The sequence below is a fragment of the Phaenicophaeus curvirostris genome, chromosome 6 (genome assembly GCF_032191515.1).
Source record: "Phaenicophaeus curvirostris isolate KB17595 chromosome 6, BPBGC_Pcur_1.0, whole genome shotgun sequence".
Lineage (NCBI taxonomy): Eukaryota > Metazoa > Chordata > Aves > Cuculiformes > Cuculidae > Phaenicophaeus > Phaenicophaeus curvirostris.
The window spans coordinates 22552858-22613805 of record NC_091397.1 but is presented as its reverse complement, the minus strand read 5'-3'; the positions used below and the strand labels follow the sequence as shown (position 1 = coordinate 22613805).

Here is a 60948-nt window from a genome sequence, read left to right as displayed (position 1 = left end):
ATGAAAAGCAGAAGGGGCACAGCAAGAACATGGCATTTCTTATGTGCTCTCCTTGTACCTCTCTTTCAGTTTGAAATGTATACCACCTAACCTGGTTTCTTCAAAATAAATTTTAAAAAGGAAGAAAGAGCTTCAAATGGCAGTGCTAAAACCCATATGGAGAGGTGGGCAGAATGAAAAGAAGGGAATCTGCTTTACCCCTAAGCTATTGACAGTTAGCAGTCCCCTTCCTCTTCTCCTTTTCCTCTCGGTTGTTTTTTTTTTTTTTTTCCATTCATGTAAAGAAGAGAGACCTGAGTGTAGGATATTCCAAATCAGATAAACTAGAAGAACAATCTTTTAATTTTTTTGAAGGATTTGCAATGTTTCCCTAAATAACTTGGACCTGTTCTGATCACTGGAAGCTTATTCTAGACCTTGTTTGCCTCAGATTTTAGAAATGTTTGGACTGGACGTTGTGATCTGCACCACTCGAGGTAAGCAGCTGCCCCAGTTACTGGTACACTGAACTTTCGTCACTAGCATACCTGTGGGACAATATATTAACTGTTTGGAATATTGAACTAAAAAGTCTTAATAGGCTCGAGAACCTGACCTGGAGCCAGGTCAGAGAGATTTTATAAGCATATAAGTCATTATCTACCTTACAGAATAACTGGAAGGTCAGATGAGGGACCAAGTAATTTATACAGAAAAATACAAGATTCACAGAGTGGATTTCTACAATTTATATTACGTGCAGTTGGTGAAATTAATTTATGTATAATATCATATTATGGTCTTTCCAATCCCAAAAATAGACTTGTGACCCTGCAGCGGTCCCATGTTGGAGCAGTTCTTCAAGAACTGCAGCCAGTGGGAAGGACCCACGTTGGAGTAATTTGGGAAGGATTGTCTCCTGTGGGTGGGACCTCAAGGTGGAGCAAGCGAACACTGCAAGGAGGAACGAGTGGCAGAGATGAAATGTTATGAACTGATGACGCTTGATCCCCTCCCCCTGTGATGAGGTAGAGGAGCTTAGATTGAAGTTGAGTCTGCAAGAAGGAGAGTGGGAGAGAAGGTGTTTTTAGTTTTGGTTTTGCCTCTCACTATCTGTATTTTTAATTGGCAATGAATTAAATTAGAATCTGTTTTGCTCACGATGACAACTCATGAGCTATCTCCCTGTCCTTATCCTGACAAGGAGACAAGGAGCTTTTTCATCATTTTCGCTCCATCTTGCTGAGGAGGGGGAAAGCACAAGTGGCTGGGTGTGCACCTGGCAGCCAGCCATGGCCAACCCAACACGCAACTGTGCTGTTCTTCCATCTCCAGATGTAAACCTAACATTTTACAGCCTTGGAGAGGACAGACCTAGCAAGTCCCATGCGAAGGATGGGACTCCTTTTACCACCTCTACATGCTTTACAGTACAAATCCTCCAACAAGGCTTTCTCCTCGACTCTACAGATCTAATTTTTGACCAAGTCAGCTTGTTTTCCTGATTCTAGACTCATTGTTATTCACAAATGAAAATACGTTTTTAAAAATAAGTAATTCTGAATGCAAAATTCAGCCCTGCTGGCAATACCACACTCACAGATAGGATGCTTATCTTATCTTATCTTATCTTTTGTTATTGTTTTTTTTTTTTCTTCTGAGATGTGTTAACTCAAACCCTGGCATTTCTAAACCCATGGTCCCTTTGCATTGTCTTAGAGAGGCAATAAACAAGTTTGATTGAAACCAAACTTAAAACAATACACCATGATTCAAGGAAAAGATTTTATTTTAGGGCCAACATGTTGATAATAAATAAAGGAATATAATGTAATAAGAGATGTTCTCATGCATTTAACACATACTATAACACTGGCTTACACTGTTGTTTGGACAAATTGAGAAGTAGTATTTGGCAATATTATAAGTTTGAATAGTTTAAAGATAGAGAACAAGAAATTCTTTCTGCTGTTTTTACATTTCTTTTATACAAATTCAAATAAATATCAATACATTTATTTTTCCTCAGATTTTCTGTTCACTTTTAACATGCCCGATAACTAAGCCACAGTAATATGCAACTGCCAAGAAAAAGTATTTATGAACTATATAAATATTTCTAAAAATGTATATTTATGTCACATTGTGCAAGCTCTTTAGGTAGAATTGAATTTTAGGTAAAACTGCAGAAAATTTAAACTCATTAAAACATATCCAGTGCAAAGGCCAGTTGAGTCCACACATTATGGTACTGTAATGTAAGCCAATATAATTTAAATAATAAAAACATGCCTATATGATTCAGAGGAAGCTGAACATGGTTTATGTTTTAAAGATCTGACATCTAATATGCAGATTCTGCAATATCAGACATTTTTCAAATCTTCATGAGATGGGAAAACAATGTTAAGACTTCATAAGTAGGCTTTTTTTTTTGTTTGGGATAACTCACATTTACAGTACTACAGTGGCCAAAAAAAGACAAACTATTATAATAGAAATCAATCTGATTAAAAAATTAAATATTCCAATTAACACTGAAAAAGTGTTTGTAATCATTATTTACAATTTATCAATGATACCAGTGTATAACTTCACACAGTCAAAGTATACCACTTTCCAAGCAAATATCAATTCCTGTATCCCTCGCTCAAGCATTCGGTAGCAGTACATTGTTTATGTGCAACAATTCAGTTTAAAGAAGGAGATCGATCTGTGGTCCAGAGTAATTCGATATATGGCCATTTGGTTTGCAAGCAGCGTTTTACAGGAGTGTCATCAGTCTGTAGCATTGGTTCTTCAAAACCCATAACAACTGCTGTGCCTTCTACATACATGACCTGTTGAAATAAGATCAGTTATGTCAGCCCATGTTTGTTTAAAAAGTCCAAGATGAGATGACTATTTTCTCTTTTTTTTACTATAAAAATAAAAATCCATGAAGTATTATACACTTTTTAAATGAAATGAGGTATGAAACTGAAAACACCTTATCTCTTCCACTCAAGTGCCTGAAAATCCTGATCTGGCCCCACTCATTTGGCTGTTTACTTGTATAGACAATAAAGGCCAAAACTGGCAAAAACTAATCATCTAGGACACTCAATGCAAAAATTCTGTTGCTGTTGCAAAGTTTGATATTGTTATTTTTATAACAAAAGTGTTCCTTAGACTTAACTTTATGCAATTAAATTTCCATAAAATGGAAAATTGATATAACAATATTTAAAATGCTAGAAGCCGAATCCTCTGAAAATATTTTTTTTAAAAAATATTCTTGATTATGTGTGCATATATATATGCTCAATAGTAAAGATAAATGCATTTTTGAATGCTTTTACCTACATTTTGGGGTTTGAAACCGCTGGAGATTTCACAGGGGTAATTTTAAGGACCTGACTACAAGCTGTTCTGAAGACTGAGTAGATACATTTTCTCAAAGAGGCTTCTTGAAGTCATTTTTGTTCCCTACAGCTATTAATACCTTAAACTATTCTACCCTAAATGTTAATTTAGGAACTAACTCAGAAGCAGCCTCAGTGTGTTAGGTATACCTCCTCCTTCCCAGAAAGCTGAAAATTAAACAGGTCATTTTTGTCTCCCAGTAAGTTACATCTCCATTGTCCTTTACAGCTCAAAACCCACTTCTCACGGATAAGCATGAAAAGTACTCTATTCAAAATGTATTGCTTATGAGATGTGGTTTAGCCAACTGATCCAGCATCCTAGCTAAAATATGATCATGAGCACAAAGCAGTTTTCAATTCCAAATGTAGCATTTTGGAAGAAAATTAATGAAATATTTCTGCAAAAAGCCTGTTTCAAGCTAAGGTATTTTGCCCTTAACTACTGTCAGTTTTACAATTTGAAACAGGGAATCAGTTTTGCATATAAATTGTTATTAGAGCTAAATTTATTTTTCTTAAATCTTACCTTTTCATTATAGTTAGATTGCTTCAGCCCATTGTAATGGTAAACAGTGAACGACTCTGACACCCTAGAGTCCTAGTAGGAAGAAGACAGTTAATTTCCTGAAATGTATACATGGTGCCTTGACACTCTCTCCTCTTTACAACTGGACAGAGGCATTTAAACAGGAAGACTAAAAAAATTGTACAAAAAGTACAACTTCTTTTAGGTGGCTTCACCCTGAAGATTTTGTTCATTTTACCTTTCTCATCAGAAACGAGATGTCAGTAAACTAATCAGTAACGCCCCTCAAGAGCTACTAATGATTTTCTGTGTTCTCCTCGACAATTATGCTACAACTTTGGCACTGAGCACACAGAAACTCTCCACATTCAGATGTATTTATGACTATTTGGATGCTACTAAGCTAAGTATTTACTAAGGACCAGATCAAATCTCCAATACTCTGTTGAGAGCTAAAAAAGTAATTTACACCCACATCTGCCTAACTGTAAATGAATTGTGAAGACACCTGTTCATCTGAAGCCTAGCAGCAGATATTCTGCAGTTGTCAACCTTCACTAATCCAGGTTTTTAAATGCTTTAGTTCTAAATGGACTAAAAAGCTTTGCATTTCACTGAATCAGGAAACACATATCAGGTGTAATATAATCTCCTTTATGCCTACTGGACCAGGCTCCAAACAAAAGCTTATCCCTTTTTAAAGTATATGGAGTTAAAGGCTGGAAGGAGAAGAAATCTGCTTAGGTTACAGTATGTCCATCAGATTACAAAAAGCCCTCATTCATTTTTCTCCTCTCAAATGATTCAAAAATCTTATCTCTGCATGGGTCTCTCACAGCAACCCAGGCTATTCCATGGCAGGAGGGTGGTGAAAGGAAGGGAAGTAGTAACTCTGCTTACAGGATGGAAAGGAAATACTTATTCTTTTCCCTGAGGAAGCAATGCTCATCCTGAAGGAAAAGTAGTACAGAATACTACATTCAAACAGTGCTGCACCACCCCTAACAAAAAAGACTTGCTGAAGGCATTTAAAAAATATCAGTTTCACATTTCCTTGTTTGTAAAAACTAAGCCATATAGTTTCAATAACACGTTAAGCCACAAAAGCTTCCAAAGAAGTACTTTTCTCAACCCTTCTCTTGCCTCACCAGCCTATCTTTCAGTCATTGTGGAAACCTTCTCTCATACAAGTGCCAATACAAGCACTTGTATGGTCATGGAACAAGCCTACATAAACCTGTTCTGGTTTACCACATATGCATACAAAGAATTTCCTGGTGGCAGGGGAGAGGCAGCACCAGGGCAGGAAGATGTGACCCAGGGCAAAGGGAGAAGAGGACAGCAGTGCCAGGTAAGCATGCACTTCTCAGTGGTGGTGCTACCTTAATGAATATATAGAACAGATTCAGAATTTGAAAATATTTTTCCATTACCCTAGTAGACACTGACTTCCACATATGCTAAACATAACTCTATCATGACTTTTTGTTAAATTGTCAAAAATTTGCATGATTACAGATATACATAAATATAGCTTTAAATACGTTTGCAACCTTCTCCCATTTGCTAGCAATTAGAGCAGACATTTGTAATACTTATAAAACCAGTATGGTCATTTGCTCACAGAAAAAATCAAACTCAGATGAACTTTCTGAGCAGGCAACCGCTCCAATTTCACATGCAAAATGATTCTATAGTTCCTGAAGTTAATTTTAGAACTTGCTGCTACAATGGAGTAAAGTGTAAAGCTGATAAAATCATGGACACCTTATGCAAAACAGAACTCTACTGTTTGTTGTGTAATATAAGAAGTTATTTGCTGATCACCTTTATCAAAGCTTTATCAGCTTTTATATATCAAATAAATGCAATACTTATTATTAAAACCAGGTCTGTGATACTGATGGATGCGTTTAATAAATCTCAAAGACAAGCCAGAATAGACGATGCTCTGCAGCAATAAAGCTATACAGGATTACCTGCTCAGGGAAAAATTCTTGCAGAAAGGGACCCAGTAATATGATGCCCAGTCCTTCTGGGTCTAATTTGGTCTTCATGAGGCTTACACTATGACAAAAACATTGAATAAAAAAGTATGAGTAAGATATTTATTTCTTGCATGGCTAAGTTACGCTGTGCTACTAGAGTACTAGCTGCCAAGTATAGCAGTACTATGCTATTTTTAATCGTTAAGTGACAACTGCACCAGAATGGCATGTGAGTTGCCAAAACACGGTTATTTTTAAATAAAAGTAATGTGTTATTTTAAATTAAATAAGTGATAATTCCAAAGGACCACCATTTTTGGTAAAATAATTTGAAACCCATATAATGTAAAAACAGGTTTACAGCCCAAAAGGTGTTTTGCTATCTTGTAAGCATTCTTGAGCTTGGATACATAAACCAGTCATCTTTTAAATACAGCTCCGTAACTGCCGCATAACCTGTTTCTAAATGGAGATTTGAAAAGCCTCCAAGATTTTCTAAGTACACTGAAATAAAATGAACAGATATATTTCTTATTTGCATCATGTCCTTGATACTAAAGAAGCCAAAACCAATAAATAATCTGAAAACCTTACTGCATGAAAATAGTGTAATTTCAAGTCACTACGAATGAATGTCAATTACAACTTTATTTTTCTACTTAAGCAATATATTTCTACAGGCATCCGATTGCTTAAGCATTTATTTGCATCTACCCATCCTTTTGCCTAAGCTACAGTCTGTACCGTACATAAGAATGTGTCCTCACTGGGTCAAACCAACTGAGCATCTTGCCCAGTATCCTATTTCTGACATTGGTCAGTAGTGGGTGCTTACAACAGAGTACAAGAGGGCAAACATACAGTGATATCCTTAGTTTACCCTCCCCATTTCCAGCAGTCTGCTGCTCAAAGACATCGTCAGTGACAGGCAGTATCTAAAACACAAACATATATATTTCTTCTTTCCATGCATGTGCCTAATGGGCACATATAGAACCCATACAGACTTGTGGCATTTAATAAGCTCCACTCACAAAATCAAAATACAACCATGGATTCTGGGAATAAGTGCCTCCTCCTGTTTTGAACCTGTCACCTGGTAATTCAGTTTGATGACATCTCATTTTTCTTTTGTGAGGAGTTAATAATCTTTCCCTATTTATAATTAAACTCCAGATTTTAGAAATCTGTCTTACATGCCAACGGCTGTCTCTCTTTTCCAAGCTGAACAGTCCTAACCTAGTTCCTCCTTGTACTAATGCCATTTGGTACCTACAGTCAGCCTTGTCACCTTCCTGATACCTTTCTATAATGTTCTCTTTTAAGATCAGAGTGGAACGTCACACATTCATACAACGGCACAATTGCCAGAAATCCCACTCTGGATGTCTATCACTGAGGATCAGTTTAAATCGAAGACCTGTCTCCTGAAAGGCAATATCCATTTCACAGCCCAACAGTGTGTATGTAAAATCAGAATTGTTTTATCCCACATGAAATCAATCTACACTTACTATATTGGGACTTCTCTGTTACCCTGTCTTCCAGTAACTTCTGCTGCTCTTCCAAACCACTTTTTTTGCTATCTTAAATACCTCTATATCAGCAGCAAGCTATCATATCAATCTCTACCTTCAAATCCTCACCAGTATCATGACAAACTTCACAGACATAATACAAATTCCTCTAATGATTTACATTTAACGTCCCATAAATATAGATCCTTCCCTATATTTTTCATGTATTTTCACTACCTTTTCCTTTCAGAAGACACAGCCTAAAGCTTCTCATAGCTGCCTTTTTTACCATCTTGGTCTCTTTTGTTGGGGGCTGCAGGCAGAAGGTGTCTTTCTAAGCTCTTTGTGTTTATTGTTGCATGCAAGCATTTTATCCTTTTAGCTACCACTTATGTGTCTTCATTTTTTAAGTAGCTTCCTTTCTTAATCCTAACACAGTACTATTTATTATAGTTAAATAGTATGTATTATAGTTATAATTACTATATTTGGTTATAAATAACTATTTATATAGTTAATTACTTGGCTTCTCTGTTTCTGTCTCAGTAGACAGAGAATACATTATGCAATTTTTAAGAGAGTGGCTCTGTTAAGGCCCTTGGAAGAGGAATTTTAAAATTCATAGAACTGAATGTGATATCCTATAAACTACGTTAATTTAATAACTGACTTGAAAAAAAAAAGAAGTTTCGCTACAGCTGAAAGTACAACTGAGGATTTGCAAGATACTGGATTTAAACCTTCTATTGTTCATTCTTACTGCTCTCAAAGTACAAAACTTAAAGATATTTCAGCAACTGTCTGAAACCTGCTCAAATTCTTGAAACGCTGTAACAGAGTTCTAAAAACTCTGTGTTTGCAAACAGAACCAGGGCAGATTTAAGTAAAGATAATTTTGAAAATGCACTTGGAATTACATAATAAAATTAAAGCAAGGTTCATACTCACTAATGACATACAAGAACTGTTTAAAAATGAAGAGCCATACTAAATTTTTCAGTATGGTAGCATACAAATTAAATAAATAAAGCAGGAAGGCCCATTTAATAAAATTTGTTGTTGTATGTTTCAATGAGGCTTCCTCATTCAGCAAATAGCGAACGCTATTCAATGTTAATGATATTACAGCAGAGCTACCGAAACAAGTGTGCCTATGTGTTTCCTTCACTTCAAATCCAAGTCTAGCATCTTAACTGAAGAGGTTATGATTGTTGGGGTGATGATACCACAGCCTTTGTACTGTTATGGCCGAGAAGTGCGTGCGGACAAAAGCCTCCAGCACTGGTCAAACAGACAGACTGGATGAAATGTTTCAAACCAGCTAAACCTAGACTGGCAAACATACTCAAATTGCCCTAAAGAGTATCAGATGTTTTTTAGAAACAGACAAAAGCAAGAGAGTTGAGTTCTCAGATTTATTAAGTAAAATACTGGAGAATTTTACTAAAATCACATGCAATGGCATTCAATGCTGGAATGGTTAATCTACTTTGTAGAGCAGATGTGCATTAACAAAGTTTTCCCCTCTATAATTCTTAAACTCTAAGCAGGTCTGACCATTATTCATCTTAAGATTCTGAGAAGCTTAAACCCTTGGATTAGATGGTCACAAAGAATTTCCTTTTAGTTCTTGAACTGAAGATGTAAATAGTACACTGACTGGGAAGCAATGCCTTCAACTTTACTTAAAAACAAACAGAAAAGTCTGTACTGAATTTGAAATGCGTTATTTACACTTGTGTTCCACATCGCATAGATAGGACGTCTAGACCCAAAACAGAGTAGACCCTCATGACAGCAATATTAGATTACATTTTTATTTAAGAGTACAGTAATATTCCATAGTTTGACCATGGCTTTCCAATACAGAAGGCCTTCTGACTGGTTCTTCCTATAATAAAACAGGCCAGCACTATGCCACAAATGTCCTGCAGGCTGAACAGCAAATGGAAAAACTGCTGAATGCAGGTAGAGGATTTTTGCATATTTGAGGCAGCAGAACAAAAATGCCAAAAGAAAGCTTCTCAGACTTATTAAAGTAAGGCTCTTTTCTTTCTCTTTCTTTTAAAAAATATATTTTGTAGATTTCACCACTTATTAACATAATATGAATAGTAGACGGTTTGTCTTGTATTTTCTTTTGGTTTAGCTTCCTGGGTATCTTTTGATTTAAGTTTTCACTCCTGTTCTCCACAGGAAACAGCTCAGTAAAATTTGTGTGCTTTTTAACATCTGAACTGAAAGGACAGAAAATAGCATAAATCAAATTTCAGATGGTTGTCACCACATCCATTCTACAGAAACAACCAATTTAGACCAAATAAATGAGAGCATACATTTAGGAAAGAGCAGAACCATCTTTTGGAGGTGTAACAAGGTTCAAGCACATCACTCTCCTTTCTGGGTTAAGAATTTAGTGGCAAAACAGGGTATGCTTTGACAATGAAGGTTAATTGCTGCCTCTGAATACTAGTCCTGTCTGTCCACCTAAGATCTAAAATAAACTACCTTTCTCATTTGATAGTTTTCACTCTAATCCTAGGAATCAAGGCATCATTTCTGGAAACAAATGACAAATATAAATATTACAAGGTACTGAGTGTTGGTGGAAACAAAACTAACTGAAGCAGTTTCAATTTCAAACTCTGTAGGCGGATTCAGTGGTAATCCAATGCTAATCTGCTTCTGAATACCTTGATGGTTTGGCTCTTTTGTCACACAGTTCCACTTCAAATTAACATAGAGAAATACATTTATGACTGTCTCCTCAATATACAGTAATACCCTAGATTTGAGTGGCTTTTTTGGCTTCCAGTGATCACTACAGAAGTTTGGAGGCTTTTTAAATTTTAATTCCTTCCATTTAATTCAAAGCTGACTTAAACATTTCAAAATAACATTCTGTACCAAAAATGCAAGCTAGAAAAAATTCAGAAACAAACCTGAATTTTAATTAATGTGTGGTTAATTGATTTTTTGGTAGTACTTAAGCTTTATTATACTTACTATTCAGGATCTGAAACAAGGTCCAGTGCCTTCATTACATCTTCTAGCAGACTTTCAGGTATAAAACCATTATCTGAAGAAGAAGCAAAGCTTCTCATTAGGAAAACAAAATCATTTTCAGGAGTACAAAGTTTACTCAAAAATACAAATACAGCACATCTTAATCTCTAAAATTTGCAAAGAAATGGTGAGGTTCTAGAATGAATAAATATATCTTTTAAACACTTCTTTCCCACTTTAAAAAAAAAAAGAGGAGTGCAATACAGAAACTACAGGCTTATCATTTGTACACTTAGAAGCTTACTACTTGCCAAGAATTCAATCTCTTCGTAGCAATCTCCACTAGATACTTCGGTATAACTGCACATTTTCCTCCTTTCAATTAGTTAAAACAGTACCCGAGTGTTAGACATGCTCAGTTTTCCAAAACATAAGAAAATTTTATGTGCATGCCACATAATTTTGTTCTCAAATGTTCATGAAGAACGCATTCATAGCAGATCAGTTATTTTATGAAATATAAAGGTTAAATATGATTTGTTTTATCTTGCATTAAGTTAATTAAAAGAACATTTATAAGGTTTAAAAAGCTTATGCTCTAAGAACTCTTCTAATTCTAACAAATTCCCTTACTAGAGAATTCTCAGAAAATTTATGTCACTTGTAGATTGACTACTGTATTCACAGTTTCTTGCCTTAACTATGAAGTATTTAAACCTTCTCTTAATCAGCTCAGGTATAGACAGCGAATTACCTGGCATGGAAATTACAACAGATTTGAAAGTGCAGTATTTGGAATACATTTTAGAAAATAATGGTCCTATTTTTGAGGAGGTACCATACACAATGCTGTAATGATTACTATTTGGAATTTGTCTCTACTGAATAGTACATTTCAATTAAAAAAATCTTTTTCCAGCAAGAAGTACAGCCATTACCCTCAGGGTCATATGTCTGGAAAATCCTTCTAGCTTGTTCTGAGGGTGCTTCAGGAGCAACAAGGGCCATATCCTTAGGGAAAAAAAGAAGAAAAAAAAAACAAAACAGAAGAAAACCTTCAGTATATTCTTAATTCAGATACAGCCATACTACACAGTTTTAGGCCTTAAATTAATTGAAGTTTAAATACAACAGGACAACAGTTAAGGTAAATCGGCAATATTGCTGATAGTGATGTAAAACAATCAAGAAATATGTTAAAGATTATTCCACAAATTTCTAGACAATTTTTTTGTAAGTCTCTTCATGCAGGTGTTGTGGCACAAAGGCTAAGTGAAGACTGGATGTATTATGTGGAGACTGAGATTTATAGTATCATTCTTTATATCTGAAAACTTATGTAGATGTGTGAAATTTATTGAATGCACTATGTTTACATTGAAGCACATAAATATTATTCAGACAGAAAGCTGTGAAAAAAATGTTTTGAAGTTCACAGACTGGCAGAACACAAATTTGTCAGCTGCATGTAAAAGTATGATTTCAATAGCAGCTATTGAAAAAACTTGCAGATCAATACAAGCATTACATCCCAAGTATAATCATGCTTCCCAAAATACATGCGGAGGCACATATCTATCTCCTGTCATAAAATCAACAAAAAGCACAGCCCTCTGGTGTTATGCCAAAACAAATTACTATTGAAAAAGTGAAACTGAGAAGTTATTAATGAGAAACAAAAGGCGGCATAAAGGACAAGAAAAGTACCCATTCAAGACATCCTTTAGTTTAAAAAGATACAAAGATTTGATGCTCCTCCAAAACAGAGCTCCAGAATCTGCTTGGTAGGAGTACTTGAAATCCTACATCTCCTCTTGTGAATTTACAATCACTTATATTGTTTTTCACATAGAAAGGAAAACGTAACCCTTGCTCAGAGGGAAACACTGCATTTGGCAATACCCCCTCTATAGTTTTCCTTCATGCAGAAGTGAAAATGTAATGTTACCTCCTATGCTATGAACAGTAAGCACATAACCTCACAAAAGGCATCACTGACATTACTCTGAATAACATTAAACTCTAGGACACTTGCTTTTGTACATATTGTATTAAGTAAACTGATTTGCTACAAATCAAAGTAACTTTAAACTGTTTTTTAAAGTACACATAATCTTTTTCTCTTTTTACTTCCAGTTCAGCTCAACTTTGCTTTCTGAAGAAGATTTAGACTTTCTTGAATGAGAAAATCATAACAGCATTCCCTCATGATACCTGTATGTGCTAAAAGAAAATCTGGTCTAAACTGTGCAACTCTGTAGTACTTCATTAGAAGGAAAGCACAGAAAATAAATGAGAAAATGTAAAATTAAAAGATGCATAGAAATCATAAAAATGGTTTGGTTGGAAGAGATCTTAAAGACCTGGTATTATCCAGGAAAAAAAATGAGAAGACGTTCACCCTGCCTTCCAAGGCTCTAGATCATGAGTCCATTGTACAATTTCACTCCAAAGGGCTATTCCACTGGCACTTGAGCACAACGCAAACATCTACATTAGCAAGCAATGCAGTGCATGGACAGAAGGATCAGGATTCAACTTGCTGTGATCTGTTAAGGAGTATCCACATCACATCTTTACTGGCAATGAAGCTTGTACCAAACTTCAGTCCTACAAGCACACTATGCAGAAGCAGAACCAGTTGCTGGAAGCTCTGGTGTCCACACTGCAGGCATGGCACTCTGAAAAGTCTCCTAGTGCGCAACTTCCAATGGTGGCTCCACCAAGAGAGAAACAGCTTTCAGCATGTCTGCAGGACACTGAATTGCATGCAGCAGCATTCCCAGTCCAGCTGCAAGGCCAATTTGCACCAAAAAGAAGCTCTCCAACGTGTTACATCACGATGTACATGGTTCTGGTGAATCATGTCTGCTGGAATGCTCCTAGCTCCTGAGACCAGACAGACTTTTCAGGACTAAATTACTTCTGGCTCCTGCCTACAGCCTCTCTTGCAGCACAATGGCCACCTTTCACTGTGATGGGACTCCAGAGCCCATCTTCAGGTCAGAAGCAGGATGGTATGCACATAAACTCCTGTACTGTGTGACAGCTTTATTCAACCTGTACCTGAGAGTTCCAAGTGAGAAAGAGTACAGAAGAAACTAATTTGGGAAAAGTCCCTTTGTCCTTCCAGTCTCTCCTAGTGAGAGCAACTTGTAAATGGCTTGCTTAATACACTGGAAATACAAAGCCTGTATTTTAATTCGGTATCACAATAATGTAATTTTAAGGATCCATAAATACAACCAATTTGGACCAAAACCACTATTCAATTAAAAATATTCCAGTGATTTCATAAATGAATAATAACAAGAACACATTAAGTAAATGAATACTTTAACAGTGTAACTTCATGTTTACATGTGCTAAACTTTTTTTCAGGTACTTCGCAGAGACCATATTGCTTTAGTAACATTTACAGCTCTACACAACCAGTTCCATGATGCCAAAGAATCTATGAAGTTGTGCAGTTGTTGAGTATATACTCTGTTATGATGGGTAACACTTATGTGATTATATAAAGTACGTACACTGCAAAATCTGATATGTGACCAACACTTAAGTAATTTAGAATATTCCAGAATTGGAAAAATTTCATTTTGAGAGGGTCAGTATACTAAGTAGGAATAAATTTCACTATCATTGAATTACAGTATACTACTGCAATTGGTTCTCAGTGTAAAACAGATGATGCCATAGCATACAGAACTTATTAACAACAAAAAGATCAGTGGTTTAAATATTCAGGATTTATCTCTGAAGAGGGGATATTTGTATGGTAAGTTCTCACTAACAAGTTAGTAGTTTGTGGAGCCAGTGTAGCAGGGAATAACACTTAGAATTTCCGTGGCATGGAAGTATATAATCAAAGTAACTTCCAACTGCACAGACATATTATTTCAAATGCAAACTACACAGTCCTGCTTTGGTTTACAAGTATGCTGTTTCTCCCATAAAATCTTAATGCATGCCAAGAATAAGAATCATTTGTGTTGTCCTCCCTCCCTGCAAATTATCTTGTTAATATAGTACTTTAAACGATTTCATGCAACACAAAACATGTTTTAAAATAAGTCTCCTGCAACTATAAACAAATAGTTTTTGATAGTCCAATTGCAAATACTGTGTATTTCTACTGGCATTTTAATTTTCCAGCACCTTAATTATTTTAGTGTACATGTACATGGGAAGAACTTGGAGAATAAGTCACTGAATGCATTACTTGATACTGAAAATTCTCCAGGTCTTTCAACAGATCTTTTAAATACGGTAAAGTCTCCCAGTTATTACATATTAATGCTTTTTATTCATTAAATGTTATTTAATGATGCTCTAAACTGCCTTAGAGAGATGACAAAAGCCCCCACCCCTCTTCTTCAAAATAATTCTAACTTTTCACAGTGACTGTTGTCCTATAAATAGTTAAAAAGCAAGATTTTAATCCTGTATGTACAAATCCCATGCATCCTCAAACTTAACAGATCATTCATTTCCAGTAGACAGAAAACTTTAAAAGTTCAGTACTCCATGTATTTGCATCTAAGAGGAAAAAAAGTAACATACCTCCTTCAGGCAGCAAAGCTGAAAACATGACAAACATTTAACAAAAACATACTGCAGCTGCCCAAGCTGATATTTCATTATATGTGCCAAAACATACCCCCTACCTCAGCCTTATGAATTGTATTTTGATGTATTCCATGCACTGAAACATCCTTATAAGGGAATCCCATCAACAGTTAATTTTAATAATTATTCCCAATGCTAAGTATAACATGTCCCAAAATTCAGGTCTCACTCGCTGGCTCTTGTGATATACAAACAAGTCACTTCATATTACTTTGAAAAGCTTTTCTCATCAGCAATACCAGTTATTTTAAGATCCCACATTTACCCTCAGAGGCAAAAAGTACTCTTCTTAAGTTTTCATTCTACAAATCAAAAGCAGAACACATTGGCTACGCTACACTGACATCCTAGCTATGAAGTTTTACAAAGATCTGCCCCGAAAGACTTCTGGCCCTTAAGAAGGAAATCTGTTTGCATATGGACTGCTCTGCAGTTCTATACTACGGCTGTTAAGTAATATGCAGAATTACGTATTGCAGTACTAGCTTTGTTCTTAAAAATTTGCTAAAGACAATATAGAAACATTGATGATTTATCAACCATTTAACTTGTCATAATGTACTCTGATCTACACAAATGAAGATTATTTAATACACTCTTGTATTACACAGAAAAGTGTGTATTTTTCCATGCTCTAATCAGTGGCTTTCATGCCAACAACTTTTCCAAAATGGTTTCCCAAGAAAATAAGGTTGATGGGATCTATGAAACCAATTCCCGTCTCACTAGCTGACTTGTGAATCCATTACTCAATTTAAATGTTATTTTACAGAGGGAGTGGAGCCTCCCGACTGGTTGCTGAAACTAGAAGCCAGGGAGGTAGGAAACAGAGGTCTGTGCGCCCACCAAGAGGGAAGGCAGAAACCTGCTGTGAACTGCTGTGCTTGGCAACATGTAGACAACCATTCCAACACCGCAGGCACAGGCCCAGACCAGTGACTGTGTGCTTGGCTCTCGTCAGGTGGGCCATTGCAGGAGACAAGTGGTGGGTTATTATAACAGGTATTTGTGTGTGCGGAAGAGGGACAAAAATGAATGGCAGGTGTCAAACATCATATACAGCATCCTCCTCAGCCTTGAAGAAGAATTTTGGGTCTATCCACAATTCACAAAGACAACTGAAATCCTTTCCTTGAATGAGACAGGGAAAAGACACAAAAGGAAGCATACTACCCCCAGGGTAGCAGTTCTCATCTCAGGTCAGAAAATAAAATACAGGCCTTGCAATTCAGAATGGCAAAAGATGACATAGTTTATCTGGAAGTGTTCCGCACGAGGTAGAGATGGTGGTGGAGAAGAAACATTTACAGTAAGCAATTTGTTTCAACAAGGTGGCTGAAAGGAAGCAAACTGGCTCTAGTTGCACTCTGTGAATAAGAGTGGAAGAATTGCATTTACTCTACAGTACCTGCAGCACCTCGATGGCACTGCAAATGGAAGAGTTCTCAATGCAGCAGAACAAACAGCTACATATGGACTACTCATTCAAATCCTTTTCCACCCATTCTACCCAGACAGAAAAAGGAGCCTGCATGGTCCAAGGGCGGGGTGAGGCTGTGGGGGAGAGGCAAGCACGAACCAGAGAGCAAAAATTAATAACAGAGAAACCCACAGTGTGCAGACTGTCAGCCTGTCCATCTGGAAAGTAAAACTTCTAACACAGAATCATTTGGGTTTGGGTTGTAAGGGACCTTAAAGATCATTCAGTTCCAACTGCACTACCATGGGCAGGGACATGTTCCACCAGATCAGGCTGCTCACAGCCCCATAGAACCTGGCCTTGAACATTTCCCTATGCAGTGCTACAGACTAGGAGAGGTCTGGCTTGAGAGCTGCCTGGAGGAGAAAGACCTGGGGGTGTTGGTTGACAGCCGACTGAGTATGAGCCAGCAGTGTGCCCAGGTGGCCAAGAAGGCCAATGGCATCTTGGCTTGTATCAGAAATGGTGTGACCAGCAGGTCCAGGGAGGTTATTCTCCCTCTGTACTCGGCACTGCTGAGACCGCTCCTCGAATCCTGTGTTCAGTTCTGGGCCTCTCACCACAAGAAGGATGTTGAGGCTCTGGAGCGAGTCCAGAGAAGAGCAACAAAGCTGGTGAAGGGGCTGGAGAACAGGCCTTATAAGGAATGGCTGAGAGAGCTGGGGTTGTTTAGCCTGGAGAAAAGGAGGCTGAGGGGAGACCTCATTGCTCTCTACAACTACCTGAAAGGAGGTTGTAGAGAGGAGGGTGCTGGCCTCTTCTCCCAAGTGACAGGGGACAGGACAAGAGGGAATGGCCTCAAGCTCCGCCAGGGGAGGCTAGACATTAGGAAAAAAATTTTCATAGAAAGGGTCATTGGGCACTGGAACAGGCTGCCCAGGGAGGTGGTTGAGTCACCTTCCCTGGAGGTGTTTAAGGGATGGGTGGGCGAGGCGCCGAGGGGCATGGTTTAGTGTTTGATAGGAATGGTTGGACTCGATGATCCGGTGGGTCTCTTCTAACCTGGTTATTCTATGATTCTATAATTCTATGGAAAACAGCATTTGTATTCCTTTAATTAATACAAAACTTGTGTTGTTTTTCTCCTTAAAGCTGTGTTACACAGTAAAGCCTACCTTACATCATACCAATTGCATCACTTTTTTTAACTATGCATAGGCAATTACTTAACATGTTTCCTAAGTACATCTCCACCGTCTCAGTATTTCCACACTGAAGCATCTTTAACTTATTCAAGTCCAAGACTGGCAACTCTGGCACCCCTGTATTAAACAAAACAGTTGTTTCTAAAGTGCATACATAAATGCATACAAAGTTTCCCTAAACTGTCAATTAATCAACCAAAATGACATTGGCCTCCCTGTAACACAAACTAAAATATATTAGTATATTTCATATCTTTCTTATGTAAAACCAACACTGGAAAAAATGCACTTAAATACTGAAATGAGGTAACTTCAGTTTTAGAAACGAACAAATTATTATTCAGATAGCTAACCAAATGCTACTTCTGATATTATATAAGCAGAGAAATAAATATAGAAAATTAAAGCAGTATCTTAAATATCACTAAACGTGTTTCACCTCTGCTAGGAAGAGTTAAAAACTTCCTCTGTCAGAGACAGTCATCATCCCCCACCTTTTTTTGCATTTTTTTTCCTCTTTCCGCATTTAGACTTTCAATTCATTCATTCACATTTCCAAACCTGAAAGTATAGCTGCCTTATCAACGAGGTCAAAAATGTTACTCTGTACACAACAAAGTTGCTATCAGTATGAAAGGAAACAATACAGGGATTAAATATTTGAATGTGTCTCAAAAAGTGATTAGAAATGGATTCCTAAGGACATTTGTGATTGTAGTTGTAAAGGATGAAGTGAGATGCTGTATATGGATTCACCCTAATGTTCCCAAGGATTCAACAACTGTCACACAGAATAAGGTTCTCTGGATCAAACAACAGCTACAACCTGAACTGATTTCAACCAGGTTCTTGCCATTTATAAATTACTTAAGGTCTCCTGGAAACATACAGAATCTGCATACAAGTTCAGTCTGTCATGTCACAAGTTTATTAGGCAGCTGGGAAGTTTTGCAAAAGCCAGAGTTTGGCATGATATTTCAAAACACGACTACAGCTCTTGCTGTTTTAAAGAATGTCTATATTACTGAGGCATATGTTGTCATGCTGCCAGTCTTATTTACTGTTTCTAGTTTCCTGCATCTATCTCAGTAGGGTTGGGGAATACGGGAATAAAGGAGGCTGAACAGTGAACAAAAGATGTCATCTTCCACTTCCCAAGGGTACATGATGCCCTGCTAAGAAAGAACATCTGGTCTTCAGACATTTTGGGGAAAAAAGAATGCAGAGAGAGAGAAAATGACCACAAAAATAATTCCCTTGCTGTTTCGGCCAAGAACACTTGAATACAAAATATCTTTAATAGGCATTCAGTAACTATATTTGAAACTACTTCATTAGGTCTGTAATACATTGTCAAAAGGGAACATATATTTATGACTTTGTGACATTTTCCTTTTTCAGAGAAAAAAATTTTAAAGGAAAGAAAGAATCTGATTAACTCATCTAGAATATGTGTTTATAATAGGGAAGCACAGATGAACAGCCATTCATATAGATTCACTTTCACAAACAGAAGACACGATGGGCATACCATCAGTTCATCTGCTAATTCCACAATTGCCATTTGGTCACATAGTGAATATTACATTTCCAATTCCAAGTCTCACTAAAAATGTTAAAATAATATTACCAATATCATTATATGGTAAATAATTTCTGCAGTTATTAGGCTGTAATAAGCAGATACGATAAAATAAAAAAGAAGGTGGCTTGCAGAGCAAAGAATGGACGGCGCGAGCCTGTCACCACCAAAGTTTATGATTTCTACTTATTACCTCTTATAAGGATACATGGAATATGGGGAGAAATTATTCATTCTACTTACTTGTCATATCTCTTCAGTGTGATACTACAAGCATATTAAATTCCATATTTTGGAATACTGGGTTAGATTTTATGACTCACTAAAAAAAAAAATCCCACGTGGAAATGAGTCAATAATAATTTCTCTTTTAAAATTCCATTTCTGGAATGATTCCATGAAGATAACTCCTGATTATGAATACACTATTTGTTGTCATAAATTTGTTTATTTACTGACCTGTACTGGTTTGGAAAACTTGATAATCATGCATACAAACTTGTTGAAAAGGACAGAAACTAAACTCAGCTTTTTCCTCCCCCCATGCGCTGAAGCTGCATCTTATGACTAGAACAACATATTTTTTACCTCTGCCTTATCTCTTTCATAAGTACACAGTCATGCCAAAGCCTGAAGTGAAGCCATTGCTTCACTGAAGCAAGCCATTGCATTGATATCCTTTCTGGAAAGGAGTATTCTACTGTATTTAACCAACAACTTTCTTTCCATTCTTAACTTGATGTCAGATTAACTATTAAGAAAACTCATATTTACCTCCTCATTTTTTTTGCATACTATTCAATAACCTGTAAACCAGCAGGAAACAGAAGTGCACTAAGTCTACCAGTCAAAGCATTTGGCCTAAGACCTCAGAAGGCCTTTAAGGGAATGAAAGAATTTTATGCCTCTCCCCGTAACTCCTCAGAAATACTGGATGAACGACAAATTAATTAGGGTGTAATAATACCTGCACCACTATCAAAAGTGCTCCAATAAAAGGAACAGTATTATTATTTTAGGGAAGTCTGAAAAAAATCCAAATACATCCAGTATAAAAAGGTATAAAATAATTTTGAACACTAAGAAGTCAAGGTATAATCATTCAAATGAGAAAAGGGCTCTGAAGCAGAGTTGTATTTTTCAAGCCAAGATCTACTGTGAGCTAGACATTAACGCATACACAACTTGGAGGCCATGAGACATCGAAAGGATTTTAAGTTGTGCTGCATAATACTCAGTAGTAAAAACCTAACAGAAGGAAGGTGTCTGTTAATCAATTATGCAAAGATATATATCTATAAAATACCTAATTCCAGAACATTACCAGCAAACTGGAATAGCTGCAAAAGAAAAAGCATGTGCCAAATGCAAAATCAAGATAGCAACTGGTAAGCATTAATGCATCAAGCGAAATGGACATACTTAGTCACCAGCAGGGGAACCCAAACTAATGCAATGTACAAAAGCACACTGTATTACAAAAGTTACATTTAAGAAAACTTCAGGTCAGTACTCACTGGATGGCTGTGTTCCAAAGCACTGTTATTGGAGAAACAGCATAAAAACTACTTCACTATTTAATACAGCTGAAAATGGAACGGAAGTGATAATTGTAGCAGAATTGAGTAGGACTTTCTACCTGGAAAGGCCAGAGCACATGACTAGTGGAAGAAGCAAATTAAGGAGGAAAAACCCATCAGCATTTTGTTTTTCACTTGACTTGGAATAAGGAATAATATTTTTTTATGCAGCATGTTTCTGTGAATGTAATTTTGATTGATATTTAAAACCAGCAATGCTACTAAAATCTCTGTCAATTTATTAATCATATTTTAATAATGACCCAGGACCCCTATTCCTGCAAATTTGAAAAACATAGTATCTACTCATCATGTGATGACTCAAGCCCAATGTCTTTGCTACTGTACCAGATATAGCTGGAAGCAACATTGGTTTCACATCTAAAAGGGAGACCAAATGACACAATGATGTTCCCGGCCTTTGTTTCTAGGCAGTGTGTTGACTTCCAGCATTTACTTGACACAGTGACATATAAAATTGCACTAAGCAATATCTTTGACGCATTTGCTAATCACAAGTCACTCTGCATATACTACCAAAAGCAAAGAAAAAAATCAAAATGTGTTTCTTCAAAAAAAATCAGCCTTTCATTTGATACGTCCAAACTAGACGTTGCTCTTGCCCTCCCTTCCTGACACAGGAGGGTACAGATCCTTCTAGATGCTAACAAGTACTTTTATTGGGCAGGACCCAACCCATTAAACTCCAAGTCCCCAACTTCTGTTTACATATGAAAGTAATTGATGCTAATTCTAAAAAAGCACTCCTCAGCACTGCTCTGCCTACAAATGGGCACTAAATGAACTACCTTTTCTGTACTGCATTGTGCACTTTTCACAACAGTTGCTCTACACATTCAACACTACAATCAAATCCATTAAAAATGTAGGTAACTAACTTTCAGAGATAATAGAATCATAGAATAGAATCATAGAATAACCAGGTTGGAAGAGACCCACCGGATCATCGAGTCCAACCATTCCTATCAATCACTAAACCATGCCCCTTAGCACCTCGTCCACCCGTGCCTTAAACACCTCCTGGGAAGGTGACTCGACCACCTCCCTGGGCAGCCTGTTCCAGTGCCCAATGACCCTTTCTGGGAAAAAATTTTTCCTAATGTCCAGCCTAAACCTCCCCTGGCGGAGCTTGAGGCCATTCCCTCTTGTCCTGTCCCCTGTAACTTGGAAGAAGAGGCCAGCACCCTCCTCTCTACAACCTCCTTTCAGGTAGTTATAGAGAGCAATGAGGTCTCCCCTCAGCCTCCTCTTCTCCAGGCTAAACAACCCCAGCTCTCTCAGCCGCTCCTCATAAGGCCTGTTCTCCAGCCCATTCACCAGCTTTGTTGCTCTTCTCTGGACTCGCTCCAGAGCCTCAACATCCTTCTTGTGGTGAGGGGCCCAGAACTGAACACAGGATTCGAGGAGTGGTCTCAGCAGTGCCGAGTACAGAGGGAGAATAACCTCCCTGGACCTGCTGGTCACGCCGTTTCTGATACAAGCCAAGATGCCATTGGCCTTCTTGGCCACCTAGGCACACTGCTGGCTCATGTTCAGTCGGCTGTCAACCAACACCCCCAGGTCCCTCTCCTCCAGGCAGCTTTCTAGACAGACTTCTCCTAGTCTGTAGCACTGCATAGGGTTGTTGTGCCCCAAGTGTAGGACCCGGCATTTGGCCTTGTTAAACCTCATGCCATTGGACTCAGTCCAGCGGTCCAGCCTGTTCAATATATCATTTAAGTTACTCATAATTTTGTTTCATAGATGTGACTGCACATTAGTCTCAAATATGTTCCCGTAGCCTACTACCAATCTTTAAAAATCAGACAAGTTTGTTCCTTCACCAACTGAAATGCAAATTCAGCAGAAAAAGTAAAGAGAGCATATGCTTTGAAGGAAATAAGGAACATGGAAAACCGAATCAATAGATGACTACTAGAATAACTTTTCTACCTAACTGTATTTAAAATAAACTTGATTAAGTAATATTATTTTTCTAGAAAGTTTAAAGGGATATTCATGGTCATTACTTAAGCACATTTTCTTTTTAAATTGTCAAATTTGGAAGTGCTTCTACAATACATTAAATTGAGAGCTTAGCAGACCATGGGAAATTCTTTCAGTTTTCATCTGAGGATCTAGAGAAGACTCTCTTCACTGCACTGTCTTTCTTTCCTTCCTTCTTTCACCCCTCTTTCTTCCCTTTATTTCAGAGGGCATCTCATGCAACAAGCGGTAGCTTTATTTTTACATCTAGATTTTGCCAGCTCATAAGTTCCTACTGAAACTGCTAGAACTAATCCTTGCCCCATTTTACAAGTTTTTATCCAGGCTCGGAAATAGCATTTGAAGAGTCAGTACAAAGTCATTCTGTCATCTACCTCAGCACAAATCAGCATCAAAATATGTGACATTTCAGGAGAAAGAATTCAGCGACACAAAAACTGGAACAACTCAAACACACACATGAAAAGTGATATCATTTAAGCAGCCCTACTCTCAAATACTTTATAAATAAAACTGAACCTCCCCCTCTGAAAGAAAACAGATGGATGGGAAATCTTTTCCCAAAAGGAAGCAATTTGCTTACGTGCTTAGGGGCATATACAATTACATTTCATGCTCTGTATCAGCCAACCACAAACAATGCCCTTAAATGATCATTGTGAAAGCTGCATATAATGGGATGAATGTTAAAAATGTTCTGAAACTTCAGAGAACATATAGATATGACTAAATGACTGAAAATAGCCAGAGAATCATGGTAAGCACAGCGAATACAATTCTTACAGGATGGTAAATCCCAAATAATTGGTTAGGTTAACATTCAGAGTCTTTTGTCTCCCAGTTTAATGACCTCTACACTACAATTTCTAAGGCTCAACACTAAGGATAACAAAATCTCATGACTGAGTTACTTCTTTATGATCTGAGTAATAAGTCCTCACAATTGCTACTCATTATGGGATGCACAGCACCTTCTAATGAGCAATACAAGCATTACAGGATCTTGATCTAATTCCTAAATGTACTCACTTCAGAGTTTTTGCAACTAAGAGTCAAAAAGCTCACCACTGCGCAAGGATTTGTTTTGTCAGCGTTCAGAGACATCAACTTTTATCGCACAACCTCAGGAAGATCATCACACTGCTCTTTAATACTTTTCACATGCAATTTCCTCAACATGTATGGTATATTACTGAATTCCAATGTCATTAAAGGTCAACTGTGTGGTGTTAGATTACAATTACATAGTTATGGCTTTCCCTTCCTAGCTCTACGTTTTTAGTTACTACAGTAGGCTAAAAAAAAAAAGTGTATATCTGGATCTCAACTTCAAGGCCTCTTTTTAATTGTGTGGCAGGGACTCAGATCACACTCCATCCTTCTAGTAATATCTCAAAGACCACCAAATCCTGAGTAACTAGAGTCCTACATGACTCTGGAAGATGGAGTAATGACCCTGTATCATCAACCTTAAAACCAGAGAAACCAAGTCATGCCCACTAAAATCCTGAAAATTTTAGTACAGTGCCTTGAGTCCCTTTGATTTAAGATGTTGTAATCACAGTGTTTCCAGTCTCTCTCTTTAGAATATAATTTGGCCTTGTAACATCTTTTCTTACGGCACAGTGATCTCTGAGCCTTAACTTTCTAGCTCTGCAGATCAGCTCTGCCTGCCTACCATAGACACGTACACCTCAATTCTCCCACTCAACCTTTTGTTGTCCTCTGCTCATCACACTCTTTAAAGTCCAGGGTTCTCCATGACACTCTGTAGGCCTGAAAGAATGTCACAGAGGTAGCAAAACCAGAATTAGTTCTTCATCTCTTGGACTGGAGAGGACATACCTGGGTTCTTCACAACCTCTTCTTCTTTCCCGAATCTTGTGCAACACATGAAAAAGAACATATCCTGTAGAAAGTTGGTACAGCCACACTGACGAGCTTTGGTTTCTCCACTATTTTGAAAATTCTTTTACTATAGTTGAAGCACAGACCATCAAGAACTAAGAGGAGACAGAGATCTGATTTCTCCTTGCAGCTATCGCTGTTGGCTACTCATTCCAGCAATGTGGGAAACAGGAAAATAAAAGACAGAGATTTTTCTCCCAAGCAAAGTCAAAAATTGTATGATGATTAAAGTTTCTCATAGAAGCTACCTTCACTTAAAGCCAAACCTACATTTCTAATGAAAAAAACCGAGAAATAGAAATACAGACATTTCATAAATGACAGCGCTCCAGATTTGTTATCATCAGAGAAAATAAAGCCACCATGGCTTTGGATAAATTGATGTCATGAACTTATTTCATTAAAAACAAATATGCCCCCATACACCGTTGCATCACACATTCTCTTTTCCTACAACAAAAAGTTTAGGAAAAATCTAATAATTTAAATTTATTTAGCAATAACATTTATACTTTGAAGCTTAAAACAATCAGTAAAGTAACTTCAATTGTCTTTGAGGGCTCACAGATACCATAGGAAACACCCTACTCTAACGCTCATTTTAGAAAGGAGTCTTTTCTTGCAGAAAGGAGCTCTTAAATTAAGAGCTACTAGAAATATTTGAAGATTCACTACTGATTTAGCAAAGTTCGAGCTATTGACAAGAACAGAGCAGCATTTGTCTCCCTGCTCTTAATCAGCACACAGAAAATTTAATCCCTGTTTTAGCCCAGAAGTTAATTCTACAGTTGCCCCGTATGTCTATACTCTTTATACTAGATACTCAGACTGCCCCAACCAGAATCAGTTCCATCTACTCTTAGAAACTAAAGTCTCTAAAACCACCCACTCTGTAACCATTTCCTGAAGTGGAATTCTTCAAAATCTGATTTTGATTTCTTCTCTGATGAGGAAAGATTTTTTTTCAAAATCTGGTTATCTGCATTCAGTGGTCATGGGAGGAAAAAACCTAAGGAACATCTGTCACTACCTTCCCAAAGTAGAAGAGTTTGTAAGTTAAAGGATAAGTGTAATTTATTTGGACATACATAGGTTATTCTTGCAGGGTTAACACATACTAGCAATGGCTGATGTTTCACACATGCATCTTATTTTCTTTCATTGCCATTGACATTCTGTGTTGGTGTTATGAGATTAAATGCTGCATCCAATAACACTCCCCATTAGCCCAGTTCTCATAAACACCACTGACCTAAATTCAGGATCTCCTCTAGCAGTGTCAGTGCTTGCTCAGGTGTCCCTCTGATGAACTTTGATCAAAAAGATTGTTAAGGAAGTGAAGTGAATGTTCTTTCTTCTGAGAGACAATACTATGAAGGTTGCTGAAGAAAGGCCCCGAGAAAACGTAGAACAGGTTACAGTGATCAAACTTTGAAAAGCTAAAAAATGTAATCCAAACCCATAAGTACAGTCCTAACACCGCAAAACAGGCACACTTTCTCCTATTTGTAACTTATTCAGATGCCTCAGCTAGGAATTTCCTTTGCTTATCAGATTCTTCAAGTCTAGATATGGTACAATGCTGTAACCGAAAAAGGACAGCTGATTCTGCTGGGGCCTGTGTGCTCTGAGACCTGGGAACAGATCATACAAATTTCTGAAAACCTTACACAGCTCCAAAGTGTTCACATGGATAGTTTCAATCACCTGAAATCACTAGACAGACACTCATTCCATGCTGCCTTTTCACTTTTAGAATCTCAAATTCACACTTTCAGGCCATGCAAGTTTGCAAGTCAGAAGACATTAATATTTAGAAAGCTGCTATTAACTTGCTGTTGTCCTTTCTGTTGTTTGCACTGAAACATTTTATTGTAACATTTCAACCTGTTGTTATTCTTATATACAGAGTCTGACCACACTCCGACATTCCTAAAAGTTCTGAATAGTCTCAGCTTGTCATAACTTCCCATGTTACGAGCATCACAAAAATAACTAAGACCTGACCATGCAGCATTTGATTCAGAGCCTCACAGACTTATCCCGACATTAGGTAATTTAAAGCTGCCCCACTTTGCACTCTTTTCCCTATAATAACATTTAAAAAAATCGACTAACTTTAAAGTTGATTTTTAGAGGACATTTACAATACTGTATATTTGCATTAGCACCATCTGATGGAGCACGCAGCAATACTTAAGTGTGTCAGATGAGAGCTTCCTTGTTTATTTCTGTTGGCTTGAAGCCATTTGAAAGTTTTCTTATTCGCTGAAAGGAAGGAGGGCAAGGAGAGGCAGAAATGACTACTGCTTGGATTCAGTTGCCTATGGAGAACCTACATATTCACTTTTTCAGGGAGAATCTACCTCGTTGCAAATGCAAAGTCCACGGACACCCTAATTTTTGCAGTAAACATTAAATTTGGATTGCTGAGTAACAAGCAAGTTTCTGGCCTTATACACACATAGTTGCATTTGAAAGAAAGAAAATATGCTGGTACTAATTACGGCTCCCTGCTAATATTTGCCCCTCCTTCCCAATATTTACACGAGTTTTTGCAGTTCTACTATGATAGACAAAAGTATTAGAGTTCTGAAGAACTAACTACTTAGGTAGTACAAATGTTTGTATCTCCTCTCCAGTTCATTACATACTCATCTGCACAACAAGCTGTAGTATGTTTGCTCAATACAGTCTATATTGGAAATTAAAGTGTGGAGATGCGAGGTGAAGCTTCATTTCAGATGTTCCCAGATTCTCTTTTCTTTTGTCTAGAAAGAACACTTCCACTGAAGTGGGTGACAGTGGATCAAAACATTCTAATGAGTGTTCTTATGTTTTCCCTATTTTGTACAGGAGATTATCCACTGCATTTTAGTTTGTTTTCTCTGCATGGTTGCCTCCACAATATCTAACTGTAATTGTTTAGCTGATGACAGGTCAACTAAGTCCAAGGAAAATATTGTCTTCAATAAAATGTGCTTCCATCAAAATTGCAGTTTTAAGGAAGAAATTACTTCTGAAGTAATTTTTCTCCGCCTCAAATTCCTTGCAGTAAAATAAGGTTTTGACAATCAAGATGTGGAGAAAACCATGCAGATAAATAACAGAGATTTTATAAGGGAAATTGCTGATCCACCAGTAGACTTTCATTAAAACTAGGAATTGACTCAGCTGTCACCATTAAGGCTATTTCATGTGCAGCAGTCACAAGAGAAGTTTAAGTCCAATTACATGTTTTAGTCCTTTTTTTTTTTTCTTTCTCACTTTAAGGTTCAAGCATGGTCTTCAGCCCAAAGATGCTGTGTCTCCTCATAACTTTTAGTTTAAGATTTTAAACTGAGAACCCATCTCAAAAACATGTTATGTGTTCCTCAGATTACCATAACACATCTGACAGAATAAATATAAGGAATTTCTTAACAGTCCTGATATCTATTTTTAATCTAGGAAAAAAACCCCATAGATTAAAAATTGTGAAAGCACTGCCATGGAGATCAAGCTACCAGCAGGCACCTACACATAAAAATTTCCTATTTTCTCTCTCTCTTGTACTACAGAAATTTAAGAGAATACTTACCCCAACTGCGATGTTCTGAAGCATATCCTTCCCCCAGCCCAATAAATTAAGCTAGAACCGAAAGACTTCACTAGAGTTTGAGACATCATTAAACCATTTTTACTACTCTGCCTTCAAGGGAAGGTTTAATTAAAAGGTTTGCCGACTACAATTTTATATTAAAGCTACATGAAATTCGCTTTGCAGCAAGATGCGAACTTTGAATTTATGTGGTGTTTATCTACCCAAGGTTTCCAAAACTCACACCTAACATACCTTTGCAAAAAAGACTGTGAGGTGAGTTTCACTGCCAAGTATCCAAATGGGAAATTTTGGAGATTTCAAATAGGAACCAACCTAAATAACAAAATTAGAAACAGAAATTAAATCCAGAAAACTCATCTAGATAGTGACCAAGCTAATGACAATTTTGTTAGCAAAGTCCAAAGTGCTCTGAAAACTAACTTTCAATAAAATGAAAAAACATTGTCAAATTCTTAGATTCTAATTTTGATCACTGATTCCTGTTGTCTTGGAAGACAACACAGCTTATGGTAATTAACTGAAATAAGACGTCAGGGTGAAACTGGCATCGACAACATTCCTTATTTCAGTCTTGGAGACAAGTTTCAAACACTGCACAGAAGTACTCCTATGCTTAACAATACTACAATCAAATGCTAAATGAGGTAGAAGTCCATTTGACTTGTTAGCTGGTTTTAGATGAATCAATTCAGAATTGACACATTTATTAAATGGACTGTTAGTTACAGACAATTCACCAACATTCTGCAAACTATGTAATTCTCTTTAACCCTGGACTAAGTTAAGGAAATTCAATAGAAATTGAAAAGAAAGAACAGAACAATCAAAATACTTTCAAAATTAGGAGTATTAATGCTGTTTCAAAAGCAGCATTGGTAAAGCAAAAAATTTCTGAAATAAAAGCCTTAAATCAAGAAATTCTGCATCACAACAAGAAACAACAATATGGACTAGCCTGAACTTCAGCTATAGTCATTTTCAAGACTGAATACATAAAGTAACTTTTAGGTCTTGAACATATTATAGTCAGAATACAATTACTTAATAGTAGCTTTACCATTTTTACTTACGGCTATTTATTTTAAATGGAAGACAGCGATAGCATAAAAAGTGAACAGTAAAACTGCCGCATTCACAATAGCAAGGCACTTTGGGACTTGACAATTTTATAACTATCTACGTAACTTGCATGAAACATTATTTTAGTAAAAACATAACCAGCTATATTAAATAGGTGCAATAATGTTCCAATTTAAATAGGAAACAACATTTATTTAAAAAGATGCACTTAATTTTGTATCTGTTTAATATAGCATTGTTCCCAGTGTTAATGTAAAGCTGAATATACTTGGGAAGTTCTTCAATATGTCAAGTTGCACACAGTGAAGCTTTTAGCCATACTGTTAAAGAAGCCTAGGACACCTTAGTTAAAGAAAAATTTTAAATGATGCAGGAAACAGCTTACCTTACAGTATCTCAGAGATTCCATCAATGTCAAAAAGCCTACTGTTGCCTGTTTATGTATACCAAGAAGTTCTATTCAAAACAAAACACAAAATTTTAAGCCATTTTTTTCTTTCAAAACTGGTTAAGTAGCAACATTTTTAAAAGCAATGCAGTTTTGGCAATAATGGCAAATCATCCAGGTATAGTCAAAAAACTACAAAAGTTTAATAATTTTTCTCTATATAAAATAGGAGCCAAATGGATGTTTCTAAATTTTACTGTTGATAGGCCTTTTCAAAAGCTGTTGGATTTATTGTGATATGAAGTACTTGTAATTTTATCAAAATTATCCTCAGAAAAACTTAAAGACAGCTATGCATATTGCATTTTCCTTCCTTTTTTTTTTTTCTTTAAGACTTTTCAGGCTATATTTATCTTAATCATGTCACATTCCAATTATTAAACATAATTTTACGAATAATAGTTATGTTAGCAGGAAGGAAAGCATTCACTCAACTTGATTTTCTGTACTGATTTCCATTTAATGCATCATACAGCTCTCAAATACACACAGATGGCAGGAATAGCCAAAATATTTATATTACAACTGATTGGAAGAATACTTAAAGCCTTATTTGAGGCCCTCTAATAAAGAATGAGAAAGCACTTCAAAAATCATACGTAGAAACTAGTTATAATTTATAAGGATTTGAAGAAGGTCTGGGCTTACATACACATCGCTTCAACAGTGCAAGTACTGTCTACTTGAAAAGAGCTCTACTAGGTCCCTAAACCCGGTCTAAACAAAATGCAGCACATATCTGAACCTGCAAACACATGTGAAACACATACCATGATCACTTTAAAAGACCTGTATTTCTTTTTCCTTTTTTTTTTTTCAGAGAACACTAACTTTCATATTTCAAAGTTCTTTCTAAAACACTGATTCTCACCTACATTTTTTAACACTGACCATTCATGTACAACTGCATAAAACTATGACTCCTTTACCAATGGACTAAGGCCTCAGGGCTGCAGCAAATGAAAGGAACTAAATTAAAAAGTTTTTTTACTTCCAACTCTGAATTTCGGTGTAATACTCAGCACTAGGCATGGTAAGCCATGCCTCCTTTACCAATTTTGTTTACCTCTTCGAATTTTGCAACAGTGCAGAACAGTTAGCATAGTAACGGTTTAACTTTTTCCTCTACTGTTTGCAGTACTGTTTCCTCTATTGTTTGCAAAAATGCAAAAAACCCTCCCAAACCCATAAAGCTTAAATACACTGGCTTGTTTGCTAGTACAACTCCTTCCTTAGACTTGTCAGCCATACATATCAAAAGGCCCTCTCTGTTGTGCATAGATCTTTGATCTGAAATGGTGCTATCAAACCTATTGGAATTAAAACGTTTAGTGGTGCATAGATAATACTCTGCAGAACCCCATTATCTCACTGACTTATAGCTGTGTTGCTGTAAACTGCCATACACTGTGACAATTCATCCTTTGAGCTGAGGGCAAGAGAGTTGGTCCAATTAAAAAAACAGTGAAGGATCCTTCAAACTAGGGCACAGCAATGGCTCAAAATTAGCACATCTGTATGCGCAATGAAGAGAAATGAATGGCAAAAGTAAGCAACAGTACATTAAAGAAATAATTTTAACACATGACATACATTTCTTAAAAATAATCAATAAAAAACAATGTAAAGTTCAGTCTGCTAAACAAAGGCTTGAAACAGAACAGCAAAGTGACATATAAGTAGTACTTACTATTCGGAAAAAAATAAATAAATCAGATTGAGTATTTTGTTCCCCTGACAGATAACTAGATGAGAACTCTGATAACTGGAGGAAGCTGGGATCCTGCCAGCTTTACCCTACAGTCACTGGTCTACCTTCAGAATCAGTCAACAGAGAAGACAGATATAAAAGCAAAAACCACTCTCAGATGAATTACAAGGAAATAAAGGCAGCCTAGCTGCCCTAAATAAAAGTTCACCCCTGTGAACATCATCACTCCACAGAAAGAAATGCACCCCTGGAAGAGAACTGTTACCACCACATATCACCTAAGAAAATGCCTCTGTTCAGAAAGTTAGTTTTTCCTTTTTTTTTTTAAAAATAGTTTTGCAAAACACTCAGATTTCTAGAAAGGGAGAAAAACGGAGCCTTTAAAAAAGAGTCTAGCCCAAATGAATTACAGTTTTAAAACCTAATGGTCCTGTTAATCGTTTCAGAATGCTGCCACCTAGTGACAACACAGAACGCCACAAATACTTGGCACTTAGAAAACGCAATTACAGCATTATTTGTATTCACATGAAATTGCTACACTTCATGTAACAATGGCAGTCTCTATAAAAAGAGGAAAAAAAGGACATCTACCTCCCCACACTCGATATCTTCCTACTGTGAACAACTGTCGCAAGAGATGAGAATAAGAAGAAAGTTTTTAAGGGTAATAGTGTGGCCAGCAGGAGTAGGGATGCAATTGTCGTCTGTACTTGGCACTGGTGAAGCCACCCCTCAAATAGTGTGTTCAGTTTTGGGCCTCTCCCTACAAGAAAGACATGAGGTGCTGGAGTGTGTCCAGAGAAGAGCAACAAAACTGGTGAATGGGCTGGAGAACAAGTGTTATGAGGAGCGGCTGAGGAACTGGGGTTGTTTAGTCTGGAGAAAAGGAGGCTGAGGGGAGACCTTACTGCTCTCTACAACTACCTAAAAGGAGGTAGTAGTGAGATGGGTGCTGCATTCTTCTTTGAAGTAATAAGTGATAGACAAGATGAAATGGCCTCAAGCTGCAACAGGGGAGGTTTAAACTAGGTATTGGGAAATAATACTTCACTGAAAGGGTTGTCAGGCACTGAAACAGGCTGCCCATGGAGATGGTTCAGTCACCATCCCTTGGAGGTATTCAAAAGGCACATAGATGTGGTCCTTAGGGACATGGTTTAGTGGTGGATTTGGCAGTGTTAAGTTTAGGGGTGGACTCTTAAAGGTCTTTTCCAACCAAAACGATTCTGTGAATACGTAAGTAGTAAAGAGCAGGGATTGTTTCATTGATATTTGTACCAGTGGTGGCCATGAACAATTTCAGTTAATAATTTCCACCTTATTTGGAAAATATGCAATACTCGAAGAGTCAGAGTTCTGAGTATAATCTACAAACTACCTGGTAATTCCTCACTTATCTAGTACAGAATATTCTTTGTCACTGATAAAATTACTGACACTAATTTTAAAATGGCTTTAAAAAATTTAAAGATTTACTTATTAATTAAAAATTGCTTATCTACACAGTTGTATGAGAGGTGAAGTGGCTTTGCATAAATTCTAAATTAAAGTGTAAGGCAAATGCATCCTTAGTAAATACGTTTACTTATGATAATAGCAACACCTACCCAGTACTTTTCCTGTTCCTGCACTATGGCTGAATATTCTAACTACTGCTTCATCGCTGCCACTGCAAATACACCATGAACCACATCACATGCATGGCTTTCTGCCTGTTCATTGTCAAACCAGGGAACTTTGATTCAGGTCTTGCAGTGACCCATCCCAAATCTTAGCTCAAGTCAGTATTTTCAGTGGTGACTTAGACAATGGAAAATTCTTGTAAAAAAAGTGCTGATGAACCCGAGATGGACTTTGTAGCAGTGGGACAGTGGAGGTGAACATCTCCATAATTCAAAGTGTTCCTGCTTTCAGATAATTTTCTCTGCTAAACACAAAATCCCCTAATCATCGCAATGGCCCTCACTGGACTTACTCCACTATGGCAATGTCTTTCCTATACTGGGGAGCCCAAAACTGGACATGCCACTCCAGAGGTGGTCCCAGAAAATCAGGGTAGACAGAACGAACCACCACTTCCCTCCACCTCCTAATGTAGCCCAAGACGCAGCTAGCCTGTGCCAGAAGGGCACACTGATCATCACATTCAATTCACTGCCTACAAGGACCTTGGGTCCTTTTCTACAAATCTACTTTCTAGCCAGCCAGTGCTGCCCTGAGCTGTTGCATGGGTGCAAGATTTCAGTAAATTTCATGTCAGTCTATTCCTCCAGCTTGATGTGGCTGCTCTGAGTACTGTCCCTGTCTGCAGTGCACTGATCCAACCTTCCCACTCTGCAGAGACTGCACTCCCTTTCAACATCCAGGTCATCAGATACCTCATAATTTCAATCCGTAGCTGACAATCCTGTATTCACCAGTATTAACATCATATATTTTGTGCAAATATGTTTTACTTCCATTGAGGTCTGCTTAAATCAAAGGACAGTAAACAAGGACATTATCAAATCAGAAATACAGAATATTCTAAATCTGTAGGTCAACATCTCATGGTACGTAAAAATTATGAACAAGCATAAACTAGAATCAACTTACTCATTCCTGAACATTCTCTGTCTCCATCCCACACATTAGAAACAGCATGCCCCGTCAACAGGAGGTTAATCAAACTTTGGCTACGTAACAAAAAGAAAAAGCACGTTAAAAGGGACATAAAATGTATTTCTGAAAAGTGGTTATCTCTAACAAAAGAAAAAAGTATTGAATTACCCAAAGAGCTAAGGAGACGTTCTCTAACTATATTTCTTTAATTAGCCTATATTTGTAATTCAGTGACACTAATATTATCTCCACTTTTTCAACCAACAATTTGAAAATTAGTCCTCTGGAAATTCAGCAGTAACAGAAGCATCTCCTCAGAACTGATGTACTACACAATGCAAGCAGTGAAAAAGGCACAATATGTTAAATGTTTCCTTTAGCTAGTACAGTTGTAATTGAAGCTTTGTTGTAACATAAATAATTTCCTGAAAGAATGTTACAGAAACTTAAAAAATTAGCCAACTAATCTATTTTAAGCAGTAGCAACCATATTTTCCAGTTACCTTCCATGACCATAAACAGGATCTATCAATGGCTCAGCTGCATCTTCAATTTCATTTTTTATGTTTTCAATGCCCTGCAGAAAAAATAAACATTTTTGCTCTCTTAGGGAAGGAATTGAAGCATTTAAAACAACAGAATGCAACAGTAAAACATTAATTGATACTTAAACACACTTCCTTCTCTTGATAAGAAACATTAGGGATATACAAGGAAGGATATTTCCTAAATCTGTAATTCTCCCAGATCATAAAAAAAAGACATTTTTTCAAGTTTTTATGCCAGAAATGTATTGCAACATGAAGATACTGCTTCAATCATTCATCTAGATTTGACTCAGTTTATCAGCTGAGTTTAGCCTTCAACTTTTACAGAAAAAGGGTTACATGATTAAACTCTCTTAATAAAGAAATAAACCAAACACACACAAAATAGCAAACAAACCACAGACCTTTGTCAGTATCACAGAATACAGAAAAAGCAACACTCCAAATCTGTTTGTCCACACTGAATATTGATCCCAAACCGCATCCTTCAGTTCAGGGAAGCTTTTGAATGCTCGCTTGCTAAAGACAAAAAAAAAAAACCAACATGAAAGGAGAATGTATTTAGATAAAACATTAGAATAGTGTCACAAAACACAAACAAGAATTATTAATTCCTAACAAGAAACGTCCAAGTAAAAGCAGAATAACACTGGCGTTATATACAGAACGATAAGCTGCTCTGGAGTTAATGTAACTGCCATAGAGTCATTAGTATTTACTCACTAGAAAAAAGTAAATAATTCTGGAGCAATGTGTAAAAATGAACATAGTTTTTATAAGCTTATATATATTATGTTTTACATATTTTTAAAATATTTCTATACCCTAACCATAAATTTAGTCACATCTGTGAAGGAAGCGAGTAGCTTGAAGCAGGAGTTCTACAAAACACTTTTACTGAAAGTGCAAAGACTGTATGTTACCACAATCAAGTTTGCACTATATAATGTTCTAAAAGCTATTCAGTCCATAAACAGCAAAGCAAAAAAAAATTCCTCTTAACTAGGGAAGGTTATCTTTCAGGCTTTCAAAGTAATTATTACGTTTCCCATGTGAATTTGATTTTATTAGACTCTAGCTTTGGAAGAAGCAAAATGTTCAAGACCACGATTGGTATATTATCATTTGAGAAACTATCTGGTGGTATAATAGGATTGCTGCCTGGATGGTAAGACAACACTATTGACTGTATGTTTAAAAAGAAAAAAAAATGTAAAATAACAACAGAGGAAAGGAAGAGATCCATGAAGATTCTAGCAAAGTAATACACTTCAAATTTCTTGGGATGTTTAGAGATAAATACTGCTTTTTGGAACATAAGCATTAGGGTTTTTTTGAGTTATTCAATCTAGATCACTGCTTATCTTACATGATTATATTGTTTTATACTATAGATGTATATTAAAAGTAAAACCTATGTTATTTTCTTTTTGATTTCTTGCACACTTTTAGTAAGTCTTGCTTTAAAAAGAAAAAACAATGCAAAAATACATCCATAGATGAGTTTACTCTAACACTTGAGATTTTGAAATGACCTTTCATTATCAAGAGTATACAAGGCATACAAGGCAAGCAATGCAAATTCTGTTCAGAAATCCATCACTCGGTGCGCTTTAAAGGCATATGCCAGAGCATTCATTTCCAGTGAGAAACACTGAGAGAAACTGAAGTGGCTACCACAAGACCAAGGGTTGGGGGGTGGAGGATGATAGCGAAGGCAGGAAGTTAGTGTTTTGATCAGATAAAATTACAAACGTTTTATATTCTCCTCTTTCTTCTTTCCTCATATGACAATGGGTTTAAAGAAGAAACTATAATTGCTGCTGGTATAATAAGCTGTATTATTTCAGTTCTAATCAGTACTATTTTCCAACTCAAGGTTTTTTTGAGATTCTGTTCCTCTTTATTTCCTCTTTGGGGATTTGTTTGTGTAACCATTACAGCTGTTCACTGTGAACACAAAAGGCTGTTACCTTCTAAGATAAACCAATTAGAAGAGTAATCTCTGTGTTTACACCCCAAAAAGACAACTGCTTTTAAAGTATGAAATAAAAATCAGTCTTGTATATGAAACATTTTTTGTTTCTTATGTTGTCTCAAATCAGGACAAATACTAGACAACAATGTTTTGTTCCGTATATGTATCACAAGTGTTTCAGACTCCCCTGTGAAGATGTGTATAAAAAAATGGAGGATTAGCATCTTTAAACTACATGTGAATCTTAGTTGTGTTCACATATCTGAAATGCACAAGTTATTCAGCCAATGTGACATTACATTGCTCCAGTTTTATTTTATAGCCTAAAGCTTATGTTCAAAATAATATTCCATTTTAAACGGTGAAATGCAAAGAAAAACCACCAAAGCCCCCAAATCAAAACTTGAAATCCAAGTTTAACCTGAGGTGCAACACACAAAAAGCTCAACAACATATCTCTTTCAGAGCTGTGAATATTAGTGTAACTTCAAAATATTATATTTTAAATGTTCCAACATATTACTTACTGAATTAATGCATGAAATCGCTCAAAGCCAAGCTCTTCGACAGCCAAGGCAGCTATACACAAGAGACACTTTTCAGCACTACACATGGCAAAAAATGACACAAGATACACACAGCAAGCTAGTATACTTTCAAGCTTTAATTATATTTTTAGTTTTTAATCCTCCCTTGACATTTAAATTCTTTAACTGATTAGTATAAACTAATTTACCACAGCATTAAGATTCCACCATACAAATTAGTGAGAATATGTATATTTGGACTAATCAATTTATTATAAGCACAAAGCCACTGGAGTGTAGACTTGAAAATATTTGTCAAATACCAAGCTGTCGATTTTGTACAAAACTTGGCCGTCACAAAGTCATCAAGCATATGCGCACTATAGTCAACAAGAAGTATTATTTCCTAGAGAAGCAAGCATGATCTTTTGGACCATTTTATCAATGTAGGTAAGCTGTATTTTTTCTTCAATAATACATCTGTTACTGAATTTTGGGGTTTTCTTTTCCTCGCCACTTTCAATGCTTATTTAGTACAAACAAATGAGTACAATTATTCTATGCAGTGTTAAACATCCTGTTTTTAAATAAATTTTCATTGTTTTCTGTTAACGATGGATAAATAGCCTCTCAAATAAGTGTCATGTCCAAGACAGAAAAAAAATACAGCACTAGTGTCGTCCCAAGTTCAACACAGGCTTTATACCTTTGTTCCCCTCAGAACATTTCACCAAGGAGGTGAAATGGACTTACAGAAACAAATTTTCCTTTACCAACAGGAAGTTATACTTGACAGTTGTGTAATTATCAGATTCTATAGGCACTCAGATATTAAGACCACAGCAGTCTTCCGTGCTCTCTATGCCCACAAGGACTTTCTATTCTTCCTAGTAGAATAAGATACAATACAGATAGACCTGCTTTCTGAAAAGGACACTTAATGCTAAATTATTTAAATAACGTCTGATCATCTAGCTACTGAATTTGATTGCATACAGTTCATTAAAGACTTGAAGCCACTAGGGCTTATACTACTGATCTATACTACTATACTTCCCATAAGAATTCTAGAAAGGGCTTATGTCCTTTCTGATTGTATTTTGAAAGGTGGAGTTGATCTGCCTATGTGCAAATATAACTGATTCTCCAGCAACAAAATACTTACATCTTCTACTTCAGAAATAAGGCAGCATTATTGGTTTCTGTCTTTTGAAAACCAAGAAATTGGTAAAATTAGGTTACCAAGAGCAAAACTAGGCTTAACAAAACATTTTTAAGAAGTTTTTTTAAAATATGAAACAATGACTCTAAATTGCAGAAAATGCTACAGGAACTAACCCTGCTCCAGGAACATGTTTTGAAAGCAGAAAGTTAGAGGGACTAAATCATATAAAGCAATCTTTGAACATGGGAACTTGCACTACTCCAACCAACGCTGGGCCAACAAGTCACTGCTATACACCACAAAAGCAGATGAAAAATGCTATTGCATTCAGTAAGTCTGCTAGAATCCACCTTTTGTTCACACAGCTGGATGACAGGCAGTTTCATTCTGTTACTACAGAACAGAGTGAAATGGTAAGAGAACTATTGGAAACAATGGGAAAAAAGTAGAAATCCTAGAGAGAAGTATATCTATACATAACCCAAATGAGGCTAAATAAAGCCAGCACTTAGTGGAAAAGAAAAGAATGAACAACAGTAGTTTACAAGCTGTATGAGAAACACAATTGCACAGAAATTCTTTAAAATCTAATCATGTTTCATGGTTTTATTATAAATTAATTCCCATATTCAATTTCCAAACAGTACTAGCCTGCCACATGGAATTGTCTCTGCAATATTCCCCGATCTCTTAAATCCTACTAGCTATAACAATGCCTGTTTCCATTTTTATTGACTACAGCAACTAATAAATAAATTTATTCATTTCACTAGCAGTAAAAGAACTCTGCATTACTAACAATACCTTCTTCTCCACATCTTTGTCCCAAGCTTAATCAGACAAATATTAAATATTAGGATAGAAAAGAAAAAAAAATCCTAACAAATATATTTTAAATTGAGAAGTGTATTGCATTATGCACATAAGGTAAAACACTGTTTGAAATGTAGAGCACATACAGGAGGTGCATTTAGTGACTAGCAGGGAACATAGAATATGAACAATGAAAGAGATTAACTCTGCTCATGACAAAAGCAGACTGTTCATGGTAAATGTACCCTGCTCTTCCTAAGCACATCCACGGTATAAGGACAAGTCAGGCAGAATTGTAGGCTTGTATAGAAATACAAAATTGCAGATATGTAATAGAATGGATTAGTTTATTATGTGTCAGTGTTAAGAATAAATATTAATCGAGTGCATGCTTAAAGAGACTTTCTGCTGAACATCTTCTACAGCTAAAAGTTCTTTCAAATAAGACAATTTATTAAAAATAAGACAGTAAAAACCTATTGGTAACTAGGCTCTGCTTCACTTTTTCTTCAAAGGAAAATTCAAAGCATGAGCAAGAGCTTCAGAGACAACTGCAAAAATCCACAGACATAATAATAATAATGCCTTATTATTACCCTGTAAAGAAAGAACCTGTTTGGGTTTGTTTTTTTTTTTTAAAGACAAGTTGTGGATACAACTTTTGTATAATACTTTTTCTTAAAAAAAAACACCTCACTCACTTTGAATCTCTTACGTAGTGATTTTCTCTTTTCTTAATTAAGTAATATCTATATTATTATTGTTTGAGCCTTCTAAAGCACACGGAGCATTTGATAGAAGCAGATGAAGACAACTTGTAACATAGAGGGCTCCAGCACTACTAATTGCTACAGCTAGCTGTGCACGTATAAATCTACTTGTAGAATTCTTACTTTGTAGTTCTGCCACAAACTGCCGAATAACATATTCCTTCCATCAAAAGATGGCACCTTTACAAGCATGTTCTCATGCGAAGAGTTTTTCGTACTTCTTAAGGGACACATTGGGAACAAAAACTAAAAGAGAAAGAAGCTTATCTTTTAACATGTCAGATATCTCCTATCAGAAGATTATTAAATACACATCTCAATGATCATGTGTGCACAGATAAGCATTCCATCTCACTAGCTCCGCAGCAGTCAGATATGAGTGGATGCTGTTATCTTAGTACAAAAGATGACGTTCACTGGATCCTTGATATCAGTAACCAATGAAGGAATCAAAATATTTGCATAAAGCAGGTAACCAAAAAATTCTAACCTACAAAAAAAAAAAATCTGTTAATCTACTAGAAGATGATTTATTTAAGCTGTTTTGATGCTGCATAAAATCAAACAAAAGGAAAAAGGTTATATCTCCATAACAGGGGATCCAGAAAATTCTAGAACACACAAAGCTCTGCATTGCAGAATTTCCTACAAAAGCTCTTCTGAAGTAAAGCAACAAGTGGTGAGTTAAAACATTTCTCCAGTGTTAGGAAGCATGTAGATTTTTCCAAATTAAATACAGATCAGGTCCCAGTGAATTACAAAACAAAATTGAAAAGATTAGAGAAACTGCTCAAATTCAAGAGAAACATTTATGTTAGAACAGACAGCACATTGCTTTCAACAAAAAGAATCAATGCCTTTAATTACAGCAGGCAAAAATCAGTCTGTTGCCAATAGGATCACAAATGTAAAAATCCCATCTGTGTAATAAGAAAAGCAGTGGATGTATAAAACAATGTAATACTTTGCTAATTTAGTACAGAAAGGCATCTTACAAGATTGTTCCTCTTGACGACTAGATTCTGCAGGACTTTCAGAAATACTAGCAGTTTCTTCAGTTGTTTTTCCTCTTATCCATGTTGCCAGAGAGTATGACTCAGAATTATCAGAACAAGCCATTTCCAAGATATCACATAATGTATGACAGAGAAGGTTCTTCTGCTCCTCTTCTGAAAGACCAGAAACCTACATGAGTTCAATTGCTGCTAATGAGTATCTTTTGTATACAGTGTAATCTAAATAACTGAATTTATTACTATTATCTTTTTAATTATCAATGTTGATTCCTGTTTGACTATAGTAGACCAAAGAATTATAAAGCTGTCTCTAGAAAAATGTGGTTTAATATACTTTATAATTCATTCCCTTTCATAATAACAGATTTCAATCAAATATTTATAAAACACAGAAGTCTTATGGACAGCCATAGACCTCACAAATGGGAGTTCAGAGACATGCAGTATGCATACTGTGTGCCTCATAAAATAGCATGAAAGCACGCTTAAACAAAAAGAAAATGTAAAATATTTTTTATTCTTTGCACTCAAGACATGCCTTAAAAACAAATAAAATGGAAAAAATAAAAGAGAAAAAAGAAGTCTCGGTACCTGAACAGTTTCTCCAAGTAGACTTTTCACTGGTAAAAAGCCTCTTCAAAAGGAATGCCTTTGTTATCAAAGCATAAAATAATATCAAAATACAAGACAACATCATTTTGCTTTTACATTATGTAAGCAGCTCTGTACCAATGCATTTTTGCGTGATATTAGAAGGGTTTTGGGCTGCTCACTGTTCATGAAGAGAGTGAGCCTGAGCTGTTTACTTATTTTTGCCATTCAAACTTACTATAAATGCCTACATTCAACATTGAGTTTGAACCTCAAGCATACTGCAAATACAGAGTGTATATTCACATAAACATCTCCACGCTCTCAGGACTGTAGTAATGGAGGGACAAATACTTTGCAATGTAACTGATGAGTAGTACAGCTCCATTCACTCAGATAAATCCCTTTAGCAGTTAAAAAGCCTACCTCTCAACCAGTACAAGTTATAACTCGCAGACCAGATTAAATAAAACCTATACATCTCCCTATCCCTGCATTGTTTACCATCAACACTAATGTTGCTATAAAACAAATTAGATATGCTCTAAGGTATAAAGAGGAAACAACGCAAGAACAAACTTTGAGAAGCACTCTTGGTCTCTAATTACTCTATTAGATGGCATTTCAGGTATTTGCAGCACCTTAAAAATAGCTTCTTCAGCTTTCACTTCTTCCCTGACAGACTTGCCTTGTTCTCCTGTCACAGATCTACACATCGCTTTTAGTAATTCACAGCAGCAGCAGGCACTGCAAGATCTGTTTGATCCCTTCTTCCTTCCCTAGGTGGAATTCAGCTCACTTTTAAACACACTTCAAATACTTAATTTTCAAGGAAGTTGAATCACATATAAATCTGGAAAAACGCTGTCTATAAGAACACTTGATCTGGTAAAAACTTGGCAGAGCCTTTAAGGAGCTGGCTGGTCCTATTCTTTACTCTTTTCACTCCCTCCAAGTAAGAGAGTCATAACTCTAACAGCAGAGACCAGACACTCCACATTTACTTTTAGGACCACAGAACATAGCAGAGCCATGTTACAGAGTGTAATTAATAATAAAGTATTTTTCTCTATGAATTGTTTACTACCTAAACAAGTGGTGCTTCTGCCTGTGTTACAAGTCTTCTGGTGGGACCAGAATTTAGAGTGTCTATACACTGTGTCTACTATACACACCAGAGAGAAACAATTCCTCAATGTCAGTCATCTGCCCCAGATACGTTCTTGTTCAGATTAACTCAGCTACATGACTTTAATATGTCCCCTATCAGTGGACAAGGCCTCAACTCAGACCTAGACATACCTGCAGAATTCGATCTGGATATAACAGGGGTCAAGAGCAGGTTACCAGAAAAAGGAATCTGGCTCTTGACTAAATGTTGGCCTGTCTCTACAGGGTGCTTCTAAGAGAATGAAGAGCAGCAGCAGATTACACAAACTGCTCTAGAAGAACAGATCTAGTCTAGAGGCCACATATCTACACAGCAGTCAGAATTGCCCCAGAACTGCATTTCAAAGAGTATGCACATCACCCTCAAGATACTATAGAGTAAGAAGGCAAAAAATCAACAATTATTGTTGGTTGAGTGTCTGAACCAGAAGTGAAATCCTAAGCAGGTATCCAGAACAAAATATATTCACATAATATACTTAAATTGTTCTGCTAAACAGGACTTCAAAAGTATGGCATGTCTTCTTTTCTTACACAGCAAACCTTGCTGGGCTTGAAAATCAATTACTTGAAATATTTCTAATACATTTCACTAAAGCAGCCACTGTGACACAGATATTACCCTTCTTAGGGGAGAGAACTGGAGAGTTGAGAAAGGATTAGGATTGCATTTATACCTGATCTTCTACTTGTCTTTATCCTGCATTCCCCACTTTAAAGTTACCTCTACTTGGATCAACCTGCTGCATTTCCTAGAACAAATCCACTTCTCCAAAAATATAGTTCAAAATTGGCCTATCTCTACCTGAGTTTTTTTGTCTCCTCCTCTATAAAATTATGAAAAATACAATACCAACATATAAATCTGCAAGTATTTATTTTATATTTACTTTTGTATTTACTTTTGTATTTACTTTTGTATTTACTTTTGTATTTACTTTTGTATTTACTTTTGTATTTACTTTTGTATTTACTTTTGTATTTACTTTTGTATTTACTTTTGTATTTACTTTTGTATAGAAGAAAAAAAGTAGCTGATTTTAAAACATTCTTATAATAAATGCATCTTACCTGCACAGGTGCAATCACTGCACAAGGGCCACCTTCAAATTGTTCTAATGCAGTTGATTCAGACTCACTAAAGACAAACCCTGTCAAATGAAAAAAGACTATACTTAGTGAAATATGTAAACAAGCACATGTGTATGTACACTCCTTCCATAACAGAAATGACATCTAATTTATTCATCTCTGAAGATTAGCTAAGTTTTCAAGATTTTTCTTCCTCTGATGACCCAACAGTATGTGTTTAAAGTATCAGAAGAAAGTCATGAATACAGGTGAGAGCACAGAAATGAAATCATGACCACAAAGGGTCAACTGCTGAAGTTTTAAAGAACATTTTAAGAGTAAAACTGTCACTAAACCTCATGTGGCTGGATACGTAAATGAATTTTTATTTTATTATGGTTTATTTCATATAAATAAATTAAAATTTGCTTCTAAGTTAAATACTTTGTCTTGCATTTGTAAAAAAAAAAAAATAAAATCATCTTCGGACCTTCACTGAACATGCGTAATACATTTTTATTCCCTATGAAGGGCACAGTATGCCTTCACTGATTTCATTTTTGGCCCGTCACTGCTCCCTATTAAGACTGAAATGTGCTGAATAACTCAAATATTCACTTGTAAGCACTGAAGCAAGCCTATTAATGGTGTTCTTTCACAGAAGAAATACTATATTTACTGAGATGCAAGATCATCAGTTTTCTCCCTCCATCTTCATTGTATTTGTATTTCAGAATAATCTTACGATCACACAATAGAGCAAACGGTGGAGCAATTATTATAAAATTGTTTGCTACCACTTCCCCTTAAAATTGCCTTCAAGATTTGATGATTCATGGCTTGTATTTCCCATAGATAAATGGATACACATGGACAATTACCTTGATGAAGCTGACACAAGCAACTCAAGTCACAGTGAGTGCTATTTTGCATTATTTTTTTAAGTGCATATAAGCCTGTGCTGAAGTGACTCTAGTTCAACATAATCTACAAACCACGCAACAGTGGTCAGCAAGTAACCTGCAAACGCAAGCAAGTAGAGGGCAGGTAGAAACAGGATATACATGCATATTTTTGCAGCAGTGGAAAGAATCAGTGGAAAAGTGGAACCAGTCACAGTGGAAAGAATATTCAATGCTTCTTTTCTACAATTCCTCTTCCTAATTCTGTACCATTACATGCTGTCTTATCAAAAGTAACCCTAACCCTGGGTGTGAATTTGAACTGGGGAAATGCACCCCCACCCAGTGCAGGCTTCCACATTACAGCACGACAAGCACATTATCCCAGGCAGCACAAGTGAGGACTACTGCATGTTTTGTAGGACAAATTTCATCAGAGAAATGATAGCTGTTCAACAACATGATTTCTTCTTTTAAGAAGATCTTCTTTTAAGAAGAAATCATGGTAGCTGCAGTTCTTAAAAAATAATAAGGTTTCCTCTGTATCTGAAAGAAAGCTCTATTTTTTTTTTAACTAAATGTGTGAATGTGCATTACAAAGTAGTATGTTATATCCAAAACCCAGATGCACATCAAGCCTATGTACTAAGACCTGGGATCACCTAATGTAGCAATGAAGCTCCATTAATCCATACTGCAACTGAAGTTTGCACTTGTGTCATTTCAGTCCCCTGCTATATGCCCTAACAAGAAATATCACATGCCCTTTAACTTTCTGAGTTAGTTTGTGTAGGTTTATTAAAAGGCAAGTCTCTACTCTGAAATGTTACTGCATGCCATCTAAACACACTGCAACATTGGGTTTTTTTCATTGTTTTAATGATTTAGCCACTGTAGAAAAACAACATACTTGGATGTGATACCATTTAACCATATTCAAGAAATCTTGAATTTGTTTCACATTCTTCAGGCTTCTTATAGAAAGCACGAACTGCTTCAGCTTAATCCTGCCCTATTTTTCAAAATTGCTTCCTAAAAATAAAGAAATTCCAGTGTGATCCACTAGAGTGAATACAAACTTGAGACAGACAATGAAAAACCAATATTGCACAGAATACAATACAGGATAAAAGCACATCTAATACTGAAAGGAACACTTCACTTGATTTTACATAAATGCTGCTTAATGCTCAATAAGCATCAAAGTTCTAAAAGCCATTAAGCAAAAAATGGGCTCCAAGGATTTTGGTCTTGCTCTCTTTTTTAAAAACTCATACAAAATTTGAAATCAACTCAAGTAAAATTTCAGAAACCAGCATTTGGGAGTCCATCTGGGTTCAAGTCAACCTCAGCCTGTAATCGCACCTACCTTTTCAGACCTCTGCAATAATCACACCTTGGGCAATCTCCATAAACACCCACCAACCCCCTACTCTTCCTACGATTCACAGGAATAGCCTGGCCACCTTCTAAGCTACCAGATAAGACCAGTATCTCTGATCCAGATCAATTTCTACTTGTGCCCACTTGTAACCCGTCACATCTACCATACTACCATGATAAAATTTCAAGAGCAAAATAGATGTAATGCAGCCAAAACAATAATCTTTTTTATTAATCTGCTTGCCTTTTAGCCCTGAGTATAATTATCATAATTTATCTGTAAGAAGTGTATCATTATCATTCATCTTCCCCCTCATTTATAACCCTGTTAAATACTCCATTGACTCTATCTTTTCAACATCACTACTGCTCTACTGCTTTAAACATTCTGGCAGGGGATGGGGAGCCAGAATTTTATTATCATTACTTCCTCAAAACTTAGCATTTACAAGGCCCATGTTTCTTTTCTTACACCTCAAAACTTAGCTCTTCTACCTAGTTTGCCAAAAGGAACATATGACTTAATTACCTACTCTTGCCTTACATTTAATACTCCACATCATGGTCCCAAACACTACAAAAAACATTCACCCTTCTGTTACGAACTCCCCACTGCTTTCCTGTGCCTTTTTATTATTTGCCTATTTCTAAAAAAAAAAATCTATTTTTTTTTATATCTAAGACGCTCCAGATGTTAGTAACACACTCATTGGACAAAGGATGCTGTATACCCTTCAGTGTTCTCACTCTGTGAAAGAACTAGTTCTAGCTGAATGATAGAGACAAGCGGAGTAGCTAAAGAGCATGCAACATCATCATGTTAGAAAAAAACACCTTCCTCTATCTGTGATCCAAAGCAGCTACAAAGATGCTGCACTGTGCATTTTTTTGTCCTGTTTTCTGCTGAGCTGGCTTTTCAATGTGGAACCGTATTTCTTTTTTTCTTTTGAGATACAAGAACTGTCTGACAAACACTAGAATAATCCATTACTACCCAAGTACTGAGTTTACAATGGGTCTTAAAGTTTCATCCTTTCTCTCTAGGTGGATGAAGAATAATAGACACATTTTGTGTATGGATTTGGGTTCTCAAAGTGTATCTTTATAGCAATATGAAACTTAAGTTTTCTGTGGGAAAAGCACCCAGACCCAAACAAAACAACTTTTTCCCACACAGAAAAGGAAGGAGCATTTCCTACAGCAATACCACAACAAAACTCCACTTAATGGGTAGTGGATGAAGAGTCAGGAAGCCTTAGAAGGGTTTGATTAAAGTACCCAAATTACCTGGTAGGCTATTACTAAATTGGGCAATAAGCTGCTGCAATTTGTTTGCCTTTTTCCATGTCTTTTACAAAAAAATAAATAACCCAACTTTGTGAAACTTCAGAATCTGTACCCTGCTAGGAGCCTTTTACGTGAGCATTCCTCAAGACTTTTTATTTTCTTTAAGCCTGTCAGCCTTATCCAGAGTAAAGAATGGACTCACTGGCACCATATCTGTTCTTAAAATGAGGACAAAACAATATCTGTGCCCCAAAGCCTAACTTTTCACGCGGCAAGCTTCACAAGAGGTTTTGTATCCTTCTGAATGAATTTTTTATTTTAAGACAACTCTGCATTACAGAAGTACATGAAACAATATTTAAACTTCATACACAATAGAAAGAGATTTGACAGTCTGTCTAAAACAGCAATACATTGTTATTTTGTCTGTAAAGACAATATCACTACTTGCAGACCAATATATCACTCTAAGGTAGGAAAGAAAATAAAAAAAAGCCTACCAGGATAAAACTGAGAACGGAAATTCTTCCCCAGAGTAGGCTGTTAGGCAGCTTTTCTCAGCAGCATAGCCTCTCTGTTTTTCCAAAACTGTTGTCTCATTTAATAGTAGTATGGCAGCAAGAAAGACCACTTCCTACTGGCAACACCTACTTAGGCAGAAGCGATATCTTCTACTTAAACAGAAGCTTTAAGTTGGTGGTAATCAGTACTTCTTTCAATACTTCAATATTTTTTCCACACGATGTGCAAATTCCTGGCAACAGGTCTGGCTTCTAGCTTCCTACTTAATTTTTATAGAAGCCTGAAAAGCAGTCCACAGACCGTGACTTGAACGCTCACCAAGGCTTACTTTGCTAAGTGTGACCGGCATCCATAAAGCAGAAGTTTCAAAGGCATTTCCACAAAAAGATTAGAAGAGGTAATACTTGTGGCAGAAAAGCATCAACAAAAAGGCAGAGGTGGGCCAATAGGTGTAACCACTTCCTCCAGCTGACTGCATGATCCACACTGGTCTATACCCTAACGGTGAGTATTAAATGACAAATGCTTTACTTTTCTTCCTTATTAACTGTTTGCACTGAGTAACGTGGAACACCAAGAGATGGAAAGCAGAAAAATGCAAATACTCTAGAAACCATAGTAATAAAAAAAATTACTTAGATACCAACAACTATTTCTTTCCCATCACCCAGATTTTACGTTATCAAATTAACCTCAGAGGAACACTTTTCAAATTGCTACTTCTGCTTAAGAATTGGAAATATGGCAACTCTATTCCTTGTGTTCAAAATACATCTGCTTGTCTGGTAATATTATTTCCTAGTAACCCTGCCTTAACCCTGTCTAACACTTTTACAGCTCCAATGGCTTAAAACCAACATTATAGGATCTAGCTTCTCAGCCAAGGATGTAACAAGAGACAAGCTGGTGATATTTAAATGTACTTGACCAGAAACAGAGTTCCCAGCAGGTAAAAAAAAAATGGAAATCTGGAAAGAAAAGGGGAAAAAGAAAAGGAAAGTTGTCAATCTGCTCACTCGGCTCTCAACCTTGAAAGCTGGAAGAGGATCCAGACAAAACAGACTTTTTTACATTGTATGCTATATGTATACACACAAATTGCAGCACTCATATCTTCACAATATGCTTTTGAAGTTAATAGTTGTTTCAAAAAGACTGTCCCATGTTTTTCTTTGCAAAGACCAGTGGGAAAACAGCTCAGGTAGTTCTGAAAGGATGCTGTGCTGAAACCTGCCAGACATTTGTAGTTGTGTAAACCTGATGCTACATGCCTTAGGGCAGATCTGAGGAGTGGCTTCAAGAATGTAATTTGTCTTTTGGATCGATGAAGAAAATCACTCCTAACATGGGTATGTTTCTTTAGGGTTCAGTCATCCACCTTACTCCTTCTCAACTTATCATATCTATGCCAGGAAACACTGAAGACTGTGCCTTTACGCTACACTTCTCTGTGTCCACTTTGAGGATTTTGGTAAATGAGATTTACAAGGTCCAAACTGCAAATTCTGCTGCAATCATAAAGAAAAAGAAATTTGTATAAAAAAAAAAATCAACACCCCACCCCCAAACCAGCAACAACAGCTTTGCAGCAATGCTTTTGTCAAGTCATGAATCAAGACAATATATTCAAAGTTGCCAATGCAGCAAATTGTAGGAATTACTAACTTCAAACGGCATACCTACATTAGCTAGATGAGTTCTGCTAGATCTGATCTGTGACTGCCCACAGATCAGTCTATCTTCAGTTTTGACCAAATATGACGGTTACTGAGATTGGTTCATGACAAGATTCCTAGAACACCACTATGTTTACCGGGAAATTAACTCATTTGAGTCTTTTATTACCCAGCACCGCCCTACTCTCTAATTGTCTTTCCAAATGTAAATTATAGTTTTCAGCTTCCAATAGATTTGATAAAGGATCAGATATTCAGCAAGTATCCGAGATAAAATGCCAGTGGTGGCACTATACTAAAAATTAAAACAATACAAACCACAAAAAAAACCAACGAAAAAGCCAAAAACCAAATCAGTTGTTTAAGCAAGCATCATTCATACTTCTTTAATACTTCCTGCAGATATAATGGGAAACAAGGGTCTATCTTTTAAACTTTGAAGATTTTTGAAAAAATAATACAAAACTCCCTTACAATAGATAAATGGTCCAAAACTTTTTCAACAAAACAGAAACTGACAGTTGGGTAAAGGTATTACGCTGCTACACAACATAAGGAACCGAGACTGCCTTTTTCAATTCCCAATACAGGACCTCCAACACAATAGCTTATTAGGTTTTACTACACAAAATCGATTATATTGAAAAGGATACAGAGAAGGAAACAGATGCACTACATGGTACAGTTACAGGACTTCCTCTAAAGACAGATAGGACATAAACAGCTCTTGCAGGAGCCACCTAGAACATGACAGGCCTTTTCAATTGATCTTACACAGGATCACAAGTGTGGGACACTACAATACAGGTTTCAATAAATTTTAAAATTGCTACAATTTCATATGCAAACTATCTTAGAAATGTCAATTTTATTAATCTAGCATTACCAAAGAAATAATTAAGATTTTTAACACAAATTATTTTTTCTGACCTTGTACTGGCACTGCAATGCTGCCAAAACTTGAAATATTTCAGAAACTAACTATATTTCAATAAAAATAACCAACTTGCCAGAAAGGTAATGGCTTTAATAGGCCTGCTTAAATTCTGGAACTTAAAAAGAACTTAGCACTTTTCTTCCCCAAATATTTCTCACTGAAATCTGAACACAGATTAACTCAGGGAAAAAGATACGAGAGCCTGGTAATGAACGTAGTGCTCTGCAGCTCCCAAATCAACACCACACACACACAGAGAAACTACGCAGATGACAAAACTCATGTAAAAAACAAAACAGAAGAGCAAGGAACAGAGAACATTAAGAACATCCTTTTGTTGAAGCCAACTTTACCCTAAGACTAGAATGTGTTAATTTTCTTTTTTTTTTAAATTATAAATTCCAGTATGGTCTGTGAATTGCCCCATCCCTGGAGGTGTTCCAGGCCAGGTTGGAAGCGACCCTGGGCAGCCTGATCTAGTGGGATGTCCCTGCCCATGGCAGGGCAGTTGGAAGTGGATGATCTTTAAGGTCCCTTACAATCCAAATTATTCTGCGAGTCTATTCTAATTTTCTCCAGGAATTAGGGGTATTTTTATTATGATGACCACTACTAGAATTCTTCAAAGCCTATATTAAGTCATAGAGAAGACTATTATTCCCTTCTTTCAGACAGGACAGGTACACAGACTTACCCTTTGCACATCACTTTTATTGTTAAGTCTCTGTACTACACCTCGCAACCACATTTTTGAGAAAAACACCAGAAAAATTCCATCAGGAAGATACTATTTGTAGACTGCGTAATTTAAACACGGGAAAAAAAGTCTTACAAATACCCCCTAGCCTCCACCGTTACTGTTGCCTTCTCTCTTGCCGCATCCTAAAGAGGGGACGCACCTGCCTCAGTGGCCAAAGAACCAATTTAAAGATCCCCAGTGGGTTTGTCCCAAGCCCGTCCCCACTTCTGCTAAGTCTACTCTCGACTCCCACGTTCTTCGCCAAAAAAAAGGGGCAGCTTCCACGACCCACGCGGAATAATAGTACGAGACGCCGCTCCAACGTATTTAGGAACACGTTTCCCTCCCCGCCGCTTTAAGTTCCCTCGAAGACTGGCGTCCCAAGGCGCCCGAGCCGCGACAAACCCCGCTCCCAGACGGGTGGAAGCGCTGCCTCAGTCCCGCGGGCCCCGCGCCGCGGAGGGGCCGGGAGCGGCCCCGGGAGGTACCTTGTGCCCAGCGGCAGAAGATGGTGTCGGCCAGCCCGCGGGGGCCGCCCTTCTTGCCCCACACCAGCTGGACGAGCTCCGGGCCCGGCTCGGACATGGCGCGGTAGCGGCGGCCCCGGGGCCCGGCGGGCGAGGCGGCTGCCCCTGCGCAGGGGCGGGGCCGGGCGGGGCGCGCGCCGCGGGGCTGGCGGGGCCTCTGCGCAGGGGCGGGGCCTAGGCGGGGTGGGGGGAGGGAGAGCGCGGGAGGGGGCGGGGCCTCGCCGCGCCCCCGGGCGGCCGCTCACGCTCTGCGGCCGCACTTCCGGTTTCCTATCAGGCGCTGAGGCTTCCGGCGGCGGTGGAGGGGGTGGGGGGCGCCGGTTCGCAGCTCGGCGGTAGGGAGTGAGGCCGGGGCCTTCGCCTGCCAACTGCCCTTCGCCGTCCCTCCCCTGCGGGGGTTGGGCTCTGCCGCGGAGGCAGATTGAGAACTTGAGCGGAACGAAGAGGCCGAGAGCGAAGCAGACGGCAGTCAGCGCAAAGACTATTGCATGTGGGCTGGATAGATTAAAGCGTCTCTGGAAGCTGTAATCGTACCGGTATAAGCATTTAGTGGGCTTGCTCTGTGTGTTTGTTGTGTAATGCCTTGTGGAAGCGCTAATCTAACACGTAGGTATGAGGAAGTGTTTGCATGTAGTTGTGAAATGTGTTTACTATTCTCGATACAGCTCTCTTCCTTGGCAGAACCTGTATTCGTGCAGTAGTTTGAAATGAAGAATGAAAAGTAGGACCATAAAGTGGTTTGGATTGGAAGGAACCTTAAAGATCATCTAATTCTAACACCTTTGTGATGGGTAGGGGCACCTCCTACCAGACCAGGCTGCCCAGGGCCCCATCCAACGCGGCCTTTAACACCTCCAGGGAAGGGGCAGCAACAGCTTCCATGGACAACCTGTGCCAGTGCCTCAGCACTCTCATAGTGAAGAAATTTCTCCTTATGTCCAGTCTAAATTTGCCCTGCTCTGGTTTATATTCATTGCTCCTAGTGCTATCACTACAAGCCTTTGTGAACAGTCCCTCCTCAGCTTTCTTGTAGCCCCTTCAGGTACTGGGAAGTCACTGTAAGGTTTCCTTGGAGCCTTTTCTTCTCCAGGCTGAACAAGCCCAACTCTCTCAGCCTGTCCTCGTATGGGAGGTGCTCCAGCCCTCTGATCATCCTGGTAGTCATGTGATGCTCTTAAACTCTTTAGGAGTGTTGTTGGATGGATGTCCCATGAACTTGAAAAGCTTCAGCTTTGTAAAATAAATTTTGTGTTACCTGATTTGGTAATTATATTTTTCCTGTAGAGGTTCTAGAAATTAAGACAGTATTCATATAAAAGTTTATTGCTGCTCAAATGGGAATTCTTTGTGGAGGTTTTGGATTCAGTGTTGTGCACAAAGTTAGCATAGACTGCATTAAAGAAAATCCTTTAAAAGGATAGTAACCGTCACCACTGACAAAACTGGGTTAAGGATATCCTAAAGTTTGTGGGTTTTTCTCCTACATCTAGAAGTTTTTTGTGTGAAACTGTATTACATATACCAGTTGGAATTTTTCATGTGGTGCACAGATGAAATTGAACTATAATATTGTGCCCACCCACTTCATCTTATTAACACTTTTATGGAGATTGAGCACAAATTGATGAGACTATTTCACGTGCAATTGTTCTGAATTAAGTATGAAAATAGCCAATATCAGGGTGTTGGTAAGCTTTCTGATATGTCATAATACAAAAACTGATCAGAAGGTGGTGTGTTTGTATTTCTGATGTATAAGCTTCTTAAAATACTTGCATGATTAAGCATTTTCTGAATAGTTACTGAGACACCTTCAGTATTGATTAGCAGAATAGACTGTATTTGCCTAAGTAATGCTTATAATTAACACCTTTTGGTTTTTAATATAAAGAAAGAATAAAGTTGAATTTAATTAGAATTAAAGGCATCATAACAACAAAATCCTGTACATACTATAAAAAAGACCATCATCATATTAGTTTTGATGTGTTTTGAATCAATTGGGCATTAAAATGCAAACTTTCTTGTAGAAGTAGTACTTTAATACTAGGTATAGTAGTCGTAAAATTGTAAATATCACATTAGTAGGAGGGAAACATAAAAGTATGTGTATTTTAACGTGTATTGAATATATGTGTGAAATATTTGAAATAGTTCAGAGAAGTATATGTGCCAAGATGGTGCAAGCATAAGTCAGCTAAAACAAAGCTCAGCCTGTCCATTGATAGGAAGGTTTTTTTACCAGGAGGAGGAAAGAACTGCAAGTTTTAGCCTATCTCTTCAAGCTGGTGGGCTTGTTCTGAGGAAGAAAATGTGAGTTGTCATGGATGCTCAGGGTGCAATCTGAAAAACAGTTCAGTGAACAGGTGGAGAACTGAGGGGAGAAGGCACTGTAAAACAAGGATGCTGAACCTACAACTGAACCATGGCCACTGTTGTACAGGAGATGCTGGATGGCACCACCCAGAGGCAGCAAAAGGTCTTCCTCCACGGTTGTATCATCATTTGTGCATTGTTGAAAGGAAATTCATTATAATGAGAGTGTCCTTTGATTTCACGAGTGCAAACAGGTATTACCACTGAAACAGGTGTAAGGAAAAGTTCAGTCACAGCCTGAGTTTGTGAGCCAAAAGAGATGCTGCAGTTTAATGCACTCTAAATAAGTGTTTGTTGTGTAGCGGTGACAGTGAGGTTCTAGGCTAATACCTTGTGTTTTATAAAAATGAATTCACTTTCAAAATATCTCACCAGCCACTGAGTGTTGTACACCTCTGTCATTGCTAATACACTCTGTATAATTTGAATGCAGATACGGGAAAATGTCTTCAGAGTTACTCACTGCTGAAAAAAGCAAAGATAGTCATGAGAGTCACAATATATAAAGCAATTTGACCCATCTTAGCATGCATGGAGTTCAATATGGACAAATAGATATTAATCAGACTGGGAGCAAGGGAGCAGTTTTTGGCATGTGTGTCAGCCAGAACAATCTGCCATGTACTGATTAGGAAAAGCACTAGGAAATTGGTTTTGGAAATACCACTGAAGTCACTAGCTTTATTAACACAAATGGTGAAAGGCAAACTATAGTCACCTGCTAGCAAACAACACTGAGTGCAAGCAAATGAGACTGTGGATGAGTTATGACTTCTGTTCTCTCACTGATCATCTTTTAAAGTTTTGGGCATTCATAAGCTAGTGATTTGTTGTGTATGCAAACCAAAGAATTGGACTGCAAGGTGTGTGTTTATATTTATGTAGGTAGTTGGGTTGCAGTTAATTAGGAGGAAAGTAAAAAGGAGGATAAGGAGAAAAGCATAAGAGAAAACTGGTATTTTGGAATTAGGAATGTACTGGGATTTAGAGTTTTTCAGATTGTTGGTTTTGCTCACTAAGGGGAGAGACCAAGAGCGCAGTCAGGTCTAATATCAGATTGACTTAGATTCTTTTTCTGAAATGGTGTATATATGTGGATTGGAGTCAGAGCTCTGAATGGAGATTGTGCATGTCACCACACTAATGCATGAAACCAGTATTTTCTAAAATTAAGAAACAATGGTGTTTAAATCTTGTTTCTATGGGCTCTGGGATGTGCAAACTGTACAATAAAGTTGGTTTCATGGAAGATAAATAAAACAGCAAAATTCTCTGCATATAGGGTGTTTACTTTATTCAAATGTTTAGAGGTATGCAAATGAAGAAAGTTTAAAAATCACTACTCTGGCATTGCTTGGATATATTTTGAGTATGCAGATTTGAGTTACTTTTTTTTTTTTAGTGTTGGACTGCCATCATGTGGTTGGTTTGGTGACTTAACATGCACTTCAAAAAGTATCTGCAAGTTTTCTTTTTTTCTCTTACATAATGTGCACTATTAACTTATTTTTTTCTTTGTGAAATGCTGTTAATTCCCTCTGCAGGCTGGTTTGTTGGTTTTGGATTTTTAGGAAAAGATAGCAAGTACTGTTCTCTCACTTCTGATCTCTAATCTATTGGTTTAGCTTGATTTTGTTGATCAGTATGTAACATCTTAGAACAGCTTTCTGTTACACTGAAGAAGGTAAAGACCACAAGCATATACTCTCTATGTGTCCAGTTGCTTTTGATTTACTGCATTTATTTTTTAAGTATTAAGCCTACTCATGAAAGTGTTTGGATAAATGAGATTTTATGGGCTTACTGCTATGAACGGTTGACAAACAGCAATACAAGTTATAGTCACTGTACAATTTTGCCACATACATCTCAATAAAGTTCTTCTGTACTGAGATAACTTTGTCTTATTTGTCTTTAGAAATGCACTGTCTGGCTTGGGTGGTAGGAAAAACAAGTATATTAATAAATGCCAAGCTGCTTAGTACATATGGAAGCTATGTACACAGGAAAGCTACTTAGCTCCAAAGGCAATCACAGCAGTATTATGTAAATAAATTGTTCTGATTGTTAGTGAGGAAGTAGAATTGAGTGTTACAATTAAGTTTTCTGTAGTTTCCTTCTTTTAAGTACCTCACACACCCCCTCACTCCCACCCCTCAACCAAAAATCATACCATCAGGTCCATATAGAAAAAAAATTACTAAGAAGGTGAACGCTGTGGTGGCTAGAAAAGACGGTTGAACCAAATGGCAAGCGTTCAGTTGTCTAGCTGATTTTTGGATTCCTAACTTCCTACTGATGCCAGTGTATCTGGACTTTGTTTATAGTGCAACAATGTATTATGTACCTGTTTGCACTTAGGATGATTTCTGAGAAGGAATTTTGATATCAAAAATCCTACTCAAAATTCGATGTGTTGCACATTTGTGTCTGGGGAATAATGAATATTGATGGTTTATGAAATGCCGCTTACTCCCTCTTGCAGCAGAGGTAACCTCTGCACTGTGGCCAACATCGATTCTTCTAACTTTTTCTCAGTTAAGGGATAAAAATAATTGTAGTAGCAGTGCTGACAAAGTGGTGGGAGGGAGAGACCCTGATTCCTGGTTTTTGCTTAGGTCAGCCAGTGAGACACAAACACAATGTCATGCTCTTCTGCTCAGTGTCTCTGTTCTGAATTGGGGTAGCCCTGCAACGTTTGTTGTCCAGCTAAAGAAAAACCCCCACAAACCAGGGAATGGACAGAGTAAGTTGTTTTCTGCCAGCACAAAGATGAGGTCACAGAAATGATTTTTTGGGGGGTTCCAAGGGACATACTATGGCCTGGAGACTTGCATAGTTCATTTTTCTCTCCTTGGACCTCCTTATTTTGGAGAGATGGTAAAACTTGATAATGCAATCTGTACATTAGCACCATGTTCTCTGAGAAGATAGACTCCATGTTTAAGAAACTCAAAACTGAGATGTCTCTTTGTCTTTTTAACTGATAAATGAGCGCTAGATTTGAAAAAGTTCTTAGAGGACTGACTCTTAGGGAAGTTATAGAAAAGAGGAATTTCTTGGTATTTGCCCGCAGAACCTGTTGATGAGACAAAATAAGCTATAGATTGTCCTGAGCATGTTAATGTTTGAGATTGACACGCTTGTGGAATGTGAAGGAATTCCTGGAGAATCACAACTTCCTGTACTGACCAATATAGCAAGCTAAAAAATTTTTTCTTGGGTTCATACCCCTCTAACTTAGTACCGTAGGCAATAGTTTTGTTTTAAGCTGTTTAAAACGACTCCATCATTTGCAGAAACACAATGACTGAATGCCCATGTATTCAAAGTACAATCTACATCAGAAAATATCAATTCTTCTCATGTTGCATTTCATTTAAGATTGGTAAGTATGAATGTGGAAAAAAGTATGATGGAAAATGGACTACTTTAGAAACAGTCATTTATTCACTTTTTGCAAGTTACCGTGGCATTGTTGTGTTTAAAGAGAAGAATTTTTCTTCCTATGAAAGCATACTGAGATTTTCTGTTATTTTCAGCTAAAATGATGTTACAGAGACAGGTAGAATTTAAATATCCATTGTCCTTATCTAGTCACTCAGCATATGGCTCATAGCAAGCACCTTTGGACTATAGACTGGAATTTTTTTGTAAGAAGTAGTCTGTAATCATTAAGACAATTAGGCATATAATTAAATTAAGAATATCAAGTACCAACACAATGATACAAGTACTGTATTTTTTTCATTATTAGTTGAAAGGGGCTCCGATAAGCTTAGTGCAACATGAATGGGCTTATAACTTGCTGCATAGTCACTACCCTCTGGTTAATTGCAGAGTTTACTTAGCAGTGACAATGTGGAAAAGAAAAGGTAGAAAGAGCTAGCCATGCAGTTCAATTTTTAAAAGGGAGTTTAAAAAAAAAAATTAAGAGTCATAAATTTTAGCAATGTTGACTACATTTCAAATTCAATAGTTGTTTGAAACGAATGATTTAATTGTTTGATTTCAATAAAGCTGAATTGAAATATATTTGTATTGAAATTATACAAGAATTAAATACATCTATTTTAGGCAAAATTGAATGGGAAAGTTCCAGTTTTGCAAAAGAACTGCAGAAAATTCCATTGAAGTATTTAGACCAGCTTTACTTTTTATCTTGGAGAGATTGGGGAAAAGTGAGTTTTACTGAGGAAGTTTTGTTTTGAAGCATGTGATGTTTTGGAGGAATGCAGAATGAAGAGATTGTTTGGATTGCTGATAGCAGGAAAAGAAGAAAGTGGTTTGTACTAAAGGAAGAGGAGCCACATGCTCCAAGAGTGGCAATTGAAACCATTTGCCCATTTAAGTGTTCTGCCCTCAAAATTATTTTTCTTATTTTCTCAGGTTTTCTGTTTCAAATTTTTCTTTCCCAAAAGCCTGATACAGTGGTAGTTCCCTCTTTATATTCTCATCTCCTTTTCATCTATGGTAGTTATGTTTAATGACACTTGCCTTTTGTTTGATTTTCTGTCCTTAACTGTTATTTTCTCTCTTTAAGTATTAATTTAATTGCTATTGATTTCTTTTTTTATTCTTGGAACAATTTCTTTATTCTTTTGTCCTTTAGATCTTCTATGAAAATTCATTATTTCACCTCTTTTCACTGATGTAGCTGAAAATCCCATCTACTTTCATATTGATGCCCTTTCTGCAAGAGTCTCTGAATTCCCTGGGCCTGTGACAGATTACTGTCTGCAATGCATTCTGCAAAAGTATCACATACTCGTGACATTTTAAGAATACATAAGGAAGAATGCAAGGACATAAGATTTGCAAGGAGCAACCGTGTTGGGAACAATGATTTGTTCGTTGGAGATGCTGGGCAGGACTGAGAAAAGCACCCATCAGAAGAGAAACCTTAGACAAAGGGAGGTCATGAGTAAGTTACTGTAACTTCAGAATTGGTTTGAGATGGGTCTTTTCTTACATCAGAAGATGAATTCTTACTTCCTCTTTACTGAATGTTATCATCGCACCAAAATAAATCATAAGATTTTATACATCATTATAACATATAAATAGCTTATTGCATAGACTGTGTGCGTCAGCCGTGCCCTGCAGCTCGACGTTTTCAAGAATGCAACCGGTGGTTGCTTCAGAGCATTCAAATTAACTGTTTACCATATTGGAATAAAAATTCTTTGCCCACTAGAGGGTGTTGTAGTTCTTAGAATAGCTAGAACAATGCTGCTTAGTTTAACCAAATTCAGTGCAAAAATCCTCGGCACGATCCTGTGGTTAAGAAATTAAGGGTCAGGGAGCTTTGCTGATTTATAGCAACTGAACATCTGCTTTGGGACACACACAGTGAAGGATTTCAAATTTATGGTTTCCCACAACGACCATGACTTGTCCCTGTTTAACATACTGTTGGCATTTTTACTGACGACTTTTACTCTTGAACATATAAACGGCTTTATTATTTTTTCTTGTAAATTTCTACCCATATAAAATTATGCTGACATTTTTGTTTGCTTCCCATTTTATTTCTTTATTTATAACAAAATAATAAAGACTAATAAAATCTAATACCGTTTCTGCTGTCTTTCTAAGCAGCAATTGGTAGGCATCAAAGCTTCAGAAGATTGTGATCTAGAACTGTCTAGATGAATTAGGAACATACACTCAATACTACATTCCTCTCTCAGTTAAAAACTGTGTACATGAATAGGAGTATTTCCTCAATATTACATTCTTCTGTTAGTTAGAACAATCCTGAGATAAAATACTTCAAATAATTCATGGTTCTTACAGACCATGGACTATAACTGCAAGTGCTAGAAAATATTTTCTTTGAAACTTTTCCATTAGATAGAAAGAAGTAAGTTTCCATGTTTTATGCTAATTCAGTTTTCGTTGGGTTTTGTGAATCAATTCTAGAAGGCTCTGAATCTCTTAGTGGGTGGGTTTGTGTTCTTTTCTCTTCTTACTTCCCTTCTGCCCCTTTGAAATATACTAAATAGCTTTAGTTATTATGTGCTTTTAGAAAAAGTTCTTAGCAAGATCCCACCTTTGATTTGCTGTGGAAGCTATCTGCATTTCAATGTATACCACCTGATAGACTTTGATGATCTGTTCAGTCTTCTTGGATTGTCTCTTATGTCATTCTCAGTTCCTCTTGTGCAGTTGCCCTGCAAGTCATACGTGCTCACTCTCCTGTGACTCTTTCCACAGACTCATGCTTTTATTCAGCACTCCATATCCTCTTGATAATAATCATTCACCACCACCACCATCATCATCATCGTTATATTTCCCTCACCATGTGTCCACTGTAATCCTCTCATCATATGTTATCTATTCAAGCTTAGTATGGCTATTATGTAGTGCTCCACTCTTGTGGTGTTTGTGTCTGCTGTCTGTCTTTAATGTTGAATATATGGCATATATTGTTTTTAATATTACAGAGATTTGTATCCCTGAAGCCACATTTCTTCATTTGTATCCAGTATAATTTTATTGCTAAATCCATCAGTCAGATGAGAAGAAACTAATGACTTGCAGTCATTCAGGCAGAAAGTTTATGTAACTGTGCTTGCACTTTTTCCCTTTAATTTGGGCCTGTAGTCAGAGCAATCACAATTACAGTGACTGTGTGAAAGGACAGTAATTGCCTATGCAAATTAGGCACACAATTGAGAGCATTTTTTTCTGAAGATTTTCACTTAAAATCATTTAGTCCTTTTCATATAATTAGAGCTGAT

At 37.0% G+C, this 60948-nt stretch overlaps 1 protein-coding gene across 2 annotated transcripts; it reads right to left on the bottom strand.

Annotated features, from left to right (window-relative positions):
• Positions 1-1750: 1750 nt before the first annotated feature.
• Positions 1751-51934, bottom strand: MINDY3 (MINDY lysine 48 deubiquitinase 3). 2 transcript variants are annotated; one of them, XM_069859565.1, is made up of 16 exons: positions 51785-51872; positions 45663-45784; positions 43851-43930; positions 41610-41667; positions 40998-41171; positions 37255-37306; positions 35154-35268; positions 34705-34778; positions 34196-34275; positions 29824-29894; positions 28590-28670; positions 11362-11434; positions 10424-10496; positions 5892-5979; positions 3913-3984; positions 1751-2819 (listed from the first exon to the last, which is right to left on the bottom strand). In XM_069859565.1, exons 2-16 carry the CDS (start codon positions 45676-45678, stop codon positions 2670-2672), a joined length of 1257 nt encoding a protein of 418 aa, XP_069715666.1. In that variant the 5' UTR covers positions 45679-45784; positions 51785-51872; the 3' UTR covers positions 1751-2669. The 2 variants fall into 2 exon arrangements, with proteins under 2 accessions (XP_069715666.1, XP_069715665.1); XM_069859564.1 differs by lacking the exon at positions 45663-45784 and having other exon boundaries at positions 51785-51934.
• Positions 51935-60948: the final 9014 nt, after the last annotated feature.

Bases quoted from the DNA above. Each gene is read 5' to 3' on its own strand.
- MINDY3 (XM_069859564.1), bottom strand. From the start codon at position 51,881: ATGTCCGAGCCGGGCCCGGAGCTCGTCCAGCTGGTGTGGGGCAAGAAG. The intron at 11,435-28,589 runs GTATGTTAGGTG...TTTTTCCCTAAG, and splicing joins TCACAGTCTTTTTTGCAAAG to GATATGGCCCTTGTTGCTCC. The intron at 3,985-5,891 runs GTAATCCTGTAT...TCTTCCTACTAG, and splicing joins AAGAATTTTTCCCTGAGCAG to GACTCTAGGGTGTCAGAGTC.